A 69942-nucleotide genomic window follows, 5' to 3' on the forward strand; every position below is an offset into this window, starting at 1 on the left:
GAGCAAATCAATGAACAGTGGGAGGACAGTGCAGACAGTGCTATTTCAACACCAATCCCACCACCATTACACCTTCCCACCACCATTATTTTGAATTTTCCCTGCCTGTCAAGCCTGCCTGCCAGAGACAGATGCTAGATAATTTATTCTCTATTGCTTATTATGAATATCATGAGAGGTCGTGTGGCCACTTTTGCTTCTGGAATTCTAAAATTGCAAATGGTTAGGGTCTAGAGACATCTCTATACGGAGCTAATCCATTTTGAGATTCATTTGGGAGTCTCTGAATCAAGGCCATTGATGCGCTGAGATGGCATCCAGAGGCAGATACTGAGCATGACAGCCAGGACCCCAAGTGGGTGGAGAGACTGGAAGGGGTGACCCATCTCTGTTGTCACCATGTGGCCTGGAGTCTTAGTCCCTGAACCCACATACCTGGGTTTTGCTTCTGGAAGCTTGTTGGTCACCAGGGTTTCATCTGGAGCAGGCAGAGAGGGCACACCCACTCCATCTGAGGTGCCTCAATAGCTTGGTATGGAATCCGGAGAGATCTCTGGCAAGCTGTTATCTTCTGGGATTCACTGCTATGTCTCTGCATCAAGGCCATTGATGCTGTTTTTTTTTTAAATCCACACATTAGTGAGATCATTTGCTATTTATCTTTTTTCCTTCTGAATTTTCTTTCCCATTTATTTATTTATTTTTGTTACTTAGCATGACACCACTTGTTCCATCCATGTTGCAGTGAAATGCAAGGTTTTCATTTTTTCCTTTGAGCTGAGTAGGATGCTCTTGTAAGTATATGCCCGACTTCTTCATCCACGCTTCTTTGGTTGGGCATCTGGGTTGTTTCCAGATCTTGGCTATTGGAAATACCACTGCAATGAACAGAGGAGTGCATATATCTTTTCAAATTAGTGTTTTTGTATTCTTGGGATTGATGCCAGGAAGTGAAATTGCTGGGTCATATGTAAGTTCTATTTCTAATATTTGGAGAGGTCTCCGTACTATTTTTCATAGAGATTGAACCAGACGACATTCCCACCACTAGTGAATGAGGGATTTTTCCACCACCTCCTCATCTTTAATCTTTCTTTATAAAGTTTCCTATAAATTTACTTGAGGTTGTATAAGCTTGTGACATATAACAAATATGCAGATGTCTAAAACATGTATATTAACAACTGAACAATACCTGTCCCTTTTAATATATTACATTTTATTTTTACATATACCAGTGACAAACATTCCCTTGGTTTTCTTTATAACTTTATTATCTATGCATGCATTTCTAAATCATGTCTTTTAGCTACTGTGTGTATAAATGGAATTATGCAATATATATACTTTTAAAATTTAGCTTACTCTTATCTTTGTAGAATTCATTTTCATTCCTTTATGTATCTGAAGTTAATTGATGCTCATTATTATACATTCCATTGTATAAAATACCACAGTTTATATTTCCATTCACTCTAAATGGGGACTAAGGTCGTTTTCCCTTTGGGAACATCACAAACATTGTTGTGCTGTGTTCTGAGTATGTGGGTCCATAATTCTCCAGAGTATATGTTTATGGAGTTGCTGTGTCAGAGAGTAGCTCCAGTTTAATGAAGATAAAACACTCATTTTACTAAGGAAGAAAGGAAGGCTCAGAAATGATCACTGGAAACCAAGGGTCTCTGGTTTGAACAGGGAAACCGGGGTGTATACCAGTCCATGTGACTGTGAAGGCCACACTCAGAACGCCAGCTTTAATTACAGTAATATTGAATAGCTGTCACTGGACTATGAGCAGTAATTTAAAAACATGAAAGCAGGGCTAGAGAGATAATACAGAGGTAAGACACTTGCCTTGCATGTCACTGTAGCCGCAACAATGGTTTGAATCCCAGCACGAAGTGTGGTCCCCTGAGCATCACCTGGTATGGCCCCTGAGCACAGAGGCAGGTGTGGTCCCAAAGTACTACCAGATATGCCTCCCCCTCCTCAAACATATAAATATTAATTTTCCTCTCATGGAATGTGGCAAATTGTTTCAGTTGAGCAGGCAGCTGGGTCTACACTTTAGAAATCAAGGGACTGGAGGGGCCAGAGCAATAGCACAGAGGGGAGGGTGTTTGCCTTGCACACAGCTGACCTGGGTTTGATCATTGGCATCCCATCTGGTCCTTTGAACTAGCCAGGAGTGATCTCTAAGCTCAGAGCTAGGAGTAAGCCCTGAGCACTACTGGGTGTGACCCCAATACCAGTATCAATCAATCAATCAATCAATCAATCAAGGGGTCAGAGAGAAAGTCCAGGGTAAGGTACTTACATTGCACACAGTTAACACTAGTTCAATTCCCAGCTCCACATCTGGTCCCCTAAGCACAGCCAGGAATGGTTCCTGAGTCAAAGCCAGGAATAAGCCCTGAGAATAGCCAGGCATGCCCCCCCGCAAAAAAAAGGATAAAGGGAAAAAAAAAACTCAAGGTCATTATAGGGCCTTGGTATCCCATATATGGTTGAAGCTAGATTGCCCCTGCTGTGTTTCCAATCCAGCTGTGAGAAGCATGTGGCACTTTTATGCAGGCAACAAGGTTCTGTGGATGCAGTGCCTGTCCCTTCCTTCCTTGTTGCTTGAGTACCTGCTGGAAAGTGGAGACCTGGGCAGCAAGCCTCATCCCCAATCAGTTCTGTTCCTCTGGCGGAAGGGGAGGATGGATTTAGGTGGATGGTTAGTCATGCCTTTCAGTGAATGATCGTTTAATGCCTCCCCCACCCATTATATCTGTTGGGTTTTTTTTCCTTCTTTTTTTCCTCCTCTGCTTACCTTGAAATAGTTTCCCACTTCCTTTCTCTATCAAGGCAATCTCAAGAATATATCATGAAACCCATGAATAGGAATTGGAGAGGGAAGGTAAGAGTTTTATTCTGGGTGTTCGGGCAAAGTGAACAGAAGTACCTTTTGGGGTCATCTGATTCTTTTTTCAATTGCCATATTTTGAGGACTCACTTCCTGTAAGAGACAGTCGATCCCTCTGGGACACCTGGAGTTCCAGAGAACAGCATACCTGGAGGAAGGGGAGTGCTGGTAGATCTGAAGGGGGAGCTCAGTTCTGCAGCCTCGTCCTCCTTGCCCCAGAGACACTGTCGTCTGTGCCAAGGAGGAGTTGGCTGCAGGGAAGCAAGGTGTCTGCGAGGTGTGTCCAGGTCAGAGTACCCAGAAATGCCTCCATTCTCTGCCAGACTGGAGTAGCCTTGGGACTGAACAATAATAGATTTCTTAACACACATATTCATATTGATACTGATATTGGTTTGAGGGCCACACCCAGCTGCGCTCAGGGCTTACTCCTGGCTTTGCTCTCAAGGATTGCTTCTGATCGGGCTTGGGGGACCATCTGCAGTGCCAGGGATCAAATCTGGGTGGACTCTGCAAGGCAAATTGGGCTTTGTTCCTTCAGCTCCTCTAGGAGCAACCCCAAGCACCTAGCCAGTTGTAGTCCCTGAGCACTGCTGTGTGTAGCTCAAAAAACAAAGAACAAAAAACAGAAGTGTCATCTGATTCAGCAGATGACACTTAACCTTAACCTCCTCCAACTTCTCCTCCCATAAATACATAAATTTAAATATGTATCTATCTACTGAGGATCAACTACAAGCAACTGCATGGCCAGACCACACATCTGGGGCTCTGGACTTTCTGTTTTGGGGCTACACATGGTGGGGCCCAGGGCTTACTCCTGGCTCTACATTTAGGGATCACTCCTGGCAGGGCTCAAGGGACCCGATGTGGTGCTGGGGATCGAACTCAGATTGGCCTTGTGCAAGGGTGATTTTATCCCCCAACAGATCAGAGATCAGAGAAAGCAACTTGCTTCAAACCATGTCCTTCCTCTCTCTATGAAGAATAACTGTTAACTGGGCTGTTAATCTTTTTCTTTTTAACAAAACAAAACACCCACCACCATCCATTAGACCTGCTCCACTCTGCTACCACCTCCTACCCTTTTTGCTCAGATGTGCTGCTAATATCAAATGGTTTTGTTTTTTTGGTTGTTGTTTTATTTTAGTTTTTGCAGGGAGGGGCGGGGCGCACACCCAGTGATACTCAGATGCAAAGCTTGCACTCAGCCCTCTGAGTTATGTTTTCTGCCCCTCCGTTGGTTTATTTTAATTTTGTTTTGTTCATTCGTTTGTTTCCTTATATTGCACATACAGGAAAAATTATCCAACATTTACCTTTTTTTCTTCTGAATTATTTTCCTTTGCAGAATCCCTCGATTCCTTTCATTTAGCAGCAACCAGCAAAACTTGATTGCTTTTTACAGGTGAACGTTTTGCATTGTGTAAACTAGACCTTTTTAATCTAACCAGAAGTCAGTGGTCATAGGTCATTTCAGTATCTTAGTTGTTGTAAATAATGCTGCAAAAACAGTGGTGCATATAATTGTTAGTGACTTCATATTGGGCTGGAGCGATAGCACAGCGGTAGGGCGTTTGCCTTGCAAGCAGCCAACGCGGCCTACCCGAGTTCGATTCCTCCGCCCCTCTCCGAGAGCCTGACAAGCTACCGAGAGTATCTCGCCCACACGGCAAAGCCTGGCAAGCTACCCGTGACATATTCGATATGCCAGACACAGTAACAATTGTCACAATGGAGACGTTACTGGGCCCGCTCGAGCAAATCGATGAACAGCGGGAGGACCGTGACCGTGACTTCATATTGGGCTGGAGCGATAGCACAGCGGGTCGGGCGTTCCTGCTGCCTTCTACGCAGCCAACATGGCAGACCCGAGTTCGATTCCTTCGCTCCTCTCGGAGAGCCGGGCAAGCTACCAAGGGTATCTCACCCGCACGGCAAAGCCTGGTAAGCTACCCATGACGTATTTGATATGCCAAACACAGTAACAAGTCTCACAATATTACTGGGCCCTCTCGAGCAAATCGATGAACAATGGGAGGACAGTGACAATGACTTCTTATTATTCAGATAGATATCCAGAAGTAGGACTGCTGAATCAGATGACACTTCTGTTTTTTGTTTGTTCTTTGTTTTTTTGGGACACACACAGCAGTGCTCAGGGACTACAACTGGCTAGGTGCTTGGGGTTGCTCCTAGAGGAACTGAAGGAATAAAGCCCAATTACTCTAAGCCTCCTCAGTTTCCTCATCTGTAAATTTTACCAATAATTATTTCTATTTGATAAGTGATGGCTCTGAGGCTTAGGGATTTACTACACAGGGGTCAGACGGAGTAATAGCACAGAGGGTAAGGCACTTGCTTTGTACACGGCCAACCCAGGTTCAATCCGCAGCATCTCATATGGTACCCTTGAGCACTGCCAGGAGTTATCCCTGAGTGCAGAGGCAGGAGTCACCCTGCAACACTGCTTAGTATGGCCCCCAAGCCAAAACAAACAAAGAAACAAATGAAAAGAAAGATTTTAGTATACTACTGTAGGCCCATGTCAAGCCGTGGACAGCGATCTCTGTTGAGCACCAGGATGGACTGGTTAGAGTTGTCAAGAATAAGGCATACTTCAAGAGATACCAGGTGAAATTTAGAGGACAGTGAGAGGGCAAAACTGATCACTGTGCTTGGAAACATTTGGTGATCCAGGATAAAAATAAGTACAACACACTTAAATACAGGATAATTGTCCACGTCACCAACAGAGACGACTTCTGCTCTTTTTTTTTTTTTTGTCACACCAGTGATGCTCCGGGGTTACTCCTGGCTCTGCACTCAGGAATTACTCCTGGTGGTGCTTAGGTGCTTATGGGATGCCAAGGATCAAACCCAGGTCGGCCGCGTGCAAGGCAAGCGCCCTACCCACTGTACTATTGCTCCAGCCCCACGGCTTATGCTCTTACAGAAGGAGGTATGATAGTCTCTGCAGCAAATGCTCATGAGCTTCCAGAGTATGGTGTGAGGGTTGGCCTGGCAAATTATGCTGCAGCGTATTGCACTGGCCTACTGCTGGCTCAATTCTCAATAGATTTGGCATGGACAAGTTCTATGAAGGCCAAGTGGAAGTCACTGGAGATGATCATAATGTGGAAAGCATTTGTGGACAATCGTGCCTTCACCTGCTATTTGGATGCAGGAATTGCCAGAACTATGACTGAAAATAAATTTTTCGGGACCCTAAAAGGAGCCATGGGTGGAGGCTTGTCTGTCCCTCACAGTACCAGTCGAGTCCCTGGTTATGACATGGAAAGTAGGCAATTTAACGCTTATGTGCATCAGAAACACTTAATGGCAGAATCTTGCAGACTATATATTGCCTAATGGAAGAAGATGAATATGCGACAAAACACACTTTTCTCAACACATAAAGCACCACAGTGGGGCCGGAGCAATAGTACAGAGGGTAGGGTTTTTGTCTTGCATGCAGTCGACCCGGGTTTGATCCAAGGCACCCATATAGTCCCCTGAGCACCACCAGGAGTAATTCCTGAATGCAGAGCCTGGACTATCCCCTGAATATCACTGGGACTTTTTGGCTTTTTGACCCAAAAAGCAAAGAAAGAAAGAAAGAAAGAAAGAAAGAAAGAAAGAAAGAAAGAAAGAAAGAAAGACATAACTCCAGACATGATAGAGGAGATGCGAGATGCGACTGTAGGGGAAAAGTCCTTCTATGAGAAGAAAACTAAGAGAGAAGTTAAGAAGAAACTTTGGGGGAACTGTCCCAAAATGTCTCTGTCCCAAAATGTCTCTTGCCCAGAAGATCGGGTAACCCAGGAAAAAGCAACTTTTCTCAGAGGTTAGGAGAGAGCTGCTGAGAGCTAAAATTGAACCATGATCTTTTATGGAAGTTTTTCAAAGACAGAAATAAACCTATTGACCAAACAGTTTTTTTTTAAAAAAGGAAAAAATGAGAATTCACTATACCAATAAACAAACGGGACTACATTAAGTTAAGAAGCTTCTTCACCTCAGGGGCTGGAGCGATAGTACAACAGGTAGGGCATTTGCCTTACATGTGGTCCACCCAGGTTCGATCCCCAGAATCCCATATGGTTGCACCGCTAGGAATAATTTTTGAGTGCAAAGCCAGGAGTAACCCCTGAACATCGCCATCACTGGGTGTGACCCAAAAAGAAAAAAAAACCTTCACCTCAAAGGAAAAAATGACAAGAATATAAAGACAGTCCATGGGATGGGAGAAATTATTTATTCAACACTCATCTGATAAGGGGTTAATATCAAATATATATAAGATACTAGTAGAATTTCACAAGGAAAAAAAATCCAACCTCATCAAAAATGGGCAGAAGAGATGAACAGAAACTTCCTCAGAGAATAAATACAAATGGCCAAAAAGCACATAAGAAAATGTTCTGCATCGCATCAGGGAGATGCAAATCAAAACAACAATGTGATATCATCTTATTCCACAGAGACTGGCACACATCAAAAAGAACAAGAACAACCAGTGCTGGCGTGGATGCGGATAGAAAGGGACTCTCTTTCATTGTTGCTGGGAATACCATTGGTCCAGCCTTTCTGGAAAACTATGTAAACATTCTTAAAAAATTTAGGAATTGAACTTCCTTTTGACCCAGCAACCCCACTTATTGAAATGTACCCAGGGGCCCTAAAGCAAAAGGAGTAAAGATATTTTCACCCCTATGCTCCTTGCAGCACACGTTAGCTAAAATCTGGAAACAACCCAAGTGTTCAAAAATAGATGACTAGATAAAGAAACTGTGGTGCATATACACAATAGAATATTACTTGGTCATGAGTAAAGATACGATTTGCTGCTCCATGGAGGAACCTGGAGAGTATCATGCCAAGTGAAATTACTCAGAGGGACAGAGACCCGCAGAGAATGACCTCTCTCAGATGCGGGATATAAAGAAACACGATGGTGGAACAATGACTACCCAAAGATTGTCACTGTCACTGTCCTCCCGTTGTTCATCGATTTGCTCGAGCTGGCCCAGTAACGTCTCCACTGGAGATTTTGTTCTTACTGTGTTTGGCATATCGAATACATCACGGGTAGCTTGCCAGGCTCTGCCGTGCGGGTGAGATACTCTCGGTAGCTTGCCCGTCTCTCCGAGAGGGGTGGAGGAATTGAACTCAGGTTGGCCATATTGGCTGCGTGCAAGGCAAACGCCCTACCGCTGTGCTATCGCTCCAGCCCATACCCAAAGTTAATGGGAACAAATAAGTGGTATGTAGTAGGAAACATGCTACTTGAGGGGAGCAGGAGAGGGCCGACCCTGGACAGGAAGGGGCAACGACTATGGTGGAGGGAAGCATCTCAGGGGGAGGCAGAGGTGGTGCTGTAAGGCTGTATAGTGCATGTATGGAGCCCTATCAGCAACACTGCTGTAACCACAGTGCAGAACTTACTCTTAAAAAAACAAAAGTCTTGAAGTAACAGACTGGTGGATGGGAGGAAGATGGGGGTGGGAAGGGAGCACTGGAGGAGGGAAGGGGCACGGTGAAGAATGGATGTCTAAACATTGTATGCCTGAAACCCAATAATGAATAACTTTGTAACCTCATGGTGACTAAATTAAAAACATAATTTTTTTTGAAAAACAATTCATTCTGTCAGGACAGGATGATAGCTCTGGACTGAGGCATGGGGTTTGCGAGCTGGAGCCTCAGGTCCAATCCTTGGCACCACACATTTCCCAGAGCATGAGGAGCACTGCACTGGGAGTACCCACCAAGCACTAGACAGTGTGACCCCTGCCTCCCTCCCAAGAACTCACTATCCATAATAGAGTCAGAATTCAAACTCAGGCCATCTGGCCGTGGAACTAAAGCTTTTAGTTACTGAGAACCCATCCTGAGGTGAGAACACGCTGGATGAGTTAGGGGAGGGAAGAAACTTAACATTCAATGTGGACACCTACAGTACATGTTTCTGATTTTTCGATTTTAAACAAAAAAAAAATGGGGGGAGCAGAGAGATAGTACAGAGGGTGCTGATTGCCTTGCTCAGGGATGATCTCCAGGTTGGATTCCCAACATCCCATATTACAATCCCCCCACTCCCCCCAAAATAAAACCCTTGCCTTGAGTGAGTGCAGAGTCAGGAGTGAGTCCTGGGCATGTCCATGGCCCCAAAACCACACATACACACACACACACACACACTACACACACACACTACACACATACACACTCATCATCACCACCACCACCACCACCACCACCATCATCATCATCAAAATTGTTTTAAAAAAAAAATAACCCAGAGGCCGATGCCATAGCCCAGTGGGTAACATGTTTTCCTGCATGCCGCTGACCCGGGTTGATCCCCGGCACCCTATATGGTCCCCCAAGTACCGTGATTCCTGGCTGCAGAGCCAGGAGTTAACTCCTGAGCATCGCCGGGTGTGGCCCCCCCACCCCGCAATAAATAAATCAATAAATAACAATAACGACGAGTCAGTGCGTCGTTTTCGCAGGTGTTAAGCGGCCTTGCGGCTAGGAAGGAGCAGGAGGGACCCAGGCCGTCGCAGCCCCTCCTGCGGGTTGTCGCGTTTTGCAGCCCCGTGGGCCCTGGCGGGGTAACAGTCACCGCGGCTCTGGCTGGGGTGGCGGGTGGCGGTGGGGCGCTCGCCAGATGAGGGCGCGGGGAGGGACCTGGGGGAGGGGGTGCCCGCCCCTGACGCCTCCCTCCCCGCCCCACCCGGGCACGGGGCACACCAGTTGCCACGGTTTATGCTCCGCCAGCGTTTCGTAGTGAGATTTCCCCGAAAAGCCATATGAAATAAATAAGAGGAAATTCAGCAGATGGGAGCGTGAATCAATGAAAACTCCCATATGAGTGCAAAGATTTATGTCAAAACCCGAAAACATCCAACATCTGGGCGCCGCCGCGGCTCCTCGGGGCGGGCGACTCGTTTGGGATGAAGGCTCCGTGTGGCTGTGCGCCTCCCCCCGACCCTGAGTGGGGACCGGTAGGGACCCAGAAGGAGCCCGTTCCAAACGGTCATCATCAATCGAGACCAAAGCTGCTCCCCCCTGCCCCGACCCGGGATAGCGGGGAGACAGAGTCCCCTGCCGGTCGCCGAGGGACGCCCCCTCCTCCCGCCCGGGCTCTTCCCCAGGTCCCGCACCTCTAGATTGCCTGGACCAGGCTGGACCAGGCAGGGGGAGCTCTGCGGGAGTCCCCTTCCCCCCACCCCCAAATCCCAGGAGAAGGAAACCTGGGGTGAGAGGGGAAAAACAAACAAGCACGCAAACAACCTAAAACTTACCTAAGGAAACTGAAGTGAGGATTGAACCCCAGAAATTGACGGGTTAGACTGCTCCCCTCCCCTTTCCCCCATCCCCACCCCACCCCACAGGCATGCTGGATTCTGGGATCTGAGTACAAATCCGGCCTCTGCCAATGCATACGTGTGTGAGCTTGGACAAGGGAATCTTCCGGAGCAAGGATTTCATTTTTTGCAAAATGGGAATAATACGCCACCCAGGGCAGGGGTGAAAAGTGAAGGAGGAAGAGCGAGAGACTCATTTCACACAGCATGAAACTCTCCATGTCCACGCATTTATAAGCGAATTTTATGACTTTGTTTTTCCTAACAGCTGCATACTATTCCATTGTGTAGATGTACCATTGTTTGTTTGTTTGTTTGTTTGTTTTTTAACCAGTCATGGGCCTCAAGTGCTAGGGAAGAAGGCAGTTGGACTAGAGAAAGGACCACTATGACAAAGATAGGGGAAATGATCACTCTGGATAAGAACTGTGTACTGAAACTCGGTAAAGGAACAAATGATAAACTCTCAGTATCTTTATTGCAAATCAAAATGCGAGCGAGCGAGCGAGAGAGAGAGAGAGAGAGCGAGAGTGTCTTCTATAGTGTTATAGGGCTAGAGCGATAGCACAGCGGTAGGGCGTTTGCCTTGCACTCAGCCAACATGGCCGACCCGAGTTCGATTCCTCCGCCCCTCTCGGAGAGCCCGGCAAGCTACCGAGAGTATCTCGTCCCCGTGGCAGAGCCTGGCAAGCTACCCGTGATGTATTTGATATGCCAAACACAGTAACAACAAGTCTCACGATGGAGACATTTACTGGGCCCGCTCGAGCAAATCGATGAACAATGGGAGGACCGTGACCGTGATAGTGTTATAGATAGGCTGGGGGTGGGAGGGTGGCAGGAGGGAAACTGGAGACATTGGTGGTGGGAGAGTTACACTGGTGGAGGGATGGGTGTTGGAACACTGTTGGACTGAAACCATACCCTGAGCGGCTTTGTAACTCTGTATCTCAGTGAGTCAATTAAAAAAAGAGAGAGAGAAAGAAAGAAGAGAATGTATGCTAAATTCTGTGCACATAGCTTGAAACGGATAGAAATTAGCACTGCCTTCATTAGGATAAAGATTTGGACTATTTACTTATCAGTCCCCAAACCCATTCTCAACATCTCTGAGGCCTTGAAGAAGCCACTGACCCCTGCATCTGGGTAGCAGAGAGATCTGTTCTGCCTCAGGACCTTTGCATGTGCTATACTCCCTTCCTGGAAGGCACTTTCCCACTCTCCACCATCAACGCAATCTTTGAAGTTCAGGGTTTTTGTTTGTTTTGTTTTTGTGGTGGTGGTTGATGTTTGGTCTTCCTCTTGCTCAGAGTCACCCTCTAGTATTCAGGGGATTATGCGGTGTTGGCATCTGTGTTCTGTCCTTTGAACCTTTGAACAATCTTTCCAGTCCTGACCCAGTTTACTTTTCCCCCCCCAGCCTCTCCTCAAATGCCCTCTGCTCCTCTCTCCTCCTTCTCTCTCTCTCTCTCTCTCTCCTTACTCTCTTAACAGCCTGGGTTTTGTGTTTTTTTAAATTTTTAAAAAATATTTTTGCATCACACCCAGCAATGCTCAGGGGTTACTCCTGGCTCTGCACTCAGGAATCACTACTGCCAGTGCTTGGGGAACCATTTGGGATCGAACTGGTGTTGGTCCATATGCTAGGCCAGCACCCTACCCACTGTCTATCTTTTCAGCAGTCTGGGCTTCTAACTAGCAGGGCTTGGGAATGGCCTCAGAGTTCTGCCCCTTGCTCACAGGCTAGGCGCCCACCCTGCAAGTTACCCCTGCCCAGGATGTCCCCGGGCTAGAGGACTCTGAGGTCAGAGGGAGTCTGGAGTCTTGTGCGTCGTTTCCTGGTTTCCTGACTGTAAGCAGGGCTCCCCCAGCACCAGTGAGCAGTGAGCAGAGTCCTGGCTGATAACCACAGATGCAAAACTATGTCTGATCCAATGCCTTTGTGGCTCAGTGGCAGAGATCAACGTGTCAACATCTCAGGGCCATGGGGGATGGGAGTAAATCTTCCTGCAATGACAGGGCCATTGGCTGCTGGTGGGACAGGTGGACTAAGACCCAGTTTCTTCAACTGTGGCAGTGCTGTGATCTGTGTGGAGTCACATAACTAAAAGTGAAGGTCATTTAAAAATGAATTTCTTGGGATGGAGCGATAGTACAGTGGGTAGGACATTGGCCGTGCACGAGGCCGACCCTGGTTCGCTCCCCGGCATCATCGACAAGAGTAATTCCTGGGTGCAGAGCCACGAGTAACCCCTGTGCATTTCTGTGTGTGGCCCCCCAATAAAAACAAAACAAAATTAAAAAATTAAAATAAGATTAAGTTTCTTTATAATCTATCAGCAGTATTTGATGTGTGTTTTTGTTTTGTTTTGTTTTTTAGGTTTTTGGTTTGGGGACCACACTTAGTGACGCTTAGGGCTTTGGGGCTTACTCCTGTCCCCCCAAGCCTTCACCAAAAGATCACTCTTGGGTTGCTGGGAACCAAACTGGGATTGGCCGAGTGCAAGGGAAGCGCCTATTCTCTGCGCTATCTCTCCAGCCCTGTAGAGCTATTTTATATTCCTCTATACCCAAGGTTGCATAAAAAATTATTGAATGAAGGGGCCAGAGAGGACAGGGAAGAGATAGTACAGGGGTTAAGGCACTTGCTTTGTATGTGGCCAACACTGTTTTGCTTATTGGGTCACACCGGTGATGCTCAGGGATTACTCCTGGCTCTGCACTCAAGAATTGCTCCTGGCAGTGCTCGGGGGACCATATGGGATGCTGGGAATTGAATGTGGGTCGACTGTGTACAAGGCAAACTCCCTATCCACTGTGCTATCACTCCAGCCCCCTCCCTTTATTTTTTTATAAAGGCTTTAGTTTTTTTTTTCTTTTTGGTCACACTCAGCGATGCTCAGGGGTTATTCCTGGCTCTGCACTCAGGAATTACTCCTGGCGGTGCTCGAGGGACCATATGGGATGCTGGGGATCAAACCCGGGTTGGCCGCATGCAAGGCAAACGCTCTACCCGCTGTGCTATCGCTCCAGTTCCAAGACTTTAGTTTTTTAATTTAATTTTATTATTATTATTTTTTTTGCTTTATGAGTCACACCTGGCAATGCACAGGGGTTATTCCTGGCTCTGCACTCAGGAATTATTCCTAGTGGTGATGGGGGGGGGGACCATATGGGATGCTGGGAATTAAACCCGGGTCAGCTGCGTGCAAGGCAAACTCCCTACCTGCTGTGTTATGGCTCCAGCCCCCCCAACCCCGTTTGACCCCTGAAGTGACCAAGAGTGACCCCTGAGCACAGAGACAGGAGCACAGCCAGATAAGGTCCCAATCTCCCTCCTCCCCCACCCCCCAAATTCTTTTCCATGACTTTATTTTCCAGATCTTAGCTCGCCTCAGTTCCCCTGGCGGTCTGGGAAGCGCAGTCCTGCTCTGGGTGCACGTGGGGTGCCCTCCCCATCCCACCCCCTCACCCCATTCCTGCCTGTGGGAATGCCAGGAGGGAGCTGGGGGGTTGGGGGAAGGGTTGTCAGCTCTTCCTTCCACACTCTCTGAGGAAAGCTCCAGAGGCTGCGAAGGGGGACCAGCAGCGGCTAAAAACAGGCGCCAAGTCCCGGCAGCAGAGGGAGCCCCCACATGCCCGGCGCCTGGGGGTGCTGCTCCCTCCTTTCACACCCACCTCCCAGCGCCTCTGAGCTGCCTCATCTCCTCTCAGCACCCTGGGCTTTTTTTAAAGGCTGGATTCACACCCTTCACTTGCTCTCTTGTCAGCAGCCTCAGCCAGTTTCCCTCTAGTCCAGCCAAGGACTTGTCCTCGGACTCTCTCTGCTGAGGCCTCAGGATCTGAGACCACCCTCTTCCTGACCCCCAGGCCCCAATCCCTCCCTCCAGCCCTCAGAAAACTGCATCTTTCACCCTAGTCTGGAGAACACTGATTTTTTTCGTGTTTTTTTTTTTTTCCTTTTTGGGTCACACCCAGCATTGCACAGGGGTTACTCCTGGCTCATGCACTCAGGAATTACTCCTGGCGGTGCTCAGGGGACCATATAGGATGCTGGGAATTGGACCCAGGTTGGCTGCGTGCAAGGCAAGCGCCCTACCCGCTGTCCTATTGCTCCAGCCCCTTTTCTTGTTTTTTTTTTTTTTTTTTTTTTTTTTTGTGCCACACCCAGCCCTGCTCCAGGGCTACACCTGGCTCTGCACTCAGAAATTTCTTTATCTTTCTTTCTTTTTTTTTTTTTTTTGCTTTTTGGGTCACACCCGGTGATGCTCAGAGGTCACTCCTGGCTCTGCACTCAGGAATCACTCCTGGTGGTGCTCGGGAGACCATATGGGATGCTGGGAATCGAACTCGGGTTGGCCTCGTGAAAGGCAAACACCCTACCCGCTGTACTATCGCTCAGCCCCCACTCAGGAATTTCTCCTGATGGTGTGAGGGGGACCATATGGGATGCCAGAGATCGAACCTGGGTTGGCTGCCTGCAAAACAAATGCCCTACCCACTGTACTATCTCTCTGGCTCCCTACTCGGGAGAATTCTGACAGGTGGGTCTGCACTCGTGGGAAAGGGTAAGCCTGGACCTCAGGAAAGGGAACCAGGAGTGGTGCTCGCGGCCAGTGATGGAGCCTGTCTGAGTGCCGACATTGTGGCTAATCTCACACTTCGTGACGGCCTGGTGACTACATGCACTGGTCAGGATGGCGTGGGAATTCGCCACAGATCAGGGGATACTGGGCACAGGAGAGCAGACTCTGGTGCTTCAAGTCACTTGCCCAGGTTCCCACAACTGGGAAATGGTGAGAGATTCCCAAGCCAAGGTCTCAGTTATTGTGGCAACAGCCCGAAAGGGCTCGACCCCAGGAGGAAGAAGCAGTGGGTGACAGGAACAGAAGGGTCTGGAGACAGACATGGGAGAAGCAGTGGAGGGACGCGGCGGATCCAAGGGCCTGATGTAAAGATCGCGCTTCTTACAGACCCTGTGACTAGGTGGGTGTGGGTGTGTCTGACACCTTTGGGGTGTCTGTGGAGATCAGGAGAAATACAGAGAGGGAGAGAGAGGGAGAGAGAGAGAGAGAGAGAGAGAGAGAGAGAGAGAGAGAGAGAGTCCTATCTACCATCTTGGACTTTGAATTCCTGCTCTGTCCCTTGGGATTCACCACCTGTTTCTTCATATCTTGATAAAACTTTTCTAGAAAGCTCGCTTAGAGGGGCTGGAGAGATAATACAGTGGGTAGGGCACTTTCTTTGCATGTGGGCAACTGAGTTCGATACCCAGGATCCATATGTTCCTCTGAGCACGCCTGAGTTACTCCTGGCTCTGTGCTCAGGAATCACTCCTGAATACCACCGGGTGTGACCCAAACAAACAAAACCCCCAAAGCCAAAAATCAAACCCAATGCCCCAAATTAATAAAAAGCTTGCTCTAAAGGGTGTGTGTGTGTGTGTGTGTGTGTGAGAGAGAGAGAGAGAGAGAGAGAGAGAGAGAGAGAGAGAGAGAGAGAGAAGTGCACCAGGGTTTAGGAACTAGTCTTGCATGTGGTTTATTCTGGTTTGATCCTGGCACTGCAGCCACTGAACACAGAGCTAGGAGTGGCCCATAACAGCCCTGCTGGGTATGGCCCCAATCCCTAAAATAAAGAAATAAAGTAAGACAAAAATCTAGCTTCAGTGAGTGTCTAACCTTTGCAATTGGAATTAAAATGAATGTTGGGGAAGGCAGAGGAGAGAGCCCGTCCCGCCTGTGAGGGTTCTTCATTGGCTGGGGAAATGAAAGAGAAATAAGGAAATGAGATGATGAGGTGGTTTTCCGGGTGTGGTTCAAGGCGGTGGTGGTCCTCTGAGTCCAGTGTTCTGGGTCAGGGAGTTGGAGCACAGGCCTAGCGGTGGTTGGTTGATAGGCAGACTTGGATGGCTCCAGTGACAGCTGTGTCAGAAGAACAGCCACAAGACAGCAAGTTGCAAAGCAGAGGAGGCCTGCAGGAAGGAACAGGAGGGAGGTAACGGGCGTGTTAATTAAGGGAGCTGGCAGTGAGAGAATGAAACAGAATAGTAGCTGAAGGGGCAGAAGAATCCAATAAAGGAAGTTCCCCCAAGATAGGAAAGGTCTGGTGTATGTCACAAATAGGAAAAATAACAAGTAGAGCTGTGTGCTTTGGCCTGAGGATGATTATAGAGACAAAGTTCTAGAAGATCCAGGAAAGGAACCAGGCTGAGCAAACACAGCAGTTGGCCTGAGAACAAAGGGGAGAGACGACGTCTCCACGCGAGTCTGTGTTCTTGTCATTTCGCTTCCTTGGCGCTTCTCCTTATTTTGTTAGTATTTCTGAGCGTGTGCAACTAAACAACTCACGTGCATAGCACAAGCCCTTCTTTCTTGTTGCTACTTATGGGCCAGGGAGTTTCCATGTTAGGAGCACGATGAGCCTTCCCACTTTAGACACAAGGACACGGAGGTAAAATGTCTCACAACTCACTGGACTGAGGTTATTGCGGTAAAAGGAAACTGTGTTGGGTGCAGGACAGTTAGTCTCCGGACCCCTGGCTGCTTCCCGAAACTTCAAAGAATTGGAGATGGCTATTCTGGGGAAGAGAACTGGAAAGTAGAACACACAAGGCAGGGGTCCTCTGAGTTTGGAGGTAAACCTTTGTTCTCTTGAATTTTTTTTTTTTTAACTAGAGTTGGCTTTCTTTTGTTTGTTTTTTGTTTGTTTATTTTTGAGCCACATCCGTGGTGGTCAGGCCTTGCTCTGCACTTAGGGCTCACATGTGGTGGTACTGTGGGGTAAAGGGAAGGGGGCAGGGAGGATTATATGCAGTGCTGGGATCAAACTTGGGTCAGTTGGGATAAGGCAAGCACCGTAACTCTTGTACTGCCTTTCTGGTCCCTAGAAGACTTTTTTGTTTTGTTTTGTTACACTAGTGGTTTGGGGCTTATTCCTGACTCTGCGGTCAGGGATCCCTCCTGGCAGGGATTAAGGGACCCTGTGGAGTCCTGGGGATAGAACCTAGACTGGTTGTATGCAAGGTAAGTGCTCTCCCTGCTGAACTATCTCTCCAGCCTCCTAGACGACTTTACTGCTTTAAGCTAAAGGACTGTCATTGCATTGTACTTCTCTTCACCAATCAGCTACAGCCATACTGGCCTTAAATTTTGCTCTTTGTCTCCCTGCAACTTTGCATCAGCTGTTTCTTTTGCTTAAATGAGCTTTTCTCTTTATTCATCTAGCTAGTTTCCTAGTCTTCATCGTTCAATTATGAAGTCACTGCTTCCATTAAGTCTTTCTGACTTCCATGCTTCGGTTAGAAGAATCCCTGGGCTCAGAGAGATAGAGAAGAGTAGCCAAACACTCGCCTTGCACGAAGACAATGGGGGTTTGATCCCTGTACCACATATGGTTCCCCTAGCCCTGCTGGGAAGTGATGCCTGAGCACAGGGCAAGGAGTAAGCTCTGAACATAGCTGGGTGTGGCCCCAAAACAAAATAAGAAAATAAGCATCCCCTGCATGTCCCCTGTACTGGCTACCCTCCAAAGAACCACACTCCCAGTTTCCACGCCCTCCCCTTGCACACGAAGGCTGGGTCAGCCCTGTGAATTGCTTTAGCCAGCAGAGCTTAGGAGCAGTGATACTCAGTGGATTGCAGACTCAAACTTTTAGAAGTGGCAGCTTCCTCTTTATTGTTTTTTTTTTTGGGGGGGGAGGGTCACACCCTGGAGTGCTGAAGGCTGATCCAGGTGGCCTGGAGGTGCTCTGGTGACTGCCCAATGCCAGGGAACCAACCAGGACCTTCCGCACGCCAAGACCCCATTGAGCTCTCTCTGGTTCCCTGCTCCTGTATTTTTATTTTTTAATTTTTTTTCTTTTTGGGTCATACTCAGCAATGCACAGGAGTCATTCCTGGTCTTTCACTCAGGAATCACTCCTGGCGGTGCTTGGGGGGACTATATGGGATGTTGGGAATTGAAGCTGGGTTGGCCGCATGCAAGGCAAACACCTTACCCACTGTACTATTGCTCCAGCCCCGCGCTTGTATTTTTAGTAACTCACAGCCACGGTTAAAGAAGTTCAGGGGCTGTGACAGTAAAGGGTGCTCGCCTTGTGTGTGGCTGACCGCAATTCTGATCCCTGACACCCCCATCAGGTCAGGTGTTGCCCACCCCCATTACCACCCCACCCCCCCCAGCCAAAACAAAAGTTCAGCTTCCCAGAAGTCACGAGGGCTGAGAGGCCCTGAGCCCACATGGAGAAAGGAGGAGCGGCAGGCTTGCAGACTTCCTGGGGTTCTAGGCCAGTTCTCAGATGATCTGAGCCTGCAGCTTCATGACAACCCAAGTGGCAGCAGCAGAAATGCCCAGTGGAGCCCAGTCAGTCCTGGAATTGTGAGGGATGACTGGAAGGTAGTTTTCAGCACTTGTGTTGCAAAAATAAAAGAGAAAGAAAGAAAGAGAAACAACATTTTGTAGTGTCCTTCTCAGTTGAGTTTGTTTTCTGGTTAGACTATTTTTCGCGTGAGGCTGGGGACCACATCCATTTAAAAACTGTTCTAGAGGGAGGCTGGAGAAGCCGCTAGTCTTTCAAGGTTCACACCTGGGTTCAATCGCTGGCACCACACATGGTTCCCTGAGTCATAGCTGAGCGCAGAACCAGGAGTAAGCCCTGAACACTGACAGAGGTAACTGGAACAAGTGAACAATGATTTTAGATGGGCCAGAGCAATAGACAGTGGATAGGATACTTGTGCAGCATCTGAGCAACCTGGGTTCAATCCCCAGGACCCCATATCATTCTGAATCCCGCCAAGAGAGAGCCCTGAGCACTGCCAGATATGGTTCAAAACCAAAACCAAACAACCAAACAACCCTGCCCAACCACAACTGTTTCAGATACTAGGGATATGGAGCTGGAGCAATATACAGTGGGTCAAGCATTTGCCGTGCACACGCCTGACCCAGGTACAATGCCCAGCATCTCATATGGTCCTCCGAGCACTTCCAAGAGTAATTCCTGAATGCAGAGCCAGGAGTAACCCCTGAGCACCCCTGGGTAAGGGTCCCAAACAAACACACAGACAAAAGATATTCAGGACATTATTTGGCACAAAATAAAGTCTTCTAGATTTGATAAACGGATGTCAAGAATGATGGCAGGGTCTGGATAGATAGTAGGTAGGGTGCTTGCCTTGCATGGGACTGATGATCCAGGTTTGCTCCCCTTATGGTCTCCAGAGCCCACCAGGAGTAATCCCTGAGCACAGAGCCAGAAGTAAGTAACCTCTGAGCACTGGTGGGTATGGCCCCCAAAACACAACAAAATACCATACATTAAACAAAATGATGGCAATGATGAACATCTAGAACATTCACTGTTGACACAATGACATCAACCCAAGGTGATCGCCTGGACATTTGCACAGCGGGTTGTAACTGTAATCATGTTGAGTTCATTTGACTTTGGGGTCCCACACCAACCAGGAGCAACGCTGGATACAGAAAATGGCCAAAGGTTTGGATCTGGAAGTTTAGGGAAGATAAAGCCAAGGCAAAAAAAAAAAAAAACTGGCATCCCTGATCTGTCCACTGTCCTGCTGCCCCCCCAACCCTCCCAGAATAAATGTCCTCAGGTTTCCGGGGATGAGAGTTTACGTATGGAAACAAGCACCTTTTCTTCCAAAAATTTTGATTGGTTTCAGAAAGCCCTCAATGTTTGCCTATGAAATAAATACATTGCCACTCAAATCAATAAAACTCATGGCTGGGGGTCTGGAGAGCTTGTCTGCAATTACACCAGCACGAGGTGTCCAGTTAAGTCAACAGCCATTGTCTGAACATCTTCTGTGGGCTGACAGCTTATGTCAAGGCCTATTTGGGACACCAAACGGGAAAATGCCATCTCTGCCCTGGGGGAGAGCACGGGGGAGACTAGACTTACACAAATAAGATAATTAAATGACAGGACAACATATAATTACTGCTAAATTGTGTGCTAAGAAATGAAGTGCCATAGGACTTAGAAAAAGCAGAGCTCAGGGAAGGGACTTTCGCTGAATGTGGCCTGGCCTTGGGGCAATGGAAATTGCAGAGGCGTAACAGAAGGGCAGAAATCTAGGAGGAGAAAGAGAGTAGAACCGGCAGACTTGTGATTTTATTCTGAGGTGGCAACATCAGGAATGTGAAAGATGCCTGCTCCAAATTCCAAAGTGAGTATATTCCTTTATTTATTTATTTATTGTTTTGCTTTTTGGGTCACACTTGGCAATGCACAAGGGTTACTCCTGGTTCTGCACTCAGGAATTACCCCTGGCGGTGCTCAGGTGACCATATGGGATGCTGGGAATCAAACCTGGGTCGGCCACGTGCAAGGAAAATGCCCTACCTGCTGTATTATCGCTCCAGCCCCCTTGTTTTGGTTTTTGGGCCACACCCAACGATGCTCAAGGAATAGTCCTGGTTCTGCCCACAGGAATTATTCCTGGTGGTTCTAGGGGGGACCCTATGGGATGCCAGGGATCAAACCCAGGTTGGCTGTGTGCAAGGCAAACGCCCCATTGTCACCTCTGCTCTGGCCCCCAAAGTGAGGATATCTCTGAGTAATTTCTCAAAATTCAAACCTTGGGGTTTATATTTTATTCCTTTGGTTGTCTTCCTCTCCTTTCCACCTGGCAAATTCCTATTTAAAGACCCAGTACAAAAGCATCTACTTTTTTCTGGATCCTTCTGTTGGAAGCTTATCAACTCAAGACTGCAGTGAAGAGCGACTCACATTTATTACCATGAGCCAGACCTACATGAAACATGTTAAATGTCAAATGTAATATCTTTGGGGGAGCGGTGCTCAGGCTTTACTCCTGGCTCTGAGCTCAGGGCCCATTCCTGGGGGGGCTCAGCAACCGGTGGGGCACTGAAGGTCAAACCTGGGGTAGCCCCATGCAAGGCAAGCACTGTACCTGCTGCTGTACTATCCCTCTGGACCCTGGATATGGTATTTGTATTTAAGCCTTTCCACAGAGGCATGAGAGATATTTTTTGTTTGTTTTATAGATGAAGGCCCCAGCTTAATTATGCTTCAGTTGGTTAAGTAAGCTGCCCCACAAACACAGCTACAAAAGAAAAAAAAAAAGCTGGATTCAAGCCTGGACTTGTGGAACCGAAGTCCACAAGGCTCTGGACTCTGGACCCCTGTCCCTGGAGGCCACAAGCCTCTTGTCTCCTCATATCCTAGATGATAACTGACACACAGCTCCAAAATTGTTTAACAAATGAATACAAGCGTCATACCACATGCCTGGGTCTTAAAGTAGGTACCTCCAGTACTCTGATGCAGTTAGGAGATTTCCAATCACCTAGAAGTTGCATTCTGGGGGAGGTAACAGTAATCTAAGCACCTTCCCACTACACGTGAGCCCCTTTATTTTTGTGGGTTCAAGTGTGAAGGAAGTTAAAGCATTCCTTTTCAACACGATGGCTGGGTTTGAAGATGAGGGCTCTGACCTATGTGTGCTTTGGGGGTGGGGGGAGCGAGGGAGTCTTTTTATTCATTTGAAAGCAGCAGTTCAAGTTTATCCAGACCAACAAGGAGGGCCCGGGCCAAGATCACGCGGGGGGCCGATCCCATCAGAGAGCGCAACGGAGGCGCCGACGGGACCGGGAGGTTAACGGTTTAGGCTCCAGAACCGACCTTTGGGGCAAGAGCCCAGCCTCGCCGCAGTTTGGCGCATTGTTTCCGTCTTCTGCCCCTTGGCCCCGCAGCCCGCAGACCCGAGCCAATGACGGCCCAGTGGGTCACTCAGGCTTTTTTCGACTTGTAGCATCCTCTCCCGCCCACCCGCCGCCAGCCCCGGGGAGTGGGGAAGACAGATCTCGGGGTGCCGAGTCCACTCGATCTGCAAATCCCCTTTGCCCCACCGCGGCCACTGCAAGCCCCGCTTCGCAGTGGTGCCGCTTCCCGGTGGCTCAGCTCCGCCTCCGCCTCCCTACGCCGGCGCGGAGGGCCGGGAAGGCTCCTGCAGGCGTGCGGGGCGCTCTGGCCGTGCCCTTGTGGCAGGCGTCCCGACTCGGGCCGAGGTGCCCACACCCCCACTTCCTCCAGCCGGGCGCCGTCCTTCCGCCCGGGCTCCCTCCTAATTGGCCGGCCCACAGCCGGGGACGCGGCCGCCCCAAGGGCGCCGCAGCGGCCGCTCTAGCCGCCGTGGCGCGCTCTCGGCTCGCTGCTTCACTCGCCACCTTCCAGCGCGGTTGGCGACGAAATGTGGCGCCTAAAGCGACTGCTGGGCCGAGGTAAGGGGCGTCGGAGCCATGCGTCCGAGGGAGGCTGAGATTCGCCTTTGGAAGGTGGTGGGGGGGGAAGAGATGGGGAAGCCCGCCAAGAGACAGAGGGCGGGGCTAGGGAGGGGAGGCGGGCTCTACGGGGCGGGCCACCCAATGAGGCGGGGCTTTAAGAGTGGGCGGGGCCGGCGAAGCGCGCTAGGGGAGGGGAGGCGAGCCCTAAGGGTTGGGCCACCCAATGGGGCGGGGCATACAGGGTGGGCGGGGCCGGCGGAGCGCGGCTCCGGGAGGGAAGGCGGGCCCTAAGGGGCGGGGACACCCAATAGGGCGGGGCGTCGAGAGTGGGTGGGGCCGGAGAAAGGGTGGAGTTTAGAGCCTAGGACTTGGGTGGCACTATCTGGAGCAAAGAGGCGGGAGATCTGAGAGATCCTTCTAGGCCAGTAGAGCTGGGAAGCCAGTGCAGTGAGGCTTCTTCCCTAGGGCAGCACCTGAATCACATGACCTGGTGCTTTTTCCAACTGTCGTTCTGCCTGAGTGATGTTTACCTAGAATCTGTGACTAGGTGCGGGAGAGATAGTACAGCGAGTAAGCTGACCCTTGCTGGATCCTCAACATCCCGTACGGTCCCCCGAGCCCTGCCAGGAGTAATCGCTGAACACAGAGCCAGGAGTAAGCCCTGAGCAGCACCGGGGGTGGCCCTCAAAACTGAAAAACAACCTCTTCCATCACAAGATGAAAGATTCCCACTTTTAAGAACAAGGACAGGAGTTATGACATCGTATATACTCCCCCCAGCACTGCCAGTAATAATCTCTAAGCATCATTGGGTATAGCCCCCAAACAAACAAATAAATATAAGAACCTTATAGAGGCAAACAGATATCAGTAATTCCTGGGTTCCTGGGTTGGGGCTCAATGCAGGATCAGCCGAAAATTGGTGGATCCCCATTGCCTCAGTCTGGTTCCCATCAAGATAAATGATCTTTTGTGCATGGGAATAGAAACTTTCTCAAAGAAGAAATCCGAATGCAAAAAGGCACATGAAAAAATGCTCTTCATCACCAATCGTTAGAGAGATCCAGATGAAAACAACGATGAGATATCATCTCACACCACAGAGACTGGCACACATCCAAAAGAACAAAAGCAACCAGTGTTGGCACGGATGTGGGGAGAAAGGGACTCCTTCGCTGCTGGTGGGAATGCCTTTTTGGAAAACAATATAGGCATTTCTCAAAAAACTAGAAATTGAGCTCCCATTTGACTCAGCAATACCACTTCTGGGAGTATATCCCAGAGATGCAAGAAAATACAGTAGAAATGACATCTGCACTTGTATGTTTATTACAGCACTATTCACAATAGACAGAATCTGGAAAAAACCTGAGTACCCGAGAACAGATGACTGGTTAAAGAAACTTTGGTATATCTACACAATGGAATACTATGCAGCTGTTAGAAAAGATGAAACCATGAAATTTGCATATAAGTGGATGGACATGGAGAGTATCACGCTAAGTGAAATGTATCAGAAGGAGAGGGGCAGACATAGAATGACGGCACTTATTTGTGGAATATAAAGTAACATAATAGGAGAATAACACCTCAGGATAGTAGAGATAAGGGTCAGGAGGATTGTTCCACGGCTTGAAAGCTGATCTCACATGTTGGGGGAAAAGGCAGGTGGGATGGAGAAGAGACCACTAAGTAAATGATGGTTGGAAGGATCACTCAGGATGGTAGATACGTGCTGAAAATAGACTGTGGACCAAACATGATGGCTGCTTAGTACCTATATTGCAAACTATAACACCCAAAAGGAGAGAGAGAGTAAGAGAGAATGTGTCTGCCACAGAAGCAGGGGGTGGGGGTGGGGTGGGGGTGGTGGGAGGATCACTGGAAACATTGGTGGTAGAGAATGGGCACTGGTGGAGGGAGGGTACTCGAACATTATTTGATTGAAACGTAATCACAAAAGCTTGTAAGTCTGTAACTATCTTAAAGTGATTTTATTAAAATAAAAAAAAGAAATAAAAAGGAGGAAAAAAAAGATAAATAATCTTTTTGTTCTACGTAGCTTTTCCCTGCCTGCTGAGACCCGGCTTCCGGTGTGTGACCCCCAAGTACCCTGGCCCAGATGGGCCTCAGGCTGCATCTTCTACCGTCCTGGTCCCTGTGCCCAGCTGTAACAAGTAAGAAATTATGTTCTGCCACTTCTCTCTTTCGTTGGCCTCCTTCATCTTCTATTTGACTTCTTTTTTATTGGAGGGTTGGAGGGGGCAGTGGTGGTAGTGTTGGCATTTGGTGCCATACCCAGCAGTACTCTGGGACTACTCCTGGCTCTCTATGCTCAGGGTTACTCCTGGTTCTACTTGTGGGACCACATAACTGGGGATTGAACTGGGGTGGGCTGCATATAAGACAAGTGCCTTTCCCCTGTTCTGTCTCTGGCCTGCACTGCTCACTTGGGACAGAACTTGATAACATTTGTTGCATCCTCTAGGTCTGGACCAGGCTCAGGTAGTAAAGGCCCAAGATTCCATGGATGGAAGGATGCTTTCCAAAGGAAGTCTGCCGGCATCTCCTCCAACACTCTGTGGGATGCTGTCTCTTGGGTAAGCCTTCTCCAGTTCTTCCCTGGACCTTCGGTGTGGGTGAGGATGACCCTGCATGACATTTTGAGCACTCAGGTATCATTGTGCCCTTACTTCAAACTTGACTAACCCATGGCACAGGAGCATATTATTCGGGGAGATATTTTTGTTCCTCTCCCCCTCTCTCCCACTGCCCCCCACGCCCCCCAAGTATTCCTTTTTAAATTTAGAAAACATTTAAGTTTCACCAAACTGGAAATTTTGCCAGGTGCTAGGATTGTAGCTGAAAACATGGTAGATATGCTTCTTGTCTTCATGGAGCTCATTCTGAAATCTGTCACATCTCTTGCCTGTCGTGTATTTTTTTGTTTGTTTGTTTTTTAAATTTTGTTCGCTTTTGTTTTAGGACCACACCTGGCAGTGCTCAGGGCTTAATTCTGCCTCTGTGCTCAAAAATCATTCTTGGTGCTGTTTGGGGAACCATATTGGGTGCTAGGGATTGAACCCGGCTTGGCTGTGTGCAAAACAAGCACCCTACCTACTATACTATTTCTATGGCCCACAATTGCATACTATTGCGGTGTTTTTTTGGGGGGCCACCCCCCACTGTTATGTTCAGGGAGTACTCATGGCTCTGTGCTTGGGGGTTGCTCCTCGGTGGTGCTGGGGCATCATTCAGTGCCAGGAGTCAAAGCTGGGCCTCTTGCATGCAAAGAGTGTGCTTAGCTCTTTGAACTCTCTCTTTGTCACCGGTTTTTCAATTTGAAGGCAAGATGGGAATTGGGCCACACCCAATTGTGTTCAGACTTACTCCTGGCAGTAATCAGGGACTGTATACAGTGCCAGGGATTGAACCCATGTCAGCCGCACACAGGGCAAATACATACCCGCTGTACTATCTCTCTGGTCCCCAGAGAAGGGGTTCTCTGTCACTTTCATGTTGTGAACTTTGGGCTCATAACTTGAGCCTCTTGTCACCTCTGTGACACTCAGTTGTCTCATTTTAAAATAGGTGAGACGAGGCTGGTTCAATCCTTGGCATCCCGGGTGGTCCCCTGAGCACTGCCAGGAGTAATTTCTGAGTGCAGAACTGGGGACAACCCCTGAGTGTAAACCAAAAATGAAATAAAATTTGAAAATTGGGTGCTAGTGCCTTTGCTGAGCCTCACCGTCTCATTGTCTCCACATCTCTGTGGGAAGTGTCTGTTCATCTGGCGAAGATCTGAACCCTTGGGTGGTGTCAGAGGAGCCCTTTGGGAAGCAGCCTGGGCCCCAGAGCCCTGAGATTGTCCCTCAGCCCTGTTACCACTGCCCTGGGCTGCCATGCTGGCTCCTTCTCTGCCTTCTCTCAGCTCACCCTCCAGCCAGGGGCTTTCTCTGGCTCCTCTTTTGTCAAACCTTTTATGGTCCCTTTTATGCACTGGGTAAACCGATTTATTTCCTTTTTGGCAGTTCGCACAATTAGCAGTCTGGTTTTTGTTTGGTTTGGTTCTGGTTTTGGCCACATTCGGCGGTGCTCAGGGCTTGCAAGACTGTTTTGAGTGGCGGACTGGCCTGTTTCTGTCTCGCTGGCCATTGTGCATGGTGCATGAGACTGTGAATCTGTCCTTGAGTGGCCTTGCTTAGAAGACACAGGGACAAGCAAGCCATAGGCTAGGAGCTGGCTGAGGTCGCCTATAGGGGGACCCCTTCAAATGCCCATGATGGTGGCCAGGTGGCTTGGTGGGGGATAGGGATGTACTAGGCTGGAGAAAGAGAGTGAGCCAGATGCTACAGTGTGACGAAGTCCTCCTAACCAAGACACATCCGCTTGCTTCGACTGTTAGTCACTTGCTCGTGCATTTATCCAGCATGCGTGTTTGTGTGTGTCTGTGTGTCTGTATGTGTGTGTCTTAGTGCTTATCTTAGTGCTCTGTTAAGTTCTTGAGGATGAGAAGAGAATTGGGGAGCAAAACAGAAGGGTTCCTGCCCCCCCTGGTGCTGATACAACCTAGTCCAAGAGGTATCACTATGGAGTGGGTGGGATCTGGGCTCCAGGGGAGAGTTGGGGTGTTCTGAATGTGTGGTGGTGGAGCTGCTCCCGGAAGTGGCCTGGAGCTGTGGCGGCGGGTGCAGCGGTGGATCCTGGGTCCTGTCCTCCACAGGGCACCCTGGCCGTGCTGGCCCTGCAGCTGGCGAGGCAGCTCCACTTCCGGGCATCTCTGTCAGAGGGACGTCAGCGAACCGAGCGTTGCTCTTGGCGCAGCCCCCTGGACCGCCTCCTCTCGTCTCCCTTGTGGCCTGTGTACTCCTGTGAGTTCTTCGCCCGTGGACAGGCGGGTGGGGTGGGGTGGGAGTTTCTGGGGGCCAGGAAGCCTCTGTGGACACACCTCAGGAAATGAGCCGTCAGCAGCTCGCTCCTTGCCTTTCCTATCGGAGGCAGAGGAAAGGGAGGATGAGGAAGCTCTGTCCACCCCAGGCGTGGCCACACCTGCCCCCCAGTGTCCTCCCATCACCCGGGGCAGCAGACTACTTTCAGTCTGGGTGTGGCTTCCTGACCCCTCAGCCTTAGGTCAGTCTCCGACCAACTGAACACTCCTTATTGATGAGCTACTATGTCCCAGGGCCCAGGTAGTCTAATAATGAAGGCTCTGATTAGGATTGTCAGGGTTCTAGTCACCAGAGACAATGCTGTTTGCTGGTCTCACGGCCCCCAGGAAAGTCCCTATTCACTTCCTGTACCTCTGTCTTTTCATCTGTCACTTGGAGTAATAATAAAACCCAGCCCATAGATTTTTCAGGAAGGCCAAGTTCACAGACGTCAAGGACAGTACCCAGTACTTCATAAGTGCTCATTAAGAATCTCAGTTATGGGGCTGGAGTGATAGCACAGCGGGTAGGTTGTTTGCCTTGCACATGGCCGACCGGAGTTCAATTCCCAGCATCCCGTATGGTCCCCCGAGTGTTGTCAGGTGTAATTCCTGAGTGCATGAGTTAGGAGTAACCCCTGTGCATCGCCGGTTGTGACTCAGAAAGAAAAAAGGAATCTCAGTTCTGGGTCTGGAGTGATGAAGTGATAGCACATCAGAAAGGGCACTTGTCTTATATTCAGCTGACCCGGGTTCGATTCTTCCACACCTCTTCGGAGAGCCTGGCAAGCTACCGAGAGTATCTCGCCCGCACAGCAAAGCCTGACAAGCTACCCGTGACGTATTTGATATGCCAAACACAGTAACAACAAGTCTCACAATGAAGGTGTTACTGGGCCCGCTGGAGCAAATCAATGAACAACGGGAGGACAGTGCAGTGCAGTGCAGTTTTGGGGCTGGAGTGATGGAGTGATAGCACATCAGGGAGGGCACTTGTCTTACACGCAGTTGACCTGGGTTCGATCCCTGGAATCCTTCATGGGCCCTTGAGCCCCTCCAGGAGTAGTTCCTGAGTGCAGTGCCAGGAGTAACCCCTGAACATCGCTGAGTGTGACCCCCAAACAAAAACAAAACCAAAGTCTCAGTTCTTGTCACTAATAGGGTTGACGTCATTATCAGTATTGCTACCTATGTCATTATCAGCACATCAGGACGGTGTGCTGAGGCCACAGTGGTCAGCTCAGATAGATGCCTTGGCACTGGAAGAATGCAGGCGGAGGAGTGATTGGTGCCCTGGGATGGGAGATCAGTATAGATGTGGTACCCTGGTACCTGATGGGGGAAGCCAGCAGATGAAAGGAATGGGGGAGAGGGGGTATCCTAGGAGTTTGTACTTTCTCCCCCAAATGTCAGGGAGCTATCACTCACTCTGACCCAGTCCCCTCTGACCTGCCCACTCTTGCTGGCTCTTTGCAGCCCTGCGGAATCACATTCTTCCTGGCCCCGATGGATCTGCACCCCAACACCCTGTCCGGAGGGACGCTGGACTGAGTGGGGGTGAGCCACCCACCCGCTCCCAGAGCCCCTCTTCACGCAGCTCCTTGCATGCAGCAGTGTGCCAGGAGCCCTCGGAGGAAGGTATGAACCCTCAGGCCAGTGAAGCTGGGGTAGTGGGAGCAGTTGGGATATTTGTTGCCGCATAAGCCAAGTTGCATGGTCATTCCCAGGAGGCCCCATGCTTTGGGGGGTGATTCAGAATTATTTGGGTTCCTGGGCCAGAATGGAAGTACAGTGTACCCACTTGTTGCCTTCTGTGTGGCTGACCCAGGTTTCATCCCCTGCATCCCATATGGTGCCTTGAACACCGCCAGGAATAACTCCTGAGCACAGAGCCAGGAGTAAGCCCTGGGCACAGTTGAGTGTGGCCCCCAAACAAAAGATAACAAAAAGAATGATTTGGCTTCCTGGCAATGTTGCTGGATGGTGGGGCAGGTAGAGTAGGGGAAATGGAACAATAACCCCTTATCCTTTGCCTGGCTGGATATCAGCCATTTTCCTATCAGCAGGCCTCGGTGACACCCACTTCTTGAATACCAACAGCAACTCTGAGTGCCAGGTAGAACCAGACGAGCTTCTGCCCAGTGGCGAAAAGCAGGTACTGTCCACATTTGAGCAGCCCAATCCTGGGGACACCCCTCTGGGCTGGCATAACCATCTCACGGTGAGCCTTGGTATTCCCAGGAGCAAGACGGATCCGTCTCCCTTTCCCTGGAGGAGGCTGTGATTTCCATTCAGCGGCTCTTCCAGCTCAGCGTTTCCATCATGTTCAACTTCCTGGGTAACTGGCAGGTGGAGGTAGGGGTGAATGGAGAGTGTCTGGTTAGGCCAACCAAGTCAGGGGGCGCTTCTACAGTCATCTGCTTTCTCTCAGGTGGAAGGCTGAATCTGGCAGGGAGGCCCCTAGGTGCCAAGGACCCACATGTGTCCAGATCTGTCCACCTGTCCTGCCATTCTTAGAACCGGCTCCATCTCAAGGTCTGGTTAGCCTGTTCCGGCTCCACCTTCCCATCCCTACTCTGGCCAGCTGCCAGGGGAAGGAGGGAAGGCCCAAGGACCAGGACTTCCCTTAGGACCTGACCTACGGACTTTACTAATTGCTGTTGGGACTGGAAGGAAACAAAGGGCCATAAGTGCAGAGGAGGCTGGGAAATGTAGTCTTTGGTTAAACCCAGGGACTTGACCTGTAAATTCTGAGAATATGAATTCTAGCAATCAATCAGAGGACACTTAACATCCTCTGCTACACCCCTAGGAAAGCACAACACTTTTTTTTTCTTTTTGGATCACACCCAGCAATGCACAGGGGTTACTCCTCACTCATGCACTCAGGAATTACTCCTCGCAGTGCTCGGGGAACCATATGGGATGTTGGGAATCGAACGCAGGTCGGCCATGTGCAAGGCAAACGCCCTACCCGCTGTAATATCATTCCAGCCCCAATCTCTCTCTCTCTTTTTTTTTTCACAAGCGCGACGCTCTTGAGGTTTAGGGGAGACTCTCTGGGCACAGATAGGTACCTCTCACTCCAGATGCATGTCCCACCATTTGTCCCAGTCTCTGCGGTGATTGGGCTTAAATTTTAGGCCTTCTACTATGAGACCCAGGCTCCCAGCTATGTCTCCTAGAGTCTAGTGATAAGCTAGTGAGTGGTTGGAATTGATCCAGGACAATTTTTTTGTTTTGTTTTGGGGACACACTCAGCAATGCTCAGGGCTTACTCTTAGCTCTATACTCAGGATGGTGCTTGAGGGACCCTAAAGGATGCCAGAGATGGAACCCAGGTCAGCCGCATACAAGGCAAGCTCCCTCCCCGCTGTACAATCTCTCCGGCCCCCACAACAAACTTGTTGACCTTGATCCGGGACTTACTTTTCAGGCTGGGGATACAAAGATTCATAAAAAAACAAGAACAACAACAAAAAAAACCCCTCCCTTTCCTCTAGAAGTTCACATGTGAGTTGGACAGAAAAACACTAATTTGACAAACAAATGAAAGTGAGGATTTGTAATGGTGCTAAATGTTAGGGAAACAGTTAAATGAGTTCACGCGTACATGACGTGACCAAGGAGTAAAATTTGCCTCCTTCACCGATGGGAAGAGATTTGAGCTAAGACAAAATAAGCTCACATTTACCAAAAATAAGCCAGTTTTGTTTCCATGTGGAGAAAGCGTTCCAAGCAAGGACTGAGGTCCTGAGACAGGATCGAGCTTTGCTGTGAACTTGATGGAGGGCAGCCGGGAAGATGGCTCACGTGGGCAAAGAGGCTGAGCGTGCATGAGGCTCCGAGTTGGACCTCTAGCCCACAGGCGTCCCTGGGAGTGACCTCTTCCCTGTATCCCACCCTATCTCCCACTGCCCCAGTACTACCAGGAGTGACTTCTATGAGAAAAAAAAAAAGAAGAAATGAAAGAAAAGTGAGTGTAGTTAGAACTTGTTGATTAGCAGCAGAGAGGCGAGGAAGTCAGAGAAACAGGCCTTGTGGGGTGTGGGAGGACTCTGAGCCAGACCAGAGGATTCAAGTCAAGAAACCCTTTGGAGGGGCTGGAGCCATAGTACAGCAGGGAGGGCGTTTGCCTTGCACCTGGCCAATCTGGGTTCGATCCCCGGCATCCAGTCAGGTCCCCCGAGCCCTGCCAGGAGTCATTCCTGAGTGCAGAGCTCGGAGTGACCCCTGAGCACCAGCTGCAGCAGGAAGAGGGACAGTCACTTCCTTGATTGGATCTACTTTACCAAAGAACTCTCTGGCTATTGTGTAGACAGGTGTGGGTTGGCGGGAGAGCAGAGGGAGCACTGCTGAGGAGCCCAGGTCGTGGGGGGCCCGGCTGGGGCTAGTGGTGAAGGAGAAGACAAGGGTCTGTTGATGGGGCAGAGCAGGGACAGGGAGAGGAAGTGGATGCTGTCCTTCAAGGGTCCTCTCAAGGACAGCAGCTCTGTCTACCCTGGACAGCGAGGGACGCAGCTCTCATTCACTGCTGCCTCAATGGCACCTGGCTCTGACCTCATTTGCATTTTGTGATTTTAATGGGCAGCCTGTCGCTTCGGAGAGTTTCCTGGGCCCTTCCTTCATTCATATATTCATTTATTCAGCAAGTGCTGAGCCATGGCGGAACACAAAGGGAGCATAAGCCATCATCACATTTTGCATTTGTATAGAGCCTTCACCCTCTGCAAAGTTATTTCTTCCACATTCTTTTTCTGCTGCTGCCACCAGGATTTTTGTAGTCCAGGCGACAGAGCTTGTGCTCTTTCTTTTTTTTTTTTTTTTTTTGCTTGTGCTCTTGAAGCGTTTTAGTTAGGACCAAAAAATAAAAACGCTGGTTTTTACAGCACGTGCCAAAAAGGTGCTGAAAGACCCAGTGTGGTCTGAAGGTTCAAGAGCAGAAACAGGATGCGGAGGTCTGGTGGTAAAGGCAGAAAAAGAGTTTTTTTCCCTGGGGCAGGAGAAAGCCCCGGAGTAGCTGGGGCTGAGAATCGGCTGCGCCAGCGCCTTCCCGGTTTCTCATTGTGTTTGGGTGATAAAAAAAGAACACAGGCTTTAGAATTGGATGGGGCTGATTTCGGGGCTTGGCTCTTGTGTATTCTCTCACAGTTTCCTCAGAAAGCCAGATTAAATGGCTTCCTCTATATCCGTGAGGTTTTGTTGGTCTCAAACACCAAAGGCATCATCTGGGATCTATCCACCTGCCAAGGACCCGGATCAGGAAAGCGCCAGAGATACAGGATGGGCGGAGGGCCAGTAACTCTTACCCACAGAAGCTGCGGAGAGAGTCAGGGCAGTACATTGATTGATAGCGGGGGTGGGGCTAGTTCCCCAGAGGAAGTCAGGGATGTGAATAGCCAGAGGACCAAACCCACTAATGTCTGGGTAAACCAGATCTGCAAAGGGTCTAGCAGCAAAAGAAGGAGGCACTGGTGGTACCTGGCTGAGGATGCGGGGCGGGTCAGCAGAGGGGGTGAGTGGGGGAAATTCCCTGCTTTCTTCCAGGGACAGAGAGCATGAAGAGAGGGGACGCGGCAGTGGCCTTCTCTTACTTCCAGAAAGCAGCAGACCGGGGCTACAGCAAAGCCCAGTACAATGTGGGCCTGTGTCACGAGCACGGCAGAGGGACCCCCCGGGACCTCGGCAAGGTTCTGTACCTCTCCCTGCCCCAGACCCAACTTGGGGGGGCTGCCCAGAGTGACCTCCAGAAAGGGACAGAGAGAAGGGCTTGGGGAACATCTGGCTTCTCTTTTCCTGTCATGGCGGGGGGGGGGGGGAATTAGGAGGAATCCCCTGAATCCTAGTGGGCAGGAGGCTCCGGGTTCTAGTTGAGCTTGTTCACACAAAATCGATAGTTTTTAAATTTTTTTATTTTATTTTTTTCTTTTTGGGTCACATCCGGCGGTGTATAGGGGTTACTCCTGGCTCATGCACTCAGGAATTGTGCATTAGAGGTGCTTGGGAGACCATATGGGATGCTGGGAATTGAACCTGGTTGGTGGCATGCAAGGCAAATGCCCTACTGCTGTGCTATCGCTCCAGCCTGCCTCAGTTTTTTAAATTTTTAATTGGAGAGGTGGGAGGGTGCGGTTTGCACTTGGAGATGCTCAGGGGTTACTCCCACCTCAGTACTTTGGGGCTCCTCCCTGGTGCACTCCCATCAGTGCTGGTGGCTGTGGGTGCTGGGGATTGCACTGCTGCTCTCCCCAGAAAAGCAAATGCTCCAGCCTTTGGCACTCCCTCCCCAGCCCCTGTATACTGCAGTCTTTTTATTTTTATTTATTTTTTAATCAATTTTTGTTTTGTTTTGATTTTGGCTATACCCGGTGGTGCTCAGGGCCTATTCTATTTTTTTTTTTGTGCTCTTCAGGTCACACCCAGCCGATGCTCAGGGGTTACTCCTGGCTCTGCACTCAGGAATCACTCCTGGTGGTGCTTGGGGGACCATATGGGATGCTGGGAATCAAACCCGGGTTGGCCGCATGCAAGGCAAACACCTACCCGCTGTGCTATTGCTCCAGCCCCTCAGGGCCTACTCTTAACCCTGTATTCAGGGATCATTCCTGAAGGACTTGGGGAACTATATAGGGTGTTGGTAATGGAACCTGGGTCCTCTGTGTGCAAGGCAAACGCCCTCCCCGCTGTACTATCCCTCTGGCCCTGCATACTACATTCTTTTTTTTTTTTTAGCTTTTTGGGTCACACCTGGCGATGCACAGGGGTTCCTCCTGGCTCTGCACTCAGGAGTTACTCCTGGCATTGCTCGGGGGACCATATGGGATGCCGGGAATCGAACCTGGGTCAGACATGTGCAAGGAAAACTCCCTACCCGCTGTACTATCGCTCCAGCCCCTGAACACTACAGTCTTAACAGAATAGTGTTTAAGAGGTAGCGTAGCTGGGGATCTGGGGTTTCTATTTTGGGGTTATCTGTATTTTAATTTTATTAGCCTATTTCTGTTTCCCTACTAATCAATACCGATTAGGCATTATATCAAGGTAATTTTTAAGAAGGTCGCTCAAATGAAAAGCTGGTGCTCAGCATTCCCAGCTGATGGGTTTCTCACTCTGCCACAGGCGGTCCTGTTTTACCGACTGGCTGCCAACCAGGGCCACAGGCTGGCGCAGTACCGCTGTGCCCGGTGCCTGCTGCAGGAGGCCTCGCTGCAGGACCCTGAGTGCCAGGGTGCCCTGTCCCTGCTCCAGCAGGCGGCCGACTCAGGCTTGACGGAGGTGCGTGACGCAGTGGGTGCCCTGGGTGGTGGGCTCCCCAGAGCCAGGCAGTGACCCCTTGCGCCTTCCTGTCCCTCCTCCCTGCCCACAGGCCCAAGCTTTCCTCGGGGTGCTGTTCACCAAGGAGCCACACCTGGATGCGCGGAGAGCCGTGGACTACCTGTGGCTTGCAGCGAGCAATGGGGTATGAGGCATCGGTGGCGTCGGTGTACAGGGGCGTCTGATAAGAGTCACTGTGCTAGAGAGCAGGGCGGTGTCAGCCACTTCCTGCAGGACCCTGGGCACGTCCCACGGGCCTGGCCGGCTCCCCCAGCCCCACTGAGAGCTGTTGGCAGCCTCCCATCCACTCTGGGAGGAGGGTCTGGGCTACGCAAATCACCAAAGAGGGGCAAGACAGTTGTTAGACACGCAACAGCCCACTCCCGGGCCAATCCCTTAGGTTTCCTTTGTCACTAACCCCAGGACAAAGGTGCCTGCCTCACCCTGTGTCAGTCTCAGGGTGGTGGTGAGGACCGTGATCTGATTGAGGGAAGAGCTGTGAATGTTTTTGTTTTGTTGGTGTGGGGGCCACCCCTGACAGTGCTCAGAGGTCACTCCTGGCAGTGTTTGGGGGACCAGAGCCAGTGCCAGAGATCACCGTGACCCAGTGTCAGCTGCATGCAGAACAAGTGCCTTACCCTGGTCCTATCTTTCTGGCCTCCCAAAATGCTTTTCGGTGAGCTGGGAAGCTCGTTTGAAGCACCTGGGAAGCACAGGGTCCTGGTTCCGAGCAGGCTGTAGCCCTAAATCTGTCATCTCCGTTACTTAAATGCTGACCTGCCTGTTATGGAAACTCTACAGAATTTCTGGATCGTAGGAGAGAAATGGAACCATGATTGAAATGAACAGTGTTTTGTTATTTTTAGTTGGGAAAGATTGAATATGATGCAAATATTCCAATAGAGAGGGAAAGATTAATGATTCAGGTAAATAAAGGGGGAGAAAGAGCCCAAGAAATAGCTCAACGGACTGGTGTGCATTCTCATGTGTGCTCGACCTCCAGGTCGATCCCTGGCACCACGTAGCCCCCTAAGTACCATCAGGGGTGACCTTGGTGACCCCAGAATCACTTGGATCAGACAAGTCAGGTGGGAGAGTGGCCCTGGGGTTCCCTGAAATACTCCTGGGGAGAGCCCTTACCAAAATATACACAGAATAATTAATAAACAAGAATGGGGGGGGCACAGTAAGCTAGTACAGAGGGTAAATGCTTTTCTCGATCCCTGCTATCACATATGGTTTCCCAAGTACTGCCAGGTCTGAGCCCTGAGCACTGAGCCAGGAGTAAGCCCTGAGTGTAGCCAGTTGTAACCCAAAAGCCCCCAAAAAAAAGGGTGGGTCGGGGGGAGAGGAATGAAAGTAGTAATACCAATCTCAGCTCTTTATTAATTTTTAAAATTTTGGCTTTTGGGGCCACACTTGGCAGTGGTCAGAGCTTACTCCTGGCTCCATACTTAGAATGACTCCTGGCAGTGGTTGGGGCCCATATGGGATGCCGGGGATTGAACCCGGGTCAGCTGCATGCAGACCAAACGCCCTACCTATTGTGCTATTGCTCCGGCCCCTCTCAGCTCTTTAATGCTTACAGTTGTATAATGAGGTGGGTTCGTTATTCTCACGTCAGAGGAGACAGAGCAGAGGCAGAGGCGGAGAATAACATGCCAGGGTTATTACGCGGCGGCTCAGTGACGGAGCCAAGACTGGACCCGGGTGCCCTGGTGGTAGGGATGGCGCCTCTCACCCCTGCCTGCTGCTGTACCCAGCACTTGCAGAGGATTAGCCCTTTTTTTAAAAAAAAAATTATTTATTTATTTAGAGGATTAGCCCTTGAGTCTTTCAAATGGGAGAACCGACTCTGATATCTGCCTTGCAGCCCTCTTCCTGGGTCCTGGGCGGCATGGGGGTCCTGGGGAGGCCTCAGCTCTGCCTGGCTCCACCCTTTGGGGTGACCCCCAGCTTCCCAAGCTGGCCCTTCTGCGTGCTTTGTGCACAAGCCTCAGCTTGAGATGCTCCCGCTGGGCTTTGGCTGGGTTCTCCCAGGCAGGCTCCTCATCACCCTGGTGTCATGTGAACTCTGATAACCCTCCAGCTCTTCCGAGTTCAAGTCCTCCGCAACAGGGAGGCTCGGGCTGGCCTTGACCCCGAGTGGGTGCTGCCCATCTGCCCCCTCCACGCCCCTTGCCTCTGCCCTGCATCCGGACCTGTGTCTGCCCTCTTCCCTGTAGGACGCCCAGAGCAGGTACCACTTGGGGATTTGCTATGAGAAGGGCCTTGGCGTGCCACGGAGCCTGGGAGAAGCCATTCGCACGTACCAGCAGGCAGCTGCCCTGGGACACGAGCCCGCCCAGAAGAGGCTGAGGACACTCTTTTCCACGGAGGCAGCAGGTACAGACATGCGTCAGAGCCACGCCTTCTCCCCAGAGCTCACCCCCTTCCTGGCATTGGAGAGGCAAGCCTCAGTGGCCTCGGCAAGTCCCACAAACGAACTTTTTTTTGTTCTGTTTTGTTTGGGGGCCACACCTGGCTGTGCTCAGAGATCACTCCTGGTGGGGCTCAGGAGACCATTTTTGGTGTCTGGGATCGAACCTGGGTTGGGCACTTGCAAGGCAAGTGTCCTACATACTGTACTTTCTCTCCAACCTCTCAGCCTGTGTTTTAATCCCCATTCTATCACGCAATGTGGATTTGTGCCTTTGAACCTTTTTTCTTCCCCTCTGAGGAGGAGACGCCCCCACGTTGGGCTGGAAGGGCTGAAGGGCTAAAGAGCTCCATCCGCCGGCACGAAGGAGGCTTTGCACTAAGTGCTAACTGCTCCGGTGACTTTTCAACCGACATGGCCTCAGTGGCTGACACTCCCTCTGGGTCCTGGACGGCCCACTCATGCTGAGGTTGGCTGTGTCCACAGGACCCAAATCCTCAAGCCCTGCCTCTGGTGCCAGACCCGAGTAAGAGGGTGTCTCTTGTCCACACAGCTCCCGGGGCCAGTGGGCCGATGGTCACGGGACCCAAGTCGTTTTCCAGCCCGTCACTCTGCAGCCTAAGCAGCCTGCTGGCCGGGGCTGCCCGCCTCCCGCACGCCGCCAGCACTGGGAACCTGGGACTCCCGTGTAGAAGTGGACCTCTGGGCTCCAGCCCCTGTGGGCCCAGCCGAGCGCTGCCCACCCACCCCTGCTCCTTGGAAAGTGCCCTCGTCAGGCTGGGTTTTGGCTAAGGTGAGCTCAGAGGCCTGTTCTGGTTACTCTCCCGGGGGTGGGTGGCTGGCTGGCTGGCTGGGTGTGGGGCGTATCAGAAAGAGGGTGTCGGGGTGGAATTTGCAGTGGGGGCCCCCGCTTCTCAAGCGATTTCACCTGAGTGGCTCATGAATGGCTCTGGCATCCTGCGGTGGCGTCTTTCAGGCGTGGGGTAGACATTCAGGCGTTTCTACCCCCACACAAAGGATTCGTTTAGTGGCCTGGTAAATACGCTACGGAAGGGCAGAAGAGATATACAGCAGGTAGGGTGCTTGCCTTGCACACCGCAGACCCGGGTTCAATTCCCAGTACCCCCTATGGTCCCCCAAGCACCACCAGGAATGATCCCTGAGTTCGGAGTAAGCTGTGCCCCAAAAGCCAAAAGGAAGGAATGTTATTGTATCCAGGGGTGGCTAGACCCGATCCAGAGAAGTTCTACAAATGAGGAGTGGGTTTCTGAGATCAAAGAGGGGCTTCTGGGGCTCAGGCTTATGCAGGGTGTGCCCGGAAATGGAAAGGTTTCCCCCCCGCCCCCAGCTCCAGCTTCTGTTCTGTGCTCATCAGCATCAGTTCCGCTTCACTAGTTATTTGGGGGCCTCAAACAGCAGTGCTCAGGGCTTCCGGGTGCAGTGCTAGGGATGGAGCCGAGTCTGCCATGGCAAGACAAGTACCTTCCCCATTGTACCATTGTACTATTTTCCTGCACCTCCCCGTTTCACTTCTTTGTTGTTTCACACCCTGCAGTGCTCAGTGCTTATTCCTGATTTTGCATTCAGACATCACACCTGGTAGTGCTTGGGGACCTTATGGGGTGCCAGGGGTCAAACCCAGGTTGGCCACATTGTGCAAGGCAGACGCCCACTCCCCCACCCCCCTTCCTGTCTTTTTTTTTTCTTTCTGGATCATATCTGGTGATGCACAGGGGTTACTCCTGACTTAGTACTCAGGAATTACTCCTGAGGATGGAGCCTGGCTCTCTCTGCCCACCCTGGCGGTACTCAGGGGACTATATGGGATGCTGGGAATCGAACCCGGGTCAGCTGCATGCAAGGCAAACGTCCTACCCTCTGTGCTATCGCTCCAACCCCCCTGCCTCCCGCCTTGCTGTCTTATCACTGCAGCCCCTCCAGTTCCCTTCTGGTCTGGGGGAGGTTTCTTGCATCAAAGCCTGAAGTATCTGCTTCCCCTTTTCAGACCTTCTCACTTCAGCCCTAAAGAGTGAGTCTGTGGGTCAGCGTAGAAGAGGCCAGTGACCCACCCACCATCCCCAAACACCCGAAGCACCTGCCCAGCACAGTCGGGAAGAGGCCAGCGTGCCAGGCCCCGGGGCCTGGAACAGTGACGAGACTCCTGGCCTTGATCCCCTGTTGCAGACCCACATCCTGCGGGCAGCAGAGGGGGTGCTGAAAGAACCTCGGCGCTTCCGTGGCCCCCGGAGACGGAGTGATACCCCCAGTTCTGGGGCCTTCTGAGTGACCAGGCCAGGAGGAGCTTCTAGACTCCTGCTCTCCTGCCCCGGTTCATGCTGTCACTTGCCCCCAGAAAGGGTGATTATGGTCCTGCAGAGGACTGGGAGTGGGCGGAGGGAAGCAGTGGGTTTCTGGGAGCAGGAGAGGAGGTGCTGTGATCCTCGCCGTGCAGGGTGTGCCAGGAACGCATGCGAGTTGAATAAAACTCTATTGGATTAGCTCATCGCTCTTGCCCTTGAGTGTATCGGAGAGAGCCAGGGAGGTGGGCAGGGAGAGCCAGGCTCCATCCTCATCTCCAAACTCTCCATTAACCAATTTAAAGGGTCTTAAAAGCTTCTCCAAGAGAGAGAGAGACTTAGAAGAAAAAAAAAACATTTCCAAGTCAACGCTAATGACTTCAATTACTGAATTTGTGACTAGCTGTTCCCTGGCGTCTGGAGGTTCGCCCAAGTTCAGTAGCATAGACGTGCCGGGGGGTGGGAGGCTGGCTTGGATGGGAAGGGTCACGGGACTGTGCGGGTGGGGTGCGGGAGCTGTTTCCTTTTCCCTCTCGGCTGTCCGACCCCTTCTCCCCCTTCCTCCTCCCCATCCTCTTCGGCAGGGGCTGGGATGCCCCAAGCTTTATCCTATCCCCCTACCCCCTCTGTGTCCTGCCCCCCAGGGCGCCCCTCATGTGGGTGCCTCCCACAGACACCTCAGCACCTCACCTTATTTGTGTGTTAGGACAGATCCCCATCAGCTACCGTCTCAATCCACGCATTGGTGGGTGCGCAGGTTTTAAAGCTATACCAGGCATAATCTCTCTCCAAAAAAAGAAAAGAAAAATTTCTGTGGTTAAATAAGTTTGGGAAACGCTGCACTAGACATCCCTTTTTATAGATTCACATCAGCGTATTCAGGCTTCCAAGAAGTCGGCCATGAAGTGCTGGGTTAACCCAACGCTGTCCTTGCTGAGGCTATGGGGTCCCGCTCGCAAGCTTTGCCCAGCCTGGGTGCTTCTTACCCTCCTTTCCTGTCCACCTGCTGCATAGGCATCTGGGACGGTGGCCCCTGACTCTGCCTGGGGCTGAGGGTCATTGCAGATAGTCCAGCATCACGGTGTCCCGGAGCGCTGGCCTCTCGTGCTGTCCCTCAGCCTCAGTTGCTTCAAGTTACTTGTGTACTTGGGGCTGGGGTTTGACTCAACACACATGAGACCTGGTTTCAATCTCCAGCACCACACACACACACGAAATACTGATTCGGTTTGGGGTACTAAAGGTGTAAGTGATTGGTTTGGGGTTTTTTGGTCCCCATCTGGCTGTGCTCTGGGATGATGCCACCATGGTATTTGGGCTGTCATGTGTGGGGGTCCCAGAGTTTGCAGAGCAAATCACGTGCCCAGCGTTTTGAGCTATCTCCTTAGCCCCTGAAGGTGGGGACATCGGGCTTGGGGTGTTTGTTTGGGCCACACCCAGCGATGCTCTGGGTTTACTCCTGGCTCTGCACTCTGGGATCTCTCCTGGAGGGGGTTGGGAGGCTTTATGAGGTGCTGGAAATTGAACTTGGGTTGGCCATGTGCAAGGCAAGTGCCCCACCCACTATACTATCCAGCACCAGAGGTGAGTATTTGTTTGTTTGTTTGTTTGTTTGTTTATTTATTGGGGGGGTAACACCCAACTTGCTTAGGGCTTACTCTTGGCTCTGCATTCGGGGATCACTCCTGGCAGACTTGGGAACCGTATGGGGTGCTAGAGATTGAGCATGGGTCAGCTGTGTGCAAGGCACACAGATACCCACTGGACTATTGCTCCAGCCCTGTAGGAGGGTATTTTCAAACTGTCCTGTGGAGAAGGAAATGAGGAAGAGTCCTAAGAAAGATGTTATCTGGGGATGTGGCCTCCTTGGCTGTTGGTCATTGTGATCTCCTAGGATCCCACAAGTTAAGCTTCATAGAGGACCCCTTAACTGCTATGCATTGGTTCTGAAAGCTCTCAAATGACTCATCATCATCTTCTATCTGAAAGGAAGTGGGAGGAGGGAGTAAGGAGGTGACCAGTCAGGCAGCCTGGATCAGGATAGCTGGTCATTCAAGATTGGGGGTGGGGAGTGTTTAGTATAGATGTTGGTGCTTTGCTGTCTTGGTTTCCTAATTTGGAGGCTATATTCAGTAGGCCTGGATGCTACAGATGGGAGGAGCAAGGCTGTCTGGTTCCTGATGCGTGTTCGGTGCCCGTAAAATGCAGGAAACTTGATAGCTGTTCAGTCAATATCCCTTCCATCAATGAGTGATTCTCTGCATCACTCCTCTCAACTCAAAGCCTGGCACCCAGCGCACCCAGCATATAGTGGGTGCTCTAAAGCTATGCTCATTGGGGCCCAGAGAGATAGTCCAGTGGATAAGGTAAGTGCGATGAGCCCTGGCTTAAATCCCTATGGCATCTGGTTCCCTGAGCACCGCCAAGGGTCATTCCTGAGCACAGAGCCAGGAATAACCCCTGAGCACTTCCCTACAAAATAATTTGCTGTCTGAATGAATGACTGATTCTGCCTGCCTCTCCCCTTCCTGCTGCTCCCAGTGCTACTCTGGCGAGGCGGGCAAAGTTGAAGGCTGAGTTAATGTCTCATGCGTCCCCTCTGCCCTCTTCCCGGGGCCTCCCAGGGGCTGGGAAACGCTGCCCTATTTTCCCCGTACCTAATGTGTGGCAGAGCTGAGCTGATCCATCTCCTCCTGGCTCTCTCTGTCCCCTCCTCTTTGGCAGGGAGTGCTTGCCCTAGTCCCTAGGGTAGCGGCTGTGGGTGGGCTCACAGAGTGGAGGGAGGCTCAGCAAGCAGCCAGGTTGGGGTTGGGGTCAGATAGGGAGTGGCCCTGGGCTGGAGTGGGCACAGCCAGGCATGCCTAGAGCTGGACAGCAGTTGATTATTATTACTACTACTAGCAGGTAGGGCGTTTGTCTTGCACGTGACCGACCTAGGTTCGATTCCTCCACCCCTCTTGGAGAATCCGACATGCTACTGAGAGTATTCCACCGGCACGGCAAAGCCTGGCAAGCTCCCCGTGACATATTCGATATGCCAAAAACAGTAACAACAAGTCTCACAATGGAGATGTTACTGGTGCCCGCTCAAGCAAATCGATGACAACCGAAGGACAGTGCTACAGTGCTACTTTATTATTATCATCATTATTTTAGGCCACGCCCTGCAGTGCTTGGGGCTTACTCCTGGCTCTTCCTTAAGGAATCACTCCTGGGGGTTAAGGGGACCCTATGGGAAGCCGGGCATCCAACCCAGGTAGGCCCCGTGCAAGGCAAAGGCCCTCCCCACTGTACTATTGCTCTGATTATTAATAAATACGGTGAACAGAAGAGAAGTCCCCCTGCGGTTTCCAAATGAAGATGATCTTTTACCGAGTGCTGCATGGCTCGCCTGCTTATTTCGTCGCTGCAGCACAGAGCCCATCTCGGGGGAAAGCTGTTTTGAGTATGTCCAAAGTCTCAGCTTTGACATCTTGGCAAGTGTCATGAAGTTTCTGTCATGTTCCTGTTCGGCACACGCAGTTCTGTCACCATCTCCACAGTCTCCGGCTGTTCCTGGGGACGGGGCTGGCTTCACGCACCAGAGGGTGCGGGTCCCTGCGCCCCAACCCCATCGAAGTACTGGCGAGGCCCTTTCTTTCCTGGAAGTCCAAGACTCAGCGAGCGTCTGAGTGTCTGAGGCTCTCTGAGGTGCCTCCTCCCACCCCCCCTCCACACCCCCGGGCTTTTGGCTTAGGGAGTCCATAGTTCCCAGAGCCCCTTCAGGGACACTGGAACCACCACAAGGAGCCTCGTCATCGTCATCGTCGTCAGCCCCGCGTCCTCCAGATCTGCGATCTGCCACCTGGCTCTGGGCAAACCGTCAGCTTTTTCTGGCTTGCCATTTGCTTCCCTCTAAGATGTTCTGACTCCTTCTGTCCCGAACTTCCGGGGCGCGTGAGACGGTGACTCAGAGCCGGGCTGCAGAGCCTTGCACGGGTCACGTGCTCCTCTGAGACTCCCCAGAGAACTTTGTATTCCCAACCCTGTAAAATGCCCCTGTGGCAGATTCTGCCTCGTCCTTGTGGCAAGGACCAGAGATGTAGGACTTGAGGTTTGGTGGTTTTTTCTGTTTTTGTTTTTTTGGGGGGGGATTGCATTGGGTGTGCAACCCCCCCCCCAAAAAAAAAAGTACTCAGCACTTACTCCTGGCTCTGTGCTCAGGGCCACTCTGGTGGTGCCCGGGGAACCAGATGGGGTACTGGGGATTTGAACTGGGGTTAGCCGGATGCAAGGCCAGCACCCTAACCCCTGTGCTCTAACCCTATATCTCTGTTCCCCATGGCTGGCCTTTTTCTGTGGATGTTGAACAGTAGTACTGAGGAAAGAAAACAGGGAGAGGAATTTTACTTCAGTGTTCAAGAGAGCCCTCACATGGAGAAGAGAATGCTTCATCGCCGCTTGGAAATTTCCAGGAAAGTGAGAGAAGCCTGAGCCACGGGAAACATTGACTGTTTCTCCACCTCCAGGGCTGCATCCCCAGGCCCCAACCTGCTGCAGTGAAGGCAGGCAGGGCAAAAACAGGTCTGGGAGGTGACTTGTGACCTGAGGGGGCTGCCTTCTAGGACAGGCACTCAGCAGCAAGGCCAGAGTCAGTCTAGTTCAAGGCCTTCCTGCTTTTTATGTCATTTTATTTTTTTTGTTTTTGGTTCACACCCGGCGATGCACAGGAGTTACTCCTGGCTCATGCACTCAGGAATTACTCCTGGCGATGCTTGGAGAACCATATGGGATGCTGGGAATCAAACCTGGGCTGGCCGCGTGCAAGGCAAACGCTCTACCTGCTGTGCTATTGCTCCAGCACCAAGGCCTTCCTGCTTTGATCTGTGGACACGAGAGCCTGAGTAGCTTTGGAAATGTTCTTTTCAACAGCATTGAATTTAGAGTTATTTTTTTTAGGGGTGTGTGAATGTTGAGGGGATACCATTGGCTGTGTGCCCAGGGGTTACTCCCACTCCCAGTAGTTGGGAGACCGTTAAAGACCAGATGTGATGCCAGGGATTAAATCAGAGTCAGCTTCAGGCAAGGCAAACAGATGCTTTACCCCTCTGCTCAGGGGTTACTCCTGGCTCTGTGCTCCGGGATCACTCCTGGCAAGGCTCAGGAGACTATATGGAGTGCTGGGAATTGAACCAGGGCTTCTGCATGCAAAGCAAGTGCCTTGCCTGCTGTGTTAAGGCTCCCGCCCTCAATAGAGCTTCTTGGGGGCAGTTTAGACAAAGCCACTGCTGCCCCGATTTCTTTCCATGTCTGGCCATCTGGGGTCAAGGTTAAAGTCTGGGGAATGGAGCAATACGACCGTGGGTAGTGGCCGACCCAGGTTTGATCCCTGGCACCCCAGATGGCCCCCTGAGCACTGCCATGAGTGATTCCTGAGTGCAGAGCCAGGAGTAACCCTTGAGCATCTCCAGGTGTGGCCCCAAAAGCAAACAGATGTTGGTGTTGGACAAGCTTGGCTCCAGATGCTGGCCCTGCCTCTGTCTCCCCCTCCCCTGGATCTGGGGTCATACCCTCTGGTCCTCATCTGTGAAATGGGGAGAACAGCCCTCTCTCTCAGGGCACTTGGGAAACTAAATCGAACGTTATCGTAGGAGCCAAGGAGATGGCTTGAAGGGCTGAAATGCATGTGGCATGGTTCAGCCCATCAGCTCTGCATGCTGCAGGCCTGGGTTCGAGTCCCAACTCTACATGGCTCCCGAGCACTGAGCCAGGTGTAACCCCTCAGCTTGGCTGGGTCTGGCCCAGAAACCCAAACAAACAAAACTCCCATTGTAAAGCTTGGTGCCTGGCTCACATATGTGCTCTATAAATAGTCACACTTTTCTTAGCCCGTTTTCCAGCTAAGAAGCAGATGGTCTGATAAGCAGCAATCCGGGCCTGGGGTGCATATCTGGCATTGTGTCCGTCACACGGCATAGCGGCGCACCCTCCCCCCTCCTGCCAGGGCTTAGCCATCACTCTTCCCTCCTCCCCTTTCGCGGGTGCAAACAGAACTTCCCCCTCTTCTCAGTTTTCCTTCAACCACTTGTCCTTTATTAGCAGGTCAGAGAGCGTTGCCCAGCGGGCCAGGCTCTAGTCCCCTTCCCTGCAGCCAGGCCGTCCTCCCCTGGGCGTGCGCAACGCCAAGGACACACTCACACCCTCGTGTGTACTGCCGCAGATATGTCTCTCAGCCCCCAACGGTTTCCATCTTGGGGAAAATTCACAGGCAGAGCCAGCCCCGAGCAAGGGACTGCTGCCTTGGTCAGAAAGTCATGAGGGCTGAACCCCCATTTCCACCATCAGCCTCTGCCACGTTCTCAGCTCACTTGTGGTCCATGAGTTCAGAGGTTCAAGCAACCAGCTAGGGGGCCAGGATGCTCAGGGCCTGGCGGTGTGCCTTCTCCCCAGGCGCCTGGTTCTGCCATCCACAGGCCTCTGCTGCCGCTGGTCCTGCCCTCGGTCCCCTTCCTAAAAGCGGGGTCGCCCTGGACTTCTGCGCCTGAGGCCCCGCTGGTGGCCAGGTCCAGGCTGAGGGTCCTCCCGCAGACTGAAAGCCGCCGCAGCACCTCGGACGCGGCCTCCACGGGCACACTGGGCCGCTCCAGCAGCAGTTCCAAGAGCGAGCTCATCTCCGACAGGAAGGTGCTGGCCAGCCGCGTGCCGGCCGCGCTCAGTTCTGGCCCTGCCGCCTTGCCGAACGTCTGGAAGGTTCTGGGCTCCTCGGAGGCCGCCGCATCGGCCGAGCACACGTTGTCCCGGTAGTTGGTGGCCAGGGGTAAGGAGAGCCTGGCCATCCACGCCGGGTCAGGCGTGCTGAGCCGGTCCAGGGAAAGGCCTGTGGGGGGCAGTCAGCGGCAGTCCCGGGCAAGGGTACAGGACAAAGGAAGGAAGGGACATGGCAGGGGACGACGGACGGGGCTGCTGTGGGGGGGACGGGAAGGAAGAGGCCCTGACGGGGAAGTGGCTGGGCAGGAAGGCCCAGCGGGAGCTCGCACGGGAGCTGAGAGGACCGGAGGCCGGAGGGACGAGGAAGGCCCAGTCCAGACATTGGCCTGATTCTGGGGAATGTCCGGCCCGTGGAGTGTTTGTGTGTGTTCCGGGGTAGAAAGGGGGGACTTCCTGTCTGCAGGCCCCTGTGGGCCTGCTAAAGGTTTGCACCGTCACCCAGCAGCCTTGTGCCTCAGGAAGCCCAGCCGGACAGCAGGCTGGGGAGGGCTGCCCAGTCTAATGCCGTGGCAGAAAAGGGTCGTGAGATACCTGACACCGTAGCACCCCGCTGCTTCCCTCCGAACCCTGACCAGGGCCCATTGACAAAAGAGGGACTGGGGGGACAGACTATAAGCCTCGTGGCTCAGGAATAGTCTTTCTGTTTTGAAAGAAAGGCTGGGATGGGGTCCAACATCTACTCTGACATCTATTGGCCGTTTGTGTAAGAAATGCTGCTTCTCTGCCAAAGTCCAGAGGAGCCATGGATGATGTGGATGTGGATGGCTAAGACCATCCCCAGGCTGAGGCAAGTCATTCTTTTTTATTTTCTTTTTGGGTCACACCCGGCAATGCACAGGGATTACTCCTGGCTCTGCACTCAGGAATCACTCCTTGCAGTGCTCGGGGGTCCATTTGGGATGCTGGGAAACGAACCTGGGTCAGCTGCGTGCAAGGCAAATGCCCAACCACTGTGCTGTCACTCCAGCCCCAAGGCTAATCATTCTTATCTGTTCTACTACATTATCCAAAGAGCACTCTTGTGACTTGAAAAATTTATTCCAAAATAGAGCAAATCATGGTGTATCTGAATATTGATTCTCCACCTTGCCTCATTTGTAGTAGGATTGGGGGGCCTGAGGTGGAGTGGGGCTCTTGGCAGCTGGACATGGTCCACTGAACATAAACACAAATTCTGATATTTAGGTGTTACTGAGCCACATCCACAGTTTTCAGAGGCTTCTTGGGACTCTGTGCTCTGGGGTCATTGTGGCAGTGCCTGAGGACCATCTGCAGTGCTGAGCACATGCAAGACAAGTGACTTCTTTTGTATTAGACCCCCGTCCCCCAATTGTTTTATATTTAATGTCCTCATTTTATTATGTAATTGATAATCTTAAGAATTATTGGGATGTCTTATATTTTGGGTGGGGGCATTGATTTGGGTCACACCTTGCTCTGTGCTCAGAGTTCACTCTTGGTAGTTCACAGGGGACTACATGGGATGCCAGGGATCAAACCTGGATTGGCACATGCAAGGCAAGCGCTCTCCTTGCTGTACTATCTCTTCAGCCCTGTTGAGGTATCTTGCATTTGTTTGCCATACTCTTTTCAAAACCGAGAGTGCATTTTATACTCCCAGCACATCTCTTTTGTTGTTGTTGTTTTAGTCTTTGGGCCACACTTGGCAATGCTCAGGGGTTCCTCCTGGCTCTACACTCAGGAATTACTCCTGGAAGTGCTCAGGGGACCATATGGGATGCTGGGGATCCAACCAGAGTTGGCCACATGCAAGGGAAATGCTCTATCCTTGTACAATCTCTTTGGGCCCCTCAAGGCACCTCTGGATGAGGACGGCTGCTTCCCCGTGGCTGGACTGGCCTCACTCATCCTCTGACACTCAGGGCGGTGATGTCCTATGACCTTTCTCTATGTTGTGACCAAAGTTGTAGCCACAAGGTTGCTGGGCTTATCCTGAGCCTTTGAAATGGCTCTGGCAGGTTGAAGGATTAAAAAAAATTATTTTACTTCATTTTAATTCAATTTAACTTGACTTAATTTTAACCTAGGGCCAACGGTGCTGGTAATAATTACCACTGGCCAGACAACCTGGAAAAATTATTAAACATCCCTGCCCCTCGGATTTTCCCTTTATGAAAGGGGATAATGAATAGCCGAATCTCATAGGATTTTCTCACAAGGCACTTAGAACATGGTGGAAACTGCAGAAAGGGCTCAATAAATGTGAGCTATTTTTTTTAATTGAACAGAGGAACATCCTGGCCATGCCCTTGGCATATTAGGGGCACACAGGGTATGTTCAGGCAAGAAAGAGCCTTTGTCTACAAAAACAGAAAAGATCAGTGGACCCACCTGGCACAAGGTAAACCCTCGGCATATTGGTGTGTGTGAGTGACTTTAGGAGACTGGCTGGGCTTCACAGCCAGGCCAGGGGTGGGGGTGGGGGGGGGTGCAGCTAGCTGGTTCCTGAATTAAAGTTCATATGATTCATTTACAGCATTAATTGTTTCTCAAGATAAAAGGAATGCTGAATGTTTGGATTAGAAATGGTAGCCCATTAAAAGTTGTTGCAGTTCCCAGGACAGAAGGATATTTAAACAAATTTTAAAGAAGCAAGTGAGTGTTTTAGGGGGCCCAGAGGTCTTCCACACTCTGACCCTGGAGCTCCCTCCATCACTGATAAACCCACGACTTGGGGTTGCCTACTGACCTCCCTGGGCCTCAGGGTTTGTTTATTACTAACTTGAACCCTAATATTTACCTGCATAGGCAGCTTGAAGACTTACACAACTTACTGTGTCTAAAAGGCTTCTCCAATGTCTGGGGCACACAGGAACTCAGTTGTGGTTCATTATTCTTAGGATGGTCTTAAAAATCCACCAAATAGATGAATAAGCACTAGTAGATGATTAAGAGGGGCTGGAGTAATAGCACAGTGGGTAGGGTGCTTGCCTTGCATGTTCGATTCTCAGCATCCCATATGGTCCCCTGAGCACTGCCAGGAGTAATTCCTGAGTGCAGAGCCAGAAGTAACCCCTGTGCATTGCCGGGTGTGACCCAAAAAGCAAAAAAAAAAAAAAAAAAAAGGATGATTAAGAGACTGGGTGGGGCTAGTTCCAGAGGAAGGAAAATGTTGCTGAAAATCCTCCCGGGAAGCTGAGTGACTGAGAGGCCTGGAGCAGAACTCTGAAAGGGGATGCAGTGGCAGGTGGGGGCAGGGACACCCAGGGGAGTCCCTACCTGTGTGGGGGTCCAGCAGGCTCGAGAGCTCTTCTTCCAGCAGCTGCTTCACAGAGAGGTCCTCTTCAGGGTCCAAGGACCCTTCCTCGTGGTCAGCCTCTGCCTGGCCCCCAGCCCTGGGGCCCGGACTGTCGGTTTCTGGGCCTGCGCTCCTGAAAGGGAAGCCGCTTGTCTGTGCGTGGACAGTGGGCAGACGTGTTCTTCCCTGTCCCCGACGTTGCTTTGCACCCCAGCCACTTCTCTCGTACAGGCACCTGGATCCTGAGCCCGGCCCAGCTTCCGGGACTCCAGGCCTTCCCCCTACTCTGAGCTTGTTTCCTCCTCTGTAACATGAGCGTCGTAAACGACACCTTCTTGTGGGATATTACAGTATAAAATGAGACAAAGGGCTTAGAACAGTGCCTGGCACATGGTAAACCCTCGGCATATTGAAGCAACCGTAGTGCTTCGATAGGATTTTCCACTTTGTCTTTCCCTTTCCTTCCCATTGCCTGACACAGACTAGGAATTTAGGAAACTTGGCTAAAACAGAGTGATCCACCCATCCATCTCTCCTGTCCACCTGCTCAGCAACCTCTCTCTCTTCCTCCTTGTCCCCTTCTCTCCATCCGTATACCCACCTTCTCCCCATCCATCCACTCATCCACTTGCACATCCAGCCAACACCCGTTCCACTTCCCATCCATTCACTCATTCATCCACCAACCATCCATCCACCCACTTAACTCACTCACCACCCACTCATAGACCCACGCACCCATCCATCCACCCATCCACCCACTCACCCATCCACCCACTCACCCACTCACCCATCCATGCATCCACTCACCCATTCACTCCCCAACCACACATTTCATTTATCCGCCAACCAACCATCCAAATTTGAGCTCCAGGAAAAGCAGGTACCTTTTTGGGAGGGCCCTGTCTCATTTATGCTCTCTATAAGAGCTCAGAAACAGGGCTTGTCACAGCAGAGGTGCTTAGTAAAAGCTTAGCGGAAGGAGGAATATTCCCTTCTCCCCTCGTTGAAGCCAAATCCCTGTCCAGAAGGGTGTCTACAGAGGATCCAGCTACTCAGAACCTCCTTCCTGTCTCTCACTGGTTCTAGCCTTCCTAGCCCCTGATATGTGGGTTTCTGGGGCTCAGTCCTCTCATCTCAACAGCTAGAAATGCTGCCTAGGGCACTTTAAGGCTTGGGCTCCTTTCTGCTGTTTTCTATTTCTGTTTCCACTGATGGGATTCGCAGGGAAGGGGCAAGTTTGCAAATGGCAGCAAATGGATGTTTATTGAACAGTTGCTCTGCCCCAGGCCTCATGCTCTGCAGGAGCATACAACTCCTCCCACCAAATATGTCACATCTGTCTAGGGTCATTCCACCTCTCCAGCACAGGTGAGAAAATTAAGACTTGTGAGGAATAAATACTCAGCTCCTCCGGGTCCCTGTGGATTTTGTGATAAAGCTGAATTCAAAGCCAGGCTCACTGGACTCTGGAGACTGTATCCCCGTGGCAGCTTTAGATCCCTTCCCATCAGCTTTGCAAAAAAAAAAAAAGAAGAAGAAGCTATAAGCCAGTCTCATCAGAGCACTGAACTGGGAGTCAGGGGCCCTGAGAACAGGGTCCCTGCTTTGCTACCTACTGGCTGTGCCACCCTGATCAAAGTCACTGATGGGGAAGGAACTTAGTGTTGGTGGGGAAGGAGGTGTCAGACATTGGGTTATGGGTTTAAATCTTTATCCCATCACCACTGGAGAGTAAAACCTTTGTTTCATCAGTTAGGAACCGATACCCTAAGGGATGATCTGATGCCTTCTCTTGGACAGAGCTGGGTTGGGTCAAACTATTTTGACCCAGAGCTGGGGCAGGCTGGTGAGAAGCCTGAAAGATTTGTGTTCTTTGCAGTCAGCGGGCTCAGGTTCAATCTGCCTGGTGTCCTGAGTACCACAAGAGTAGTCCCAGAGCACCGTGGGCTGCTCCCCCATCCCGGGGGGGGGGAGAGAGCCAAAAATCAACTTCAGAGCCTAAGTTGGGGCAGGAGTTAGAGCAGCTGTCCTCTTGAGAACCCTTTGATTTGAGACAGACCACAGGAACATGCCACCTGCTCGCCCACACCCCCTCACCCCCCAGCCTCCATCCTGTGCTAGGGGCCAAGAGCCGGGAAAGAAGCCCAAGATCCCAGATTTAAAGTCCATAGCTCAGCACCTCTGCCATCGGTGGGCAGAAGGTACCTTAGGGATGAAGTCATTTCCTCGGTGACTCCAGGCCCTGTAAATACTATAAATGCAGTATTTATAGTTCTTGCTCCAGGATCAAGCTGTCTGGAGGGAGGATACTGGCCACAACCTGCTCCAGGGGGAAAACGCGTGTGGCCCCATCCTCACGTGAGCAGAGTGCTGGCCAGAGCACCGCGTGCTTACCTGCAGCCTGGCTTGGCTGAGTATTTATTTCCCCGGTGGTTGGGCTTGGGCTGGAATTGTCCCTGGTGCAGCAAGGACAGCAGCTGGGAGATTTGCTACAAGACAGGAAAAATCTGTTGACTCCACACAATTCCGACCCTGCACACTTCCTCGCCCGGATGTTTCCCTCAGCGCCATCGCTGGCTTTTTATAGCCTTTCCTCCGCCTTCAGATGTTTGTGTGACCAGCGGGGGATGGGAACAAAGGCCCGGACCTGTACAGTCAGGTTCCCCCCACTCCCTTCCACACCCCCACCATGACCTGAAAACCCCACGACCCTGGGTGTTTGAGGGAGAGAAGGATAGGACCCTTTGCAACCATGTCCTCCCTCCCATTTCTCCCGAGTGACCCGCTTTGGGGAGCGTCTGTGGCTGGAGGTGAAAGGACATTTCCTGGCCATAATTTAATTCTTACTTGGATAAGGATTGTTTTAAGGGTTATTTCCTCCGCGGCCACAGTATTTACTGAGCCAATTTTTCAGTGGGTCAGATGTAAACTAAGTCGTAGGAGAGGGCAAAAATGGTGTCTCTAACCATCCGTTCATTCATTCGACGGGAAAGAGAACACCCCAGGAGGAAGTGGAGGTGGCACAAGGGGAGATTTATCAATCTCAGAGCCTGCTCCTTGGAGTTGGGGAGAGAGCCTCCCTGTCTGAGTCTCTGCAGGCACAAGTCCCAAGCACTGCTATGAGTGACCCAAGCATGTGTCTGGGAATAGTTTTCACACTGTGAGGAACTGTAAGACAGCAAAACAAAATCCCTGGTTCTTGAGTTCCTCTAACATGTCAGGGGCCCTCTGCTGACACTCAAAGTTTCCGCAGAAGTTTGGTAAGTGGAGAGAAGGTGAGGGTTTGGGCAAGGGGTGAAGGACTTCAGACACAATAGGCTAAAGAGGAGATGGTGGGGCTTCTGGAATGGACAAGACCAAGTGTGAGGATCGAGTTCTAGTTCAAGACCATTTCTCTTTTATCTCATAGACAAATGAGCAGGGTTTTTGTTTGATTTTTGTTTGGTGGCCTCTCAGTGTGCTCAGGACTTACTCCTGGCTCTGTGTTCAAGGACCACTACTGGCAAGACTTGGGGGACCCTATGGGATGCCAGGAATCGAACCTGGGTCGGTCACATGCAAGGCCAGCGTCCTCCCCACTGTACTCTCACTCCGGGCGCCTTGAGGATTACTTCAGGTATCCTAGCTTCAGTTTTTTCAATAGTCAAGAAGAGATAATGCAAAAGCGTATAAGTCATGGGCTTATAGATCTAGTGATCAGCACCTGCTATCACGTGCTGTAGACTCTCATTGTGCCCCCTGAGGCTCGAGGCTCACGGGACTGCATGGTGTTAGGGGCAACACTGGTCCTCTCCACTGGGGGTGGGAATGCTGACCGCTCTAGGCAATTCTCAAAAATTTAGGAGTCACTCTCTCATATGGTCCAGCAATTCCACTTCTTGGCATTACCTCCAGGGCCCCAAACTCTTCAGAAAAGACATTTATTTGCATTCCTATGTTCATTGCAGCACTGGTCACAATAGGCAAAATTGGGAAACAATGCAAGTGCCCAAGGACAGACGAGTGAATGAAGAAACTGTGGTACATACACACACGGCAAGACCAGTCAGTCACAAGAAAAGATGAAATCATGCAATTTGCAGCTACATGGATGGATCTGGAGAGTATCATGCTAAGTGAAGTGGTCAGAAGTTACAGTGATCTCTCCTACACGGTCTACAGAGAAACATAGCACTGCACTGTAGCACTGTCCTCCTGTTGTTCATCGATGGGCTTGAGCGGGCCCAGTAACATCTCCGTCGTGAGACTTGTTGTTACTGTGTTTGGCGTATTAAATACAGAGAAATATAGTAAAGGGAAAACAAATACTCAAACAGAGATTGAGACCTGGTCTTTAGTAAGAAGCAGATCACAGTAGGGGACTGATGCGAGTGGGAGTGGGACCGTGGCACAGTGGTGGAGGGAAGCTGACCCTCTACTGTAGGGGACGGTGCTGGAATATTTTAGGCATGAAACCCTGTCATAATCCATGTTGTAAATCATGGTGCCTAAAATAAAATTTAAAAAAAGGGAATCATAGTACACCCTGCCTGTGGCTGATTGGGTTTGTTCCCCAGCACCAGTATGGTCCCCCATGCCCCACCAGGAGTGATCCCTGAGCACAGAGCCAGGAGTAAGTCATGAACAATGCCACGTGTGCTTCTGACCCCTGGAAAGGAAGAAAGAGAGAAAGAAAGAAAGAAAGAAAGAAAGAAAGAGAGAAAGAAGGAAAGGAAGAAAGGAAAGGAAGGAGGGGAGGAAGGAAAGAAGGAAGGAAGGGAGGAAAGGAGGAAAGAAAGAATGAAAGAATGAAAGGAAGGAAAAAAGAAGGAAGGGAGGAAAGGAGAAAGAAATAAAGACGGAAAGGAGGGAAGAAAGAAAGAAAGAAAGAAAGAAAGAAAGGAAAGAAAGTAAGCGAGAAAGAAAGAAAGAAAGAAAGGAGAGAAGGAAGGAAGGGAGGAAAGAAGAAAGAAATAAAGAAGGAAAGGAGGAAAGAAAGAAAAGAAAGAGGAAAGAAAGTAAGAGAGAAAGAAAGGAGGAAAGAAAGAAAGAATGAAAGAATGAAAGGAAGGAAAAAAGAAGGAAGGGAGGGAAGGAAAAAAGAAGGAAGGGAGGAAAGAAAGAAAGAAAGAAAGAAAGGAAAGAAAGTAAGCGAGAAAGAAAGAAAGAAAGGAGAGAAGGAAGGAAGGGAGGAAAGAAGAAAGAAATAAAGAAGGAAAGGAGGAAAGAAAGAAAAGAAAGAGGAAAGAAAGTAAGAGAGAAAGAAAGGAGGAAAGAAAGAAAGAATGAAAGAAAGAGGAAAGAAAAGAGAGAAAGAAAGACGGAGAAAAAGAAAGACAAAAAAGAAGCAGAGCTGAACTGCTCGGTCTGAGTCTCACTGCTGTGAGCAAGTTGATCCCAGAGGGGCACCGTCTTTCCAGCACTTCTGTGGGTGCCACAGTGCCTGCTCCTACAATCGCTGTTCATCAGTAACCAGTATAGCACTTGGTATAGAGAACTTATTCAATAAGGACTTGATGAGTAGGTGAATGAATGGATGAAAGGATGACAGATGGAAGGGTGGGTGGGTGGATGGATGGAGCCGGGTAACTTCTGGGGCCCAGAATACATTGAGCTTAGGGTAAAATTCCTAAGAGAGCAGCTGAACCCTCTCCAGGTGGCTTCCTGGAGGGCTGTGGGAAGGAAGTGTGTCCTGCTCTACAGGAAACCTCAGCTGGCGGCCTGACCAAACAGAGGTGGCCTGGGGCACGCAGTCTGGCCCAGAGAAAATGGTCTGGGTTTCAGAGACGCAGGTGGGTGTGGGACTGGCCCCCGTCTCTGAAAAGAATTCCTACTGGTGTCTAGTAAATGCTGTGTCACTGGTCACTTTGTCATTCTTCATCCCATTTGACCTCGTTTGATCCCCAGTCCCCTGGGAAGCAGACGGACATGGGGTACATTTGGCATCAAATTTGTCTTTTTTATTTTTTCTTTTTGGGTCATACGGGGTGATGCTCAGAGGTTACTCCTGACTCTGCACTCAGGAATTACTTTTGGCGGTGCTCAGGGGTCTATATGGGATGCTGGGAATCGAACCCCTTGCATGGATCAGCCACGTGCAAGGCAAATGCCCTACCTGCTGTACTCTCACTCCAGCCCCTCAGACCCATCTTTTCTAGATGAGGAAAAATGAGGCACAGAGGTTCAAAGGATTTGCCCTGCTTCTAAGAGGCTGTACTGGAATTTGAACCCAGATCTGCCAGACTCCCAAGCTAATATATTGTTTTATTTCTTCATCCTGGGGAAGCCCCAACTGTCAAGCCCCAGGTATCACTCAAGTCACACGCACCCTCTGGTCTGCGGTAATGATGCTCGTGTCCCTTCGCTTCTCGGTGCCTGGGATGGGGGGAGGGGGGTGGGGCTGGAGAAGTGCTTGGCAGAAGTGCCAGTAATCGCTTGGTGAGTGCTAAGTGCCAGACTATTCTAGAAGCTCTAAGTGTACTTACTGTCTCTTCCAGCAAGCATAGGAAATGGGTCTGGTTCCCACGGACCTCTTCAGCAGAGCACTGAGTAACGACCCTATGCCTCCCAGCTATGAAGAGGTGGGGCCGGGATTTGAACCCAGCCAGCCTGGATCCAAAGCTTGCTCTTAATTACTTTAATATGTCTCCTTGCGCCAAACTGCCCGAGTAAGTGCAAAATAGGATTGAACCGCTCAGATCCTCAGAATATGTCTGCCAAGGCAGATGCTCTGGCCAGCAGCCCTGTTTCACAGAAGGAGCTGCTGGGACACAGAGACCGCAAGTAATTTCCCCAGGATCACACAGCTAACTGTGTTGAGCTCGAGCTGTGTCCCAACATCACGACAGTGAACTTACATCGTGAGCATAACAGCGGCATCTGAGGCTACTGGCAATGGCCCAGGGTGACCAGAGAGACAGCTCCCCTCCCGCCCTGGGCCCAGGTACCTGGACAGGAGGGGACTCCACGGTCAGCTCATCCATGGGGTTCTTCTCTGCAAAGGCGGCCACGGACAGCCGGACGAGGCTCCGTAGGATCTGCCGAGGTCCCGACTCCTTTTCGGGGGCCACTCTGCCGTGGAGATTCCTCTGCCGCCTCAGGGTGGCTGAGGAGGGAGATGAGCTTGGCAGGGCCTGGGGGCCGCTCGGGGTTCCAGGCGGCCTCTGGGGGGCGCTGCCTGCCACCCTTGGGGACTTGGAGCCAGGCTGGCCTGTGACCGGCGGGGGCTCGGGCAGCGTCAAGTTCTCCCTGGAGGCGTTTCTCTGCCGGGGGTGGTTGAAGAAGAGGTTGACGGTGTCTGGCAGCTCCTGCCGGCTCTCAGCCAGTGCTCCCTGGTTGCCTTGGTTACGCAGGGTGCGGTACAGGGTGGGCGTGAGGGGGTAGGGGGCCGGCAAGGCGGGGTCCCAGCCTGCTTCTGCCATCACCTCCTTGCCCACGTCCTTGGGGGGCAGCCCACCGCCCTCCGGCTCCTCCGCCTGACCCCGAAGCACGGGCACCAGGTGGATGTCCGTTTTCTGGATGTGTTTCTGGGGTCTCTTGGGCTGCTGGCGGTAGGTCGACTCGGCTTCCCGGCAGTTGTAGGCCCGATTATCCTTCTTCTCGCTCTGGCGCCTGGACACGATGAGCGCCAAGGTCAGCCCGAAGACAGCCAGCAGAACCAGCAGGCAGATGGCCGTCAGCACCGAGGGGCTCAGAGCCCCCGTGTCCTGGGCTGAGTCCCTCAGGTGGTCCACACTGCTGACGAACGAGACGCTCAGCAGGGCTCGGCTCTGCAGGGAGGGGGTGCCCTGGTCTTCCACCACGATGTCCAGCTCCCACTCGCTCCCCAGGAGGCCGCTGGCATTGGTGATGTTGACGGACAGCTGCCCCAAGTGCGGGCTGAGCGCAAAGAGCTGACCTTCGTTCCCGCCACGGATGCTGTAGACCAGCTCAGCATTGGGCCCCGAGTCTGCATCCCGGGCTATGATTGTCACCAGCGGGAAAGGCCGGGAGCTGGGGGTGGCCAGGGCCGGTGTCTCTGCACCCCCGGGGCTCCGGCCACTGGGGATCTCGACGGGCACCAGGAGGTGGCCAGTGGAGGCGTTGACCAGCACGGACAGGCTGGCTCTCCCGTTGCTGAGCAGGGGCTGGATCACCTCCGGGGCGTTATCGTTGGCATCCAGCAGGCTGACCCACACAGAGACGCTGGATGCCAGTGGGGGCTGTCCCCTGTCTTCCGCCATCACCCGGAACTCAAAGCCTGTCATCTGCTCGTAGTCCCAGGACCTCTGAGCCGTCACCTCACCCGTGACCGAGTCGATAGCCACCCAGCGAGAGACCGGGGACTCCTCGAGGCAGTAGGAGACTTGGCCATTGGCCCCCAGGTCTGCGTCGTGCGCCCTGACGGTGAGCAGGTGCAGCGACGGGGGGTTGTTCTCCCGCGTGGAAACCTCGTAGTGGCTCTGCTCGAACACAGGTGCATTGTCGTTGGTGTCAGCTATCTGGATGTGCAGCTGCGTCTCGGCCCCTAAGGGCCGGGTTCCCTGGTCCTGGGCCAGCACCGCCAGGGTGTACGAGGGCCACTGCTCCCGGTCCAGCGTAGCGTTGGTGAGCAGCATGTATGTGTTGCCATTGGTCCTCTTCAGCCGGAAGTGGCCCAGTGTCTGGCTCAGCCAACAATGCACCCGCCCGTTATTTCCTGAGTCGGGGTCATTCGCTGTAACGAGTGCCACGAAACTGTCCTTGGGCAGCGCTTCGGACACCAGCGCCGGCTGGGATGCCCACGTGATGTGGATGCTTGGGGCATTGTCGTTGACGTCCAGCACTTTAATGAGAATCTTGCAGTGGGCTGGGATGGGGTTGGGACCCAGATCCCTGGCCTGGACGTCCACCTCGTAAGCGGGGATCCTCTCGTAGTCCAGGGGCCGCCGCAGAAGCACCTGCCCTGTCTTCGCATCGATGCTGAAGGTGTCGGTCACCTCAGGGGGCACATGTCTACTCAGGAAGAACTCCACCTCCCCGTTGGGGCCCTGGTCAGGGTCCGTGGCGGTCAGGTTCAGGAGGAGAGTCCCGGGGGCAGCGTCTTCCTGGATCTCCAGCGCCAGCGAGCTCTCTGCAAACACCGGGCTGTTGTCGTTGGAGTCCAAGACGTTAACCTTGACCAAGGTGGTGCCGGACTTGGGGGGGTCCCCATTGTCATAGGCAGTCAAGACCAGATGGAAGGAGGAGTGGAGTTCCCGGTCCAGCTCCTTCACCACCACTAGCTCTGCGTGTTTGGTCTCATCAGGGCCCACGATGACATCCAGGGTAAAGTGCTCGCTGGGAGACAGCGTGTAGGTGTGCAGGGTGTTGGAGCCCGTGTCGGGGTCCAGGGCCCTGTCCAGGGGTATCCGGGTGTGCACCGAGGCACTCTCAGAGATCTCCAGCTCCTGCTCACCTTTGGGAAACCGAGGCTCGTGGTCATTGATGTCCAGCACCTGGATCTCCACGTGGAGCAGAGCCAGGTCACCCGTGGCCAGCACGTCGAAAGCCAGCAGGCAGGGCTCACGCTGCCGGCACAGCTGCTCGCGGTCCAGCCGCCTGGCTGTGCTCAGCAGCCCGTCCGCGGGGTCTACCTGCACGGGTAGCTCCCGAGGCAGCCGGAGGAGCTGGAAAGGGCCCCCTGCAGGCCCACTGCTCCCGGCCCGGCCCCCGGCCTGCGAGAGCATCCCGATCACCGTCCCAGATGGCACCTCCTCGGATACCTGGTACGTCACCGTGACAGCGGCCACCTCCTGGCCGTCTCCTGGTGGGAACAAGTATCCGGAGGATGCCCAGAGCCCCAGCAAAAGTGACAGAAGCCGCACCATGCTTACCAGCAAACGGGCGCAAGGCACAAGCCGCCGGGTCGTCAGAGGCCAGGCAAGTCCTCCTGGGTCTTCCGGGGATGCTGCAATTGGCCCATCTGCCTGGCCCCAGACCTGCTGGTACAGCCCCGTCCTAGAGCTAGCCGGTGATGGAGGGGCCAGGCTTCCCAGCCATCCTCATCTGGAGAGACCTCCGAGGGCCAAGTCCTGGGGAGGCCCGGGAGAGGCTGAAGGTCCACCGGAGCGAAGGATGGAGGGAGCCAGTGGCGGCCACACGGCCAGAGGAGCAGGATGTGAGGGTCTGGCTTCACACAGCCGCTGGGCTGGGGAAACAGAGAAGCAGCTTTTTCCTATGGAAACCCCACCTACAGGAAAAGGGAGGGCTGGGAGTTTCAATGCCAATTAGAGAAAGAGCGTTTCCGTGAAGGGGTCTCCCGGCTGAGGAGGATGCAGCCGGATATGGAGGTGCTGTCCACCGCCAGTGAGGGGAGCCGGAGCTGGCCCTGCTCCCCGCCTAGTCCTGCTCTCCGCCCAGCCCTGCTCCCCTCCCCCTGCCCGTCTTCCTTCTCCCTGCACGAAGAGTCTTGCTGCGGCCTGTCCCCTCCGCTGTGACCCATAGGGAGCAGCGGTGATTCAGAGAGTGGCCCCAGAGCCCAGTGGCCCTTCCCTGTGCTGGCCGAGGGGGCCCAGTCTCGGCCTCTCAGTGCCTCAATCCCCGCAGGGGAAGAACAGCAGCAGGAAGTGGCAAGGATGCCCTGGGATGATGCAGGCAGACCTGTCATGATGACAGCGGTGACTGGCTGCAGGGTGAGAGTGGGACCTCGCCTGGGTCAGCGCTGGCTCCCACCAGCTCAAGCCTCAGCCTCAGCCCCAGAGGGCCAGGAGCCTCCCTGTCAGCTGCCAGTGGCTCCCCTCCCCCCTTCCTGCTCCCCCGTGTCCCCCAGCCCCCCAGGTCCATTGTTCTCCACATCTGGGCCAGTCTTAGTCTGGGGGAATCCCCCGGCCTCCCACTCTGTCCCTGAGGCTTTCACCCTTTCCTCCCCCTCGGCCTCCCTTCCTCCAATTCTTCTCTCCCCACTGCCCTTCATGTCGGAGTCCCTGGAACAATAACGTCCTCGCTGCCCTCACAGACAGACAGACAAACAGACTGACAGACAGATACACACACTCATACACACTCACACACACTAACACGCACATACCCACCCACTCACACACACACACGCATACTCACTTACACATGCACACACATTCACACACGCAAATGCTCCCCCCCCCCACCACACACACCCACACACACCCCTTTGAGGCTGAAGGTCTGCCCTCACCTCCTTTCACCTCGCAGAGGGCCAGGTGAGCACCTCCCTAGCCTTTTGTCAAGTTCTGAAGTGGTGGGTCAAGGCTGGTTCCCCTGTTTGAAGCTGAGTTCTTGGGGGGGGGGAGGAGCCTGGGGGGGGGGTGAGGAGGAGGAGGTGTCAGCCTGACACAGTGGCCCCGTGAGGGTCTGTTGACCTCTGGTGTTTTCAGCTGTGCTCGCTGCGTGGGACAGCTTCCCTGTTATTCTCGCCGCTCCTGGTCCTTCTTTACAGTGTTCTCCTGGAGACTTCCCAGCGTCTTTCTGAAGCTGTCAGCTGGGGGGCCTGGCTCTGAGGGGAGGCCTCCTGGGCCACAGGTCACTTGATCTCTCTGGCCTCGCACCCTTCCCTGACAAGTTTGGCTGCCACCCTTTGTGTGAGCTCAGGGAAAGGACTTGATGCGAGGACAGCCTGCAGGCTCAGCTCAACACTGGGTCCAGAGGGAGGTCAATCCACAGCCCAGCCTGTCACCGGGATCACTGGCCAGGGGCAAAATGGTCTTGCACTTGCCCCTCTTGCCTTTTTCTCTGCCTCCTGGGTCATTTCCCCAAAGGCTCCCTTAGTACAGGCTTGGACCAGGGGTGTCCTAAGCTTCTAGGGGGCCAGCAGAGACCCAGGCCTGGAGATCAGACACACACTCACTGCCTGGGTGCCTTCCACCTCCCGCCCCCTCCGTCTCACAGGCAGGGAGCAGGATAAGTGACATCGAGGGGGGCTTACAGTCAGGATGGGAGCAGAGGAAAGAAAGATGGGGACCAGAGCCACAGGGCAGAGAGGAGGGCGTCTTGCACCAGCCAATCTGGGTTTGATCCCCGGCATCCCATATGTTCCCCTAGCACTGCCAGGGTGATGCCTGAGAGCAGAACCAGGAGTAAGCCCTGAGCACAGACCGTATGGCTCAGAGAAGAGGAAAGGAGGGAAGGAAGAAAGGAAAGAGCAAGAAAGAGAGGGAGGGAGGGAGGGAGGAAGGAAGGAAGGAAGGAAGGAAGGAAGGAAGGAAGGAAGGAAGGAAGGGAAGGAAAGCGGGGGACTGTGGAGTGGCTCTGAAATCCGGGTGGGTGGGTGGGGGGAGACACAGAAGCCGCAGGCCGAGGGAGCAGGATGGCGCAGAGTTCAACAAGAGGCTGTGAGCAGCTGGGGTCCCAGGCTGAACCTAAGGCCAGGGCAGCCTTCAGCCTCAACTGCTTTCCCAGCTCCGCCCTGCGCACCGGCCTACCCACATCGGGGTGAAGCAGCTCAGGACCGAGGGCCCGCCCGCCTCTAGAAAGCCCCTTGGCTGCTCTCTGAAGACTGGAAGGAAGGGGACCTGAGGAGGGGCCCCTGGGGGTCCCGCTGGGCAGCGCCCGCTTGACACCGGCTCCAAGCGCCCGTACCGCGCCACCTGGTGGCCGAAGGCAGAGAGACAACTGGGGCGGCGCGGCCGGAGCAGGAACAATGTTAACCCAGGAAGGTGGCGCTGGTGGACCGATGCCCACAAGGAGGACCATGGACTTAGCGAATCCCCTGTGATAACTTCGTGATGAGAATGAGAATGAGGATAACTTCGTGATGAGGATGAGGATGAGAGACAGAGAGACAGAGAGACAGAGAGAGACAGAGATAGAGAGCCAGAGGGAGAAACAGAGAAACAGACAGAGAGACAGAGAAAGAGAGACACAAGAGACATAGACACAGAGACAGACAGAGACACACGGAGAGAAGACACAGAGATATAGAGCAGAGTAGGGGAAGAGTCTTACTTTACTGGCACCACAGATGCAAAAAAAAAAAAAAAACCAACCCAAATGCCAAACCCCTAACACTCAAAAACCTAAACTCAGGACAGTTTGGATTCCATGGGTGTTTGTTATTGTTGTTGCTTGTTTTATTAACATTCATGGGGACCCTTAAGCTAAGATAATCACCCAAGACTGTTGGCTGCTGTTTTGTGTTGTCAGGAACTGAACCCTGAGCCCCCAAAAGCAAGGCTCGACCACTGAGCTGTCTCCTCAGCCCCCAGGTTCTGAAGCCGGTAAAGAAGGCTCCGACTCTTTCCTTATGGAGTTATTCGTCTTGTGGCGCTGGGATAAACCAGGGTGCCACATCCATGTCTTGTGTGAGATACCTGACTTTTGAAAAAAAAAGTGCATCCGGGAAGAAGGAACCCATGAAGCCTTGTCCCCTCCCCTTTCATGCTGCAGTTTCGGGGACTTTAGGAGCCTGTTGTCCTTGGGAAATCACTGGCGCTGATTGGGAACGTTTTGGTTTCCCTGGGTTTGAAAATGGGGCTGACGCTCACCGTGCCCTCCCCCGAGGGTACCTCCTACTTACTCCTCCTGACTCTGCACTCAGGAATTACTGTTATCAGGGTTTGGGGACCAAATCCCAGTCAGCCTATGCAAGGCAAAGGCACCAAGCACTGTGCTATTACTCAGTCCTGCATCTTGTATCTTTTTAAGTAACTTTTATTCAATAAAAACTATCTTACTTCAAAAAAGAGGAAAGAAAAAAGAAAAGACAAGGAAAGGAAAGAAAGAAAAGGAAAGGAAAGAAAGAAAGAAGAAAATGAAATCGGGAAAAATGAGATTGTGGGTACCTGTAATTGGTTTGAGACAGCTGGGGACAGTCTCCCTCCCAACTTTATTTGTTGTTATTTGTTTATTTATTTTTGTTTTGGGGGTGACCCCCAGCAGTGTCCAGGACTTACTTCTGGTTCTGTGCTCAGGGATCACTCCTGCCCAGGCTCGTGGAGGGGAGCGCGGGGGGGGGGGGGGGAGGGGGGGAACCACATGCTGTGCTGGGGATCGGGGATCGAACTGGGGTTGGCAACATTTGTGCAACGTTTGACCTCCTGTACCATCTCTCCACCCCCCCCACAAAACGACGTTTTAGATGAGAGCAAGACTGGGGTGGGGCTTGGAAGTCTCCCCATCTGCCCTGGAGTTTCTCACACTGATACCGTTCTCCCTGATTTTGGGGGGGGTGGGTAGTGTTGCTGAGGTGGGTGTGTGGGAAAGACGGGGATTAGAAGAATTTTTATTTTATTTTAGCTTTTTGAGTAATACCCGGCGATGCACAGGGGTTACTCCTGGCTCTGCACTCAGGAATTACTCCTGGCAGTGCTAGGGGGACCATATGGGATGCCAGGGATCGAACCCGGGTCGATTGCGTACAAGGCAAATGCCCTACTGGCTGTGCTATCACTCTAGCCCCTAGAGGAATTTTTAAATACCCAGAATTGTGAAGTGGTCAAATGAGCAGAGGGAGACTTTGACACTTTTGACAGACTCTCAGGCAGCTGTGTGGAGACTAAGGTGCCAACCCACACCCACAATGTCCTGCTGGGCTGTCTGTCCTTCCCTGAGGAGCCACCTGGGTTTGTTCTCCCGCCGGGCTGCCTGGCTGAGGCTGGGAAGCTTCCTCAGGATCTTGCCCACTGGGCAGATGACTGGACCCCAGCCAGCATCCAACAGCGCTGGCATCATGGCCAGTCTGGCCAGGTTTACTTTCCCTTAACCCCATATGTTTGTTCATTTCTTGTTGTTGGGCCACACCTGGCGATGCACAGGGCTTACTCCTACCTTTACTCTGAAGGGTCACTTCTGGTATGGCTGGGGCGACCATGTGTGTTGCCTGGGATTGAACCCGCATGGGCAGGCTGCAAGGCTAACGCCCTGCCCACTGTACTATCTCTCTGGCTCCTGGCCCATCATCTTGAGCAAAAGACAGGGACAGCCGTGGGGGTATCCTTGCCCTGCACTGGCCCTCTGTGTTCTCTGCTGGCTGGGCCTCTCTTCCTGTGCTCAGAGGAGAACAAAGAACGCGCGTCTTTGGGAGAAAGTTGCCAAGAAACAGAACATTTCAAGAAAGGAAAAGGTTTTGTGTCTGCATCAAGAATGCCTGCTCCCCAAAGGCACCAGACGACTTCAAGACACCAGGGATGGGACGAGAAACTCCACACGTGTCCCTTTCCCAGTGTGCCTACGGGAATTTCACCGTTTCCAGCTTCATTTTCGCTGCCTTCCAATGGGCTTCATCTGTCAGATCGCCGGGGAAGCTGAGCGGAGCTTTTCCGTTGGAGAGCCAGCCTTCACACTGCTCTGTGTGAAGGGAGAACTCAGCAGACTGCTGACGGTGGAGGAAATTATGCTGAGGGGGAGCTGCCGAGTAGCAGGGGCCGTGGAGGAAGTAGATCGCAGAGAAGCCGTTGGAATGAGGCGCTGTAAAGGACGGCTTCCGTCATGGTTGGCGAGAGGGGTGCAGGAAAAGATTTCTAGTTCGTTTCATGCTTTAGTGACTCTGCTGTGGCTTGCAAACTGGGCCACGTGAGATCTGAGCTGAGAAGGGTCGCGCACACCCACCCCCATATATGTCTCCTGCACTCTCAAACGGGGGATGCGGGCTCCTTCTGGAATGAAGATTCGATTTAATTAATTTTGGATTGGGGCCCACACCTAGCAGTGCTCAGGGCTTACTCCTGATTCTGTGCTCCGGGATCACTCCTGGTGGTATTTGGGGGGGACAGAAATCAGATGCGATCCTGGACATTGAATTGGGGTCAGCTGCGTACAAGGGAGCCCCTATTGCTAAGTCCTGGGCTCCTGGAACATAGAGTTTAATTCTGCTATTCTATGAATAGCACTCCAGTTCCACTCAGCCTCATGAAGAACTTTTGTTTGTTTGTTTTTGTTTGGGGACCACACTCAGTGGTGCTTCGGGCTTACTCCTGATTCTGTGCTCAGGGATCACTCCTGGCGGGCTAGGGGAACCCTATAGGAGGCTGGAGATTGAACCTGGATTGGTGCATGCAAGGCAAATGCCCGACTCGCTGTCCTATTGCTCTAGCCTCCTCATGAAGAACTTTGGATTTAGAGACGTTGGCAGTTTTGTGAGCAGGTCACAGTTTAGCTTACCAGACCCTCTGCACCCCACATTCCTGCCCTGCTCTCACCCTTACTATACCCTCCAGGATTTTTTTTGGGGGGGCCGTGGATCATACCCAGGGTTATTCCTTCCTCGGCAATATGGAATTATTCCTGGAGATGCTTGAGGGATCATATGGGATGTCGGAGATCTAACCCAAGTCTCCTGCGAGCAAGGCCAACTCCTTCTTCTCTGTGCTATGGCTCCAGCCCCTGTGCCCTCCAATTTTGGCGGTTTTCTCCTCTCAGCTTCCTGGGGTTTCCTGTTCTCTGACTTGCAAATGTGCACACATTTCCCTGATACCGTCCCCATCCCTCACCTCTGGATCAAGTGATTGGTCCAGAAATATGCCGCCAGATTTAGGAAATCAAAGTCCAGAGTGTCCAGTGAACTTTGAATTTCAAATAAACAACAGAAACTGGTGCTGGATGTGTGGGTCCGGCCCTCCTACCCAGCAGGAAATGGCCCTCCACACAGATGCCTTTTCTATTTTCCTTTGTCATTGGCATTCTTGATGCTTTTGTTTGTTTGTTTGTTTGTTCATTTTGGCTTTTTGAGTCGCTCCTGGCAATGCTCAGGGGACCATATGGGAAGCCAAGGAGCGAACCCGGGTCAGCCGCATGCAAGGCAAATGCCCTACCCGTGGTGCGATGGCTCCAGCTCGTCTTCTTGATGTTTTTAAAATGTCTTTTTGCTTTCGGTTTATGCCGCGAATTTGAAAATCTGTCTGTAAACACCAGAGTCAGACTTATTGGCGGGCAGCATCATCTGGGCATGAATATTCAGCAGCAGAGGGAGGGGGAGGCCTTGTTATGGAGTCAGCATTTGGGGTGACCCTGGGACCAGACTGTTCTCACATTGAAAGCGCCATGGAGAGGCAGCTTGACTCACATTCATTCATTAATTTATCTGCGCGCCCAGCCCCTCATTTAGCTGGTGGGACTCACGTTCTTGTCTATTTACAAGGTCAGGGTTTTTTTTTTGGCAAAGGAAGTAGCAGAAGTTGTCCCACATTTTCCCTGCCTAAACCACTGCGTTTTTCACATCCAATCGAATCAGCCTGGTTCTCGCCTTGCTTCCCAAAGCGGCTTGCAGGAAGGCAAATGAGTCCTCCTAGGGTTACATAAATTCTCCTGGGGCTTCCCTTTCTACATTTCTGACAGGCAGGAGTAGAGCCTGGAGCTCGGAGAGAAACCGTAGGCTGCTGATTTATTGCCAGTTGCTGCTAAATGTCACCCCCTTTTCCTCTTACAGAGCCATGTTACCTTGGGGTTACAACACTCTTCACTGTTATTTTTGAGAATAATAATAAAATGCCGGGTAGTAGGTATAAACATGATCATTCTGTGCCTATGATTGTAAATCAAATCTTACCTTGCATCAGAAACACAGAAAAAAAAATTTTTTTTTCCCTGTCAGCCCCTTTCAGTCTATCTGGGAGCTTATTTTTAATATATATATATATATATATATATATATATATATATAGGACCTGCACTGGCCAGAGAAGATGACCTGGCTCGGCCTTCTTTAAGGCCCAAGTAATCAGAAAAAAAAAATTAGTTTTCTTTGGGGGTTTTGAGGCCATACCTGGCTGGATCCAGAGATAAGTATTAACTTTGTCTATGCACTGTATTGAAGTATATTTATTTGGACTCAGGTCTTTGGTCACTTGGTTAAAAGGTTGACTCCAAAATTTACCATCTGGGGCGAGAGTGATAGTACAGCAGGTAGGGTGTTTGCCTTGCACGAGGCTGACCCCGGTTCGATCCCCAGCATCTCATGTGGTCCTCCGAGCACTGTCAGGAGTAATACCTGAGTGCAGAGCCTGGGTTTGATCCCCGACATCACATATGGTCCCCTGAGCACTGCCAAGTATAATTCTTAAGTGCAGAGCCAGGAGTAACCCTTGAGCATTGCTGGATGTGGCTCAGAAAAGCCAAAACAAACAAACAAAAAAACCCAAAACAAAAAAAACAAAACAAAATGAGCCCAGAATTTACCACCAGTGTGACAATAGCATGTTACTTAACTTCTTTGTGAATCCTGAGCTTTAAAGTAGGTAGGGGAGGGTTGGAGAGATACTGTAGGGGCACTTGCCTTGCATGGGACTCACTTAGGTTTTGTCCCTGGGACATGTACAATCCCCTGAGCACATTAGGAGTGAGTCCTGACACAGAGTCAGGAATAGCACTGCTGGGTGGCCCCTAGCTCCCAAATATATAAATGATAAAGAAATAGTAGTTAAAGTAGGTAGAATGAGGCAGATGATGGCGGTGGAGGTGATGGAACTGTGTTATAGGGGGGCTGTGAAATGCTACTTGGTCAGCACTCTACATTTAGAGCAGATCCTGGGATGATCACTTAATCTTTAAATCATTATTGGTCTGGGGGCCACAGCAGCAGTGCTCAGGGCTTACTTCTGGCTCTGTGCTCAGGAACCAGTCCGGGTCGGGTGTGGGAGCCCATAAGTGTCACCAGGACTGGGCTGGGGGGGCTGTGTGAGGGCAAGTGCTGCACCCACTGTATTACCCCTCCGTTCCCTGCAATCGCACCTTAAATGTCACGGTGCTAGAACTCATACCTCTCCTGCGAGGCTCCATCTCTGGGTTCAATTCCCAGTGCTATTTTAAAGTAAGTTAGTTAAATATATTCATTTATTTTTATTGAATCACTGTGAGATAGGCCCTTACAAAGCTGTTCATGATTAGGTTTCAGTCATACAGTGTTCCAACACTTATCCCTTCTTCAGTGTATATTTCCCAGTACACCAGTGTCCCCAGTTTCCCTCCCATCATCCCCCCACATCCTCCTCCTCCTCCTCCTCCTCCTCCTCCTCCTCTTCCTCCTCCTCCTCCTCCTCCTTCTTCTTCTTTTTCTTCTTCTTCTTCTTCTTCTTCTTCTTCTTCTTCTTCTTCTTCTTCTTCTTCTTCTTCTTCTTCTTCTTCTTCTTCTCCTCCTCCTCCTCCTCCTCCTCCTCCTCCTCCTTCTTCTCCTTTCTCTTCCTCCTCCTCCTCCTCCTCCTCCTCCTCCTCCTCCTCTCTCTCTCTCCCTCTCTCTCTCTTTCTCTCTTTCTCTCTTCCTTGTGGGCATTGTAGTTTGCAATACAGATCCTGAAAGGTTATCAGGAATATACCTTTACCTCCTTTTAACACTCAGTTCTTGTCCAGAGTGATAATTTCCAGCTATTATTGTCATACTGGTCCCTTCTCTGTCTTACCTACACTTCTCCCTATATTTTTTATTTTTGAATTTTTATATTTTGAGGGCAAATATCATTTTAAGGAGAAACCAAATTTTCGAGTCTCAGAGGATGAGTCAAGCTATTAAGACCTAGTTGGGGAGTAAATACTCAGCCAGTGGCAGAAATTCAGGGATGCTTTTATGATTCTGTACTCAGGTGGACTCCTCACTGCCTGGTTCTACTCCAGATTTGAGACTGGACTTCTCTCTCTATACTTCTGCCCCACTGGGAAAAGCATGGCTTGTTTTAAGGGGTCATTTATTTATTTATTGGGCCACACCTAGTAATTCTCAGGGATTACACCTAGTCCTGTGCTGAGGAATTATCCTGGGGTGCTCTGGACCGTATGGGATGACAGGGATCAAACCCGGGCTGGCTGCATGCAAGGTAAGTACCCTCCTCACTGTCCTATGGCTCTGGACCCTGGGTGGTAGTTGTTTAAAAGGAGGCTGTCTGTCTGTATTGCAAATTATAATGCTTAAAATGAGGAGAGAGAAAGAGAAAACAAGAGAGAGAAGAGAGGTGCCTGCCAGAGAGGCAGGCTGGGTGGGGGGTGGCTTGAAGGGGTGGGAAGGAACCTGGGGACACTGGTCACTGGTGCTGGGAAATTACACTGGTGGAGGAATGGGTGTTGGAACACTGTATGAGTGAAGCATAATCACGAATAATTTTGTAATGTTCTATCTCACGATGATTCAATAAGAAAGAAAGAAAGAAAGAAAGAAAGAAAGAAAGAAAGAGAAAAGAAAAGGAGGCTGTCTCCCTAGACACTCAGCACCACGTCCTCAGAAGTACTGACCTCACAGCCCTGGGCCTGGGTCACACACCCTCTTCCGTCCCAGCTCTGCAAGTCATTCAGAGTCCTGGAGAAACCAGCCCAAGGAAATCAGGAACAACCAGTTCTACATTTTTTTTTTCAATTGTCTCTTTGAACCATACCCAGTGGTATGCAGGGCTTACTCCTGACTGCACTCTGGAATTACTCCTGGTGGGGCTCAGGGGATCATAAGAGATGCCAGGGATCGAACCTGGGTCAACCACGTGCAAGGCAAGTGTCCTGCATGTTGTACTATTGCCCCTGCCCTACAACAGACTCTCCTACAAAGGCCCTT

General features: G+C 51.6%; 2 protein-coding genes and 1 pseudogene across 2 annotated transcripts; 2 read left to right on the forward strand and 1 right to left on the reverse strand.

Moving 5' to 3' along the window:
- The window catches only part of LOC130033088 (60S ribosomal protein L5-like), a 7535-nt pseudogene extending 754 nt beyond the window's left edge, over window positions 1-6781 (forward strand).
- A 15612-nt stretch (window positions 6782-22393) lies between these two features.
- DELE1 (DAP3 binding cell death enhancer 1) lies at window positions 22394-39723 on the forward strand. Its single transcript, XM_056124433.1, has 13 exons — window positions 22394-22557; window positions 24623-24737; window positions 25049-25160; window positions 27284-27431; window positions 28964-29125; window positions 29536-29642; window positions 29729-29825; window positions 33035-33177; window positions 34607-34762; window positions 34854-34946; window positions 37027-37186; window positions 37774-38013; window positions 39226-39723. Exons 1-12 carry the CDS (start codon window positions 22527-22529, stop codon window positions 38010-38012), a joined length of 1563 nt encoding a protein of 520 aa, XP_055980408.1. The 5' UTR covers window positions 22394-22526; the 3' UTR covers window position 38013; window positions 39226-39723.
- Window positions 39724-45638: 5915 nt separating this feature from the next.
- PCDH12 (protocadherin 12) lies at window positions 45639-59332 on the reverse strand. The gene is made up of 4 exons (XM_056124663.1): window positions 56453-59332; window positions 51921-52015; window positions 49505-49656; window positions 45639-46373 (listed from the first exon to the last, which is right to left on the reverse strand). The coding sequence occupies exons 1-4, from the start codon at window positions 59330-59332 to the stop codon at window positions 45880-45882; spliced, it is 3621 nt and encodes a 1206-aa protein (XP_055980638.1). The 3' UTR covers window positions 45639-45879.
- Between the last annotated feature and the right edge of the window lie 10610 nt (window positions 59333-69942).

Source organism: Sorex fumeus, unplaced genomic scaffold (genome assembly GCF_029834395.1).
Source record: "Sorex fumeus unplaced genomic scaffold, SorFum_2.1 ptg000051l, whole genome shotgun sequence".
Taxonomy (NCBI): Eukaryota; Metazoa; Chordata; class Mammalia; order Eulipotyphla; family Soricidae; genus Sorex; species Sorex fumeus.

Bases quoted from the DNA above. Each gene is read 5' to 3' on its own strand.
- DELE1 (XM_056124433.1), top strand. From the start codon at position 22,527: ATGTGGCGCCTAAAGCGACTGCTGGGCCGAG. The intron at 29,643-29,728 runs GTACTGTCCACA...TGGTATTCCCAG, and splicing joins TGCCCAGTGGCGAAAAGCAG to GAGCAAGACGGATCCGTCTC. The intron at 29,826-33,034 runs GTAACTGGCAGG...GCTTTCTTCCAG, and splicing joins CATCATGTTCAACTTCCTGG to GGACAGAGAGCATGAAGAGA.
- PCDH12 (XM_056124663.1), bottom strand. From the start codon at position 59,332: ATGGTGCGGCTTCTGTCACTTTTGCTGGGGCTCTGGGCATCCTCCGGA. The intron at 52,016-56,452 runs GTACCTGGGCCC...CCTGTCTTGTAG, and splicing joins TGGAGTCCCCTCCTGTCCAG to CAAATCTCCCAGCTGCTGTC. The intron at 46,374-49,504 runs GTAGGGACTCCC...TGCCCCCCACAG, and splicing joins CCTGCTGGACCCCCACACAG to GCCTTTCCCTGGACCGGCTC.